The 70,887-nt window shown below is 47.9% G+C and overlaps 4 protein-coding genes across 10 annotated transcripts in view; 1 reads left to right on the top strand and 3 right to left on the bottom strand.

Annotated features, from left to right (window-relative positions):
• Window positions 1-13,942: 13,942 nt before the first annotated feature.
• Window positions 13,943-45,040, bottom strand: LOC135250008 (mitogen-activated protein kinase kinase kinase 11). Its single transcript, XM_064325785.1, has 10 exons — window positions 42,997-45,040; window positions 26,861-27,041; window positions 24,474-24,622; window positions 23,720-23,895; window positions 23,029-23,269; window positions 21,424-21,546; window positions 19,517-19,688; window positions 19,175-19,281; window positions 17,970-18,494; window positions 13,943-16,884 (listed from the first exon to the last, which is right to left on the bottom strand). Exons 1-10 carry the CDS (start codon window positions 43,751-43,753, stop codon window positions 16,268-16,270), a joined length of 3,048 nt encoding a protein of 1,015 aa, XP_064181855.1. The 5' UTR covers window positions 43,754-45,040; the 3' UTR covers window positions 13,943-16,267.
• Window positions 45,041-47,136: 2,096 nt separating this feature from the next.
• drap1 (DR1-associated protein 1 (negative cofactor 2 alpha)) lies at window positions 47,137-53,543 on the bottom strand. Of its 3 annotated transcripts, XM_064325781.1 has the most exons (8): window positions 53,409-53,543; window positions 53,099-53,301; window positions 51,369-51,441; window positions 50,904-50,997; window positions 50,324-50,446; window positions 49,984-50,068; window positions 49,329-49,420; window positions 47,137-49,117 (listed from the first exon to the last, which is right to left on the bottom strand). In XM_064325781.1, exons 2-8 carry the CDS (start codon window positions 53,138-53,140, stop codon window positions 48,940-48,942), a joined length of 687 nt encoding a protein of 228 aa, XP_064181851.1. In that variant the 5' UTR covers window positions 53,141-53,301; window positions 53,409-53,543; the 3' UTR covers window positions 47,137-48,939. The 3 variants fall into 3 exon arrangements, with proteins under 3 accessions (XP_064181851.1, XP_064181852.1, XP_064181850.1); XM_064325782.1 differs by lacking the exons at window positions 53,099-53,301; window positions 53,409-53,543 and adding an exon at window positions 52,205-52,334; XM_064325780.1 differs by lacking the exons at window positions 53,099-53,301; window positions 53,409-53,543 and adding an exon at window positions 51,823-51,897.
• Window positions 52,122-56,546, top strand: c3h11orf68 (chromosome 3 C11orf68 homolog). Of its 5 annotated transcripts, none has more exons than XM_064325775.1 (3): window positions 52,122-52,194; window positions 53,217-53,287; window positions 54,982-56,546. In XM_064325775.1, exons 1-3 carry the CDS (start codon window positions 52,137-52,139, stop codon window positions 55,753-55,755), a joined length of 903 nt encoding a protein of 300 aa, XP_064181845.1. In that variant the 5' UTR covers window positions 52,122-52,136; the 3' UTR covers window positions 55,756-56,546. The 5 variants fall into 5 exon arrangements, with proteins under 5 accessions (XP_064181845.1, XP_064181848.1, XP_064181846.1 ...); XM_064325778.1 differs by lacking the exon at window positions 52,122-52,194 and adding an exon at window positions 52,488-52,506; XM_064325776.1 differs by lacking the exon at window positions 52,122-52,194 and adding an exon at window positions 52,731-53,074.
• A 944-nt stretch (window positions 56,547-57,490) lies between these two features.
• The window catches only part of rela (v-rel avian reticuloendotheliosis viral oncogene homolog A), a 15,283-nt gene continuing 1,886 nt past the window's right edge, over window positions 57,491-70,887 (bottom strand). The window contains exons 2-11 of the mRNA XM_064325784.1: window positions 67,094-67,126; window positions 66,203-66,339; window positions 65,114-65,259; window positions 63,653-63,860; window positions 63,364-63,403; window positions 63,022-63,126; window positions 62,453-62,668; window positions 61,799-61,876; window positions 61,090-61,176; window positions 57,491-60,693 (exon numbers count right to left, since the gene is read on the bottom strand). Of these exons, the coding sequence (XP_064181854.1) occupies window positions 59,825-60,693; window positions 61,090-61,176; window positions 61,799-61,876; window positions 62,453-62,668; window positions 63,022-63,126; window positions 63,364-63,403; window positions 63,653-63,860; window positions 65,114-65,259; window positions 66,203-66,339; window positions 67,094-67,126 (1,919 nt within the window). The 3' untranslated portion in view covers window positions 57,491-59,824. The remainder of the gene's footprint in view (window positions 60,694-61,089; window positions 61,177-61,798; window positions 61,877-62,452; window positions 62,669-63,021; window positions 63,127-63,363; window positions 63,404-63,652; window positions 63,861-65,113; window positions 65,260-66,202; window positions 66,340-67,093; window positions 67,127-70,887) is intronic.

Below are 70,887 nucleotides of genomic sequence, written 5' to 3'. Positions count from 1 at the left end.
GTTCTGTAGTCAGGGGCGTAAATTCTTCCCTCTATCAGCCAGAGAGCTGTCATCCATGCTAATGGCCTACTCACTCTCCCCCTCTCTCCCCTGCCCAGGAAATGAACCAGGAAGATGGAGGAGAGGAGAGGAGAGGAGATGAGAGGAGAGAGGAGGAGAAGAGAGGAGAGGAGAGGAGAGGGGAGGAAATAAGAGGAGAGGAGAGGAGAGGAGAGAAGAGGAGATGAGAGGGGAGGAGAAGAGAGGAGAGGAGAGGAGAGGAGAGGAGGTGAGGGAAGAGGTGATGAGAGGGGAGGAGAGAGAGGAGAGGGGAGGGGTGGGAGGAGAGGAGAGGAAAGAGGAGGAGAAGAGAGGAGAAGAGAGGAGAGGAGAGGAGAGGGGAGGAAATAAGAGGAGAGGAGAGGAGAGGAGAGGAGAGGAGAGGAGAGGAGATGAGAGGGGAGGAGAAGAGAGGAGAGGAGAGGAGAGGAGAGGAGGTGAGGGAAGAGGTGATGAGAGGGGAGGAGAAGAGAGGAGAGGGGAGGGGGTGGGAGGAGAGGAGAGGAGAGAGGAGGAGAAGAGAGGAGAGGAGAGGAAAGGAGAGGAGAGGAGAGGAGAGGAGGGGAGAGAGGAAGAAAAGAGAGGAGAGGGGAGAGAGGAGGAGAAGAGAGGAGAGGAGAGGAAAGGAAAGGAGGGGGCGTGATGCTTGAAACTGCAGCTCAGGCTTGCGCTGCTTGGTATGTTTCAGGCCATAGTTTCATAGTGTACACAGTCCCGTGGTTCTCAAGGTGAGGGACAAGTTCCGGTGGCACAGAGGTGAACAGAATTAAATAGGGTGTGACAGTCTCTGCGATGAGAAAGGTGTAACTGAAGGCACATTTCTTTCCAGGGAACTGCTTTGGTATACAGAATAGGAAAATGTAGTTAAACTGATTTCCATAGTGAATTTCCCTTTGAATAAGAAGGGGCGAATGCAACATCTCGTCGAATTAGGTCAGGGGTGTCCAACGTTACCCGAAAAGGGCTGATGTGGGGGCAGGTTTGCGTTTCAGCCCAGCACTACAACACCTGACTCAGCTAATTAACTAATCACGGCCTTCAACCAAGACCTTGACAAGTGGATTCAGGTGTCGACACTCCTGGGCTGAGACAAACACCTGCACCCTACCCCAGCCCTGTTTCGGATAACACCGGGGACCCCCGGGTTAGGTACTTGTGCTTAAGCACTTTGATTTGATTTGGTGGAGAGCCTCAAAGGGGGAGTGCTGCCCGGCCAGCTGAATCATTCGGGTTTCTGGCTCAGCGAGCAGCGCCGAGACAGAGCCGGGCGCAGGCAGTCAGTTCCGCGCTCAGCCGAGCCCCTCAGTCCCGATTAAGAAACCCGAGCCGCTCCCTCTGAAGCCGAGCCAAAGTCCACATCCTGCCGCGGCTAATGTTTCCAGCGCTAGCCGTACGCCCCCGCGCGAGTGACAGGCGATTTTGGCACCGATCGTTTTTAACGGGGCTGCACCGGGTTTTCTGAAATGCGTTTCTGTCCGGGGTTGCTGCACTACTCCGTGTTCTTTTATTGCCAGCCACAGAGGAACCGCAGTTTTCTGACAACTTAGAGGATGAGTCAATCTATCACCGCTGCCCTGACAACACTATGCTAAAAAAACACCAAAAAAAAAAACCCCACAATGCCCGAGCAATGAAGAAAGTGCTGATGCCAGAGTAAAGACAGAACTCCCTCTATCCAGTACCCCAAACTTTTCCTTTGTCACACGACATATATCATTATCTTAAATAATATTCCAAAAACGATTCCCCTGTCGACATCTTTGGTACAAGCTTTGCAGCTTTTTTTTAATGCTTCCCTCCTCATTTTCTTCTTAAATTCGGTTTAGAAGGAGACTGTTGACAAGCACACGCCCTCCTCTGAAGCACACAATCTCTCATCAGCGTCGTTTTTTCACACCACAGCCCACAAGCCAAGCTTGCACAGACATGAGTTGCAGGAAGACACTTCATATGCAGCTTTACCAAGCAGGCTGCAGTCACCCTATTGACCAGCAGGGGTCACTAGAGAGTGATGAAATGAGGAGCTTGGCCAACCGTATTCATCCTAACCCTGGGCTGCAGCTAATTATACGTCCTTCTGGAGGATCCGTGTGTGCACTGGAGCAGTGCCTTAACAGAGTGATCCACCCAACAAACCCCTTATGTTTCATTTTTATAAAACTGAATGGATTTAAACCATGTGCATATCAAAGGGATCCATCTGACCTAGTTTAATGTTGAAACTGAATTTATGAATGTGAATTCTCATTTTTTCAATGTATTCATAAATGTACTTTTTATTTTAGGTCATCTAGATTTGACATTGTATTTTCTATTGTAATATCCTATGAATTATAAGTTCTCCTTATTATTATTATTAGCAATAATAATAATAATAATAATGGCTGATGATAATGGCGATGATGAGAATATAAATCAGGAAAAAACCATCAGCATCAAAAAAGCATCGCCATCATCATCAACAGCATCATCAGCATCATCAACCTCATCATCAACATCATCATGAACAACAATACACAGATACAAAGGAATCCTTAGCCATAAGAACATGGGCAAGTACAGAAAGCTGAACATGTCTGTGTGTAAAAAAAACACGATGTCCAGGCCCTCAGAAGCACAGACATGTCCCAGAACACAATTTTGAGTGTAAAGACAGTATGTTCAGGTTCTCATTAACACACAGGTATGTCACTGAACACAATGTTTGAGTGTAAAGACAGTGTATTCAGGTTTGCAGAAGCACAGTGTCCCTGTCCCTGTCCCTCTCTCCTCTTGTCATCCTGCATCACTACAGTGAGGTGGATACCTGCTTAAAGCTCTCAGCACACACAGTCCAGCATCTCACAGCCTTTTCCTTTTAAAGACACGTTCTGTCAGCACGATTTCATTTTGCCACACAGACGTCAGGGTTAGTTATTTAAGTACCGGGGGGATGCGCAAGAGCGTGCACGCTTGGTTTAATTCCGGGAGCGGTTTGTAACGTCTTAATTAAATCCACCATCGTGCATGACTGGATCTCTGGGCCTCTCTCATTCAAGGCTGAAAACGACTGGGAAAGAAAAGAAAAAATAACCTGAGAGGCCTCGACCAAGGACTCTTTTCTCTACCGCACTTTTCTTACACACACAGTTCAACGCAGCTTCGGAAACTGAGCTTTGCCACCGGAACAACGAAAATAAAGATCCCTAAATCATCTACCTCATCTCTGTTTAGGTCATGCGTTCGCCTACACCAGGTCAAAGCAGACCCGCCAAATACCTGTTTTCTTACCTTATAAGGAAAATATGACAAAATAAAGTGGGAAAAGGCATATAAATGAAACATGGGTTTCCATGGGACCTGCTTAATCTGCTGGCTGAGGGCTCCCACTTCTGTAACAGGGCTAACTGACACATTCATCCAACAGTCAGCACACAGTTAGCAATGCTGTGGTCATTTAACACAGGAGTGTGTAAAAACCTTCTGAAGGACATATACCATAGATTTAAATCAGGAATCTATTTAGTACAATATTAATATGAAGGCTAATGAATTGCAATGAATATTTGTGGCTAAGTCAATTGGCATAACCATCCAGCAAATCTCACAAAGTCAGAGGCTTCTGTAGTTTACACACACACATACACACATACACACACACCTGTAATAGACTACTCAAAGATAATATTATATATATATATATATATATATAATTGCACCAGGCCTAATAAGTGAGAATGCAGGGTGCTAAAATACAATCCGGAGGAGTATTGAACTCAAGGACAAAAGCATTATGCTGGAAAGGCAAATAATCATAAAAATTCAGAAACAGACTGAGCAACCTGGTAAAAGGCTGACATTTATAAAGCCAGATATCTCTTTGAATTCCAAATAACATTGAGAAAAAATGTGCTGCATGATAATGAAGCAACATTGGCCAAATGAATTATACTCATCGTCCAAAATAAAAATGTTAGTTATCGTGAAATGATTAGGCCAATATAATAGCACATAATATATTTTCCAGCATCCCAGAACTGGGATTTATGTTTGTCTCACCCTAAAATCAACAACCAACTCAGACCAAAATGATTTTCATTTTGAATAAATTTGCAAAAGTTTGTAAAAACCTGTTTTCACTTTGTCATTATGGGGTATTGTGTGTAGATTGATGAGAATAAAAATGAATTTAATCAGTTTTACAATAAGACTGTAACGTAACAAAATTGAATACTTTTCGAAGGCACTGGATGGCATGTTCTCCATGGTACATCACATCCTTATGTTCTTCTGACTCATCTCAGCTGGACCCACCAACTACTGGCACTGGCTCCTCAAAGTAAATATCCTGAGCACCTCAAACTATAGCACTGAGTAAATATGCCCTATTTTAGCCAATTGTAATGTATGAACTGTGAATATGAAATGTGAGATGTCTTGTTTTTCTTTTTTGCAGTATGATATCTCTGATCTAAGACAATTTGCTCCCTTGGGAGACAATAAAGTCAACCTTAACCTTATCTCTGAATATGACTGACATGCTGTAATAAATTAATTCTACTATGAACATATAATAAAGAGAATATATACAGATTTTTTTTTTTTCCAAGTTTAATAATGTTCATCTGTGTCTGTGTTCCAAAACATTCCACAACAGCTTTGGGAAAAAATTCTGCAAACAGCAAATTCTGATTTTTGTATATTTTTTTTTTTTTTCAAACATAGGCTATCTCACCATATCTATGACCGCATTAGAACATCAAAGCAAAATTTACCTTGGAGCAATATTTGTCTTGGTGGATCTTGGCTTCAAAGCACCCACTTTCACAAACACCCACCAAGACAAATTCCAAATTACTTTGCCAAGCAAGCCGAGAATCATGTGACTCACAATGACCTGAATTCATCATTCAGATACATTTAGCTAGAAACGTACTCCAAAGCGAAATAACACGGACCACAACATATATTTGTTTTTTCATTAAAATCGGCCGTTCTAATTGTTCAAAGCACAAACAGAATGATTGCTAGAACTGCAGACAGGAACGTGCTTCATTTTCAGTCTCAAACGCACGTACAGTGTGTCACTTAATTTGCACGTTCATGCGAAAAACTTCCACCATTCCACGTCCCAAATCCCGTTTTTGTCACGGTTGTGCAGACGCCCCACAGAACCTAACGGGACCCAAGGGGCGAAGCCCGCTACTGCCAGAGTGAGCAACGGAGTGAAAAATAGCACACAAACGGGCCAAGATCTGTCTGAGGCTAAGTCAGGAGAGATAAGCGATGGCGGATGTAACTGATGGCATCGGTGCCGCTCTCTCATCGCAACACATATCCCCGGTGGAGCGATAGCGCAGCCGTCTTTCAGAAGAAATCACCGTATGATATTTCAGCCTTCGAGGATTACTGATTACGCCGTTACCTTCGCTCCTTAAAAACCCAAGAGTTAGGCTAAATATAATTTTTTTTTTTTTAATGTGAAATAGAGTCTAAGCCTTTAGCGGATGCTTATATCCAGAGCTACAGTGCCACGAACAAGTATTTGGCCTCTTCCTGCTTTCCTCTGTTATTGCAAATTTGTCATATTGAATGGTTTCAGATCTTTGGAGAAAGTGTAATATTAGATAAAGGGAACCTGAGTGCGCATGAAACATATTTTTAAAACATTATTATTTCATTTATTTAATGAAAAAAAGTTATCGAACACCCACTTCACCCATGTGAAAAAGTAATTGCCCCTGTAGTTGCTCAGTCAACCACTTTAACCAAATTTTATCGTTAATTACATACAGCTGATTGAACACAGCCGGGTTTGATTGAAGCCTGCCCTGTTGAATCTACACCTCACGCATATTGACCCTTACCATCAGAGTGAAGTAGACACCACTAAAGTTTCTAAAAGCACACTATGTCATGATCAAAGGAAATTCCAGAAGGTTCCAGAATTCCAGAATGCAGTGTTGTCATGCAATGTCAAGCGTCACACTGAGGGGCACTATAGCAGGCAACAACAGGATGAAGCCATCTTTGATTGGTCCTTTCTTCTGCTCAGACTTTCACAACTGCCCTGGATCACCTTATTGAGGTGTCAGGTTTACAAGCTCCACAGGGTCAGAATGCACGTTGAGTATGTACAACTGGGCCATGCATTTGCAGTGCATCAGCCTGGCGTTGTCATTTGCATTTGTGTACTTGTGTAGGGTATGTTTCCAGCCTCACAGAGAATAATAGGTATTTTTAGTTTATTCTTATTTTTTATGGTCGAAAAATAAGCACAGTCCTACAAAAAAGGGAACATGAACATTGTTTCATTGAATATTCTGTTTGTAAATCAGTATCTGATATGTAAATTTTATGTTTAAGGACATCAGTCTGTGGTATCCATGTTGTGATGGCAACAGTGCCATCTGCTGAATATTTTTTGTGGGGAGTACAAAAATTCACTAATTCTTCTCAGGACATGGTTTAATACCTTGCATTTCCAATCTAAGCTTGCTATTAAAATGAAGTGCATCAGAACTACTACTTTTCATTCCAATATGAATTTGAATTAATGTAGTTGTTAATGATGAATTAATGATGTACAAATACATTAACAAAGCTGTGCAGATTAACTTTTCAGTAGTTATTGGTTAGCAACTACATTAGTTAATGCCAGTTTGTGTGACCTCATTGTAAAGTGTTACGCAGCTCATAATGAGAAAGGTTATGTGCTGCTCCTAGACCTGATCCTAGAGCAGCAGAACGGGAGATTCTTTATTAACACTGGCCCAGATTTCACACCAGAGTCAGAGGAAGACATTTCACCTGCAGCTTTAGCAAGCAGACCGTGGGCATAAGATCGACCAGCAGGGGAAGCTACAGAACGATGAGGCCCAGATCCCATGCAATTGGGCAATGCCAGTTCAGCTTTAGCATGATTGGGATCTGATCCAGGACTATGGGGCCCATTGGCAAACTAGAACAGTGCCTTTACAGGATAAACCAACCCTCAATGAGTCAGGATTTAAGAAGCATATGTTCTGGACCCCGGGAACCTAGATGCTATTTGACTATGCTGACATTTGTTCCGGAGAGTTCAGCTCTGACGGATGCAGGAACATATTCCACCACCAGGGGGCACACGTGAAACAAGGCAAGTTTGAGTCTTTGGACGGCTGAAATTGTCTGGTGACCCATTACCGAGCATTGTGCTTTTGGTGTGCGCGTGTGTGCGCGTTTTTGTAGGTGTGTGCATGAGTGGAGCTCTGGGTGTCTTGCTAGGCAAGTGGCGAAGCCTTGAATTTGATTCATGTTGGCAGCCGGTGAATGCCGGTGACGGGGGGGATGAGATACGGGTTTGGAAAGGTTGAGCGCCAGCCGAGCAGCCGCGTGGCACTGAGCGTGCGCATTACGACGCGCGAAGTGAGCGGGAATTAATTATTAATCAGTCAGTGAATAGAGCCTAAATCAACAACACTAGAAATGTTGAGCGAATCTGTCTTGTAAATCCCAGCGATATGAGGAAGAAGAAAAAAATCTTCTCTCTAAATTCAACTCAATGCTTTGATCAGTCTTGTTTTCTACACCAGTATCGGGAACTGTTCTTTTTGAAGGATGAACAGGGAAATTAAGTCTTTTTCTTTCCGATTTTGGCTGAAAGAAATCTTTTTAGGGTCGATCTTATCTTTCAAAAAAATAGCGCAACAAAAGCAGCACTGGATGTGAACGCTTGTATGACACCGCTGTGTAGAGTTATAATAAAGCCAGCTCTGAGAAAAAAATTCACGTAGTTTTGGACAGATAATACACATTTCCTTATGCCAAGAGAATTTTAAAAGACAGGACTATAAAGTTTGTGAGCAAATGATTTTTCACAAACAAGTACAATGGAGGCAGTCTTGTTCTTTAAGGAGGAAATTCACACTTGAGAGCCACTAAGTGTTTTATGTGCTTTTGGGATTAATTCTGTAAGAGTGCACTCACCTCAGATCCGTACCTGCAATGCTTGTGAAGGTACAGGTGAGAGGCTTGGGGTCCAAAATAAAACTGTCCAGTGTCCACATCAACACCCGCTCTTCTCCCAGACTGCAAGGAGAATTAGAAAGAAGTGCAGTTTGCAGTTATTTCTTACACACGCTATCTGAGAAAGGTCAGAGACACTACATTTAATCGTATAACAGTTTGCAGGTATTTGAAAAAAAAAGGCTTTTTTATATCACAGGGAGCAGCAGACACATTTATCCACGTTATTAATTTATTTATAAATTTGACAGATGCACTCACCCACAGAAGGCCAATACATCCAGGCAAATGAAACACCTGTTACAGCAACAACAACAACGACTAGAGGCTAGAAGGCACCTCAAGAGGCTTCTAGCACCTGTTAATAAAACAAAAACAAAAAATGCACTCCAAATCAGTGGAAATTTTATCTGAAATGAACCTTGACCAGTCGCCGTTTCAGACTGCAGTTTCCTGATGACTCAAGGCAGCTACATTTCTGCATGTCATCAAATTCTATTGATGGCCAAAATGGGATTTGAAGGCAGTTCCATTAATCTCCAATGAGACCACAGAACAGGACCCAGAGGATATCTGTTCAGCTCCTAAGGGATATCTTTTAAGCTGATATTTTCATAATTGTATAATATTACACTAAATTTTACTGCAGCACACCTCACAGAATGGCTGCTCAGTGTATTAACCCTTTTAGGTGTGAGGTCACAAATACGTGATTAGAATGTTCTTAACTGAACATCACGACTGGTAACTGAAAGCAGTGGAGTTCTAGAACACTGGGAAAAAAACACTCTTCAAAGGGTTAAAGTGTGGGGCCCGTGTTGGGGCCCGTGTTGGGGCCCGTGTTGGTGCCCATGCCTACCCTCATTCTCGATGATGTCACTGATTTTATCGTAGCTTTACTTACCCCCAGCTCTAGTGGTAATTTTTCTAACCGTTTTTAATAAACCTTCTGTCATTTTGGCTAAAAGTACCTGCTAAATGGCTAAACTTTAAATGGAAATTGCACTCAAGACTTTGGGGACATTGGGGAACACGCTCCTCTTATGCAATTTATATTTGACATTTTGGCTACACTTCAGATGAGGGTGCAGTAACTGATGCTTAATAAAACATTATTAACTTGAAATATTGCCTTCCTTGATTATTAAACATACTCATCCGAGCACATCATCCTGCAACCTTAGGCAAAATATTCTCTAACTTCGGCTGACTTAAGAAGTTAATAAAACGACACAACATATCTACTAGAGTGTACTGATGATATTTACTTGTATACAATATATACATGCATGCAGTATATACACTTAGTATATATATGCAATACTCAGGACATGTTATGTTGTGAGATCACAAAAAAGAAATGTGGAAGACACAATTTCAGGGTTGTGTTAAATTTTATTTGGTCTTTTCTCTTTTTTTATGTTCCACAGGTTAAACCTCATAAAAGTATTTAAAACAAAGTTACACACATATCAAACTTGTATGCACACACACACTCACTCTCGCGCTCTCTCTCTCTTTAACACACACACACACACACAAGCACACACAAACAAACACAGACAAATGTAGATTAGGCCCAGCCCAGTGCGAGATTTCACGAACACAGAAGAAGACAACGACCATAAAGGCATTCCTCAAAACCCGGCAATCAACATTTTATTCATACAGGTAAGAAACAAAAATCTGGAAGCTATTATCCGGGCTTTGAGAAACTGCGACATAAATCTTTATATAGCCTATGTTTAAATATAAAATATATTCAACAGAGGAATGTTTCACAAACAAAAAGAAAGCAAGTATTCCACCAAGATAGAGTCAAGGCAATGCACATGGTGACCATTCTGAGGCAAAGTGATGGACAGAAAAGAACTAACCAATCAGACTCTTGTCTTCCATTCACGTGAGAAGAAAACTTGCCAATCAGTAAGCACTTTGTTCAAAATCGGTGTGCTTATCTCACTTTTCACCAAATGTTGTCTTATAGGCATATATCTGCTTGATTGATCCAAACTTAATTTGACATAATTGGAGTCTCTGATTGGTCCGTTATTCTCCAGTAGCATGTCTGTATTGGAAGACTTTAAAAACAGAATGACAGCAGCATAGACTCAGCTAACATGAAACCAGAACGTTGAGGAAGATATCAGTTGGATTTCCAAATTTGGTTGTGAGATGACATTGTGTTTGCAATGTTTCTTTGAACATTTTACTACGAACAAGTTTGGCCAAAGTCACAGAAATAGGTTCCAGACACATCACATAAAAAACTTACTAGCCCTGATGATTATATGACTATTTCTTATGGAGGATATATGATGACATGTAGTACATCTCCTCCATAAGAAATCATGGAGAATATAAATGTCACACTTTTTAAAAATGTTCCGAATGAAAGTACTGAAATCACCGATCCGTTTAATGCTGCCACCATTCCTGATAAAATGACCAGTCATAATTACAATTCTTTGTAAAAAACTGGACAAAAGAACATGAAGGGAAGGATTACCCAAATGTTTTGGAAAAAAATGTTCACTGAACCAAAAAAAAAAAAAAAAAAACTGTGACTGGGAGCACCCACTCCTCTATCTTGGTAGATCACATGTCTCATAAGCATATATTTCTGTATGAATGCCTGTGAGGAACGAGCGTCCATTTTGATTTCATGCATAAAATGTCCCCCTAAAATGACCGGATCTGAGACACTTCATCATTTCTGTTACACAGAAGCACCAAAGGGGAGCGGGAACGATCGGCCGATAAACCAAATACACGTTTCCGTTGCAGAGCCGTGAAATCAGGCCCACAAGGTTTTTGTCCCCTACAGGCATCCATAGTAAAGTCTTTAAAACTCCAGTGAAGACCTAATAAAGAAAGCAGAGTTGCTGGAATTAGGGAAGCAATCGAGCGTTCTCACAGGGACCAGAGCTCTCGTTGAATCATCCAGTGTAAAAAGGCCACTTTAAAAATTAAAAATAAACTTTTTTAAATAACAGTATTTGCTTTCTAAAATTATTTTCTTCGCAAAACCGAATGTCCAGTGAAATGCCAACTGACGCACGCGATGGCCGTTACGAATACTTCTCGTTTTTTGTTGTTAAGTTACACAACGGTAGAGAGACGGCCTCTCGTTACACTGCAGCATTACGAAGGGAACTGGAAAGGCCCCGGGTTTCGCAGCACACTGTTTCAGGAAGTAGCATAGCGGTTAATGTAATGTTTTATTTATGAATGAGACCGAGCGACCATAATTCAAGTAGCTGTGCTTGGTCAGACACTGAAGACCTGCAGATAACCCTCACCTGCCCCCTCCTCTCCCCAATGTACTTTTAGTCTTGCCGTTGTTTCATCTGAATACTCTCTATGTTTCCATTAGAATTTCCACAGTGGATTTACCGCGGAGCGCAAAACACTGAACAGTGGTATCGTGTGATTGGAGCAGCACACAGTTCCTGGCCAACTAATGACCAATTCGCAAGCGAGAACGCGATCTGTGAAAACTTCAACTCGTTCCATTCGCCTTAGTGTGTACTTTAGAACAGTCATTTCCACAACTGTATAAGTGGAATCTCAGCTTTATAAACGCAACAAAACTTTTCCGATTTTAATGCACACGACACTAGTGTCCACTTGGCACGTCACACGCAATTTGGACGTTGATATTTCAAAAGCAAAAAACAAACTCATGGGTACGGAAACATAGGCGTGAGTATGAAAGCAACACAGGGGCTGAATATTGTCCTCTGAAGAAATACAAATAGGCCGTGAAGAGGAAATTAGGCCCTGATACCGCGCTGTGGGAAATCTCTGCTCTACTAACGCAGGGATTTCCCAATCCCGGTCCGGGGGAGCTGCAGGATCTGCTGGATTTCCTCCTCAGTCTGCACTTCAGTAAAAAAAAAAATTAAATCCACTTAATTACACAGTTAGCTCAGGTCCCCTAGTTTCTGGGGTCTGAACTGGTTTCTGGGGTCTAACCCGGTTTCTGATTTTAAGGTGAAACGGAAAACCAGGAGCAGACCCAGCAGCCCTCTTGGAGCAGGACTGATGACACCGGTGTTAACGGCACACCTCCCCCCCAACATGAACACAGAGAGCCAGAGTAGAAGCGTTGTCATGGAGATGGATTTAGATTCTGGCGAAGGCATCGCTGCATATTTGTTTCACCTTGTTGTGCGAGCAGCCGACAAAGGTAAGAGGACGAAAAACAGCTGGACTTACGCATCTGGTGCGATTGAACTGTCTCCAGGCCCACCGTGACAAGGCCAGCCAAACACTTTTCCTGAGTTTAAATTTCAAGAAACAAAATGCTAATTCAATTTTTCCAAATTTAAAAAAAATAATTTAAGCTCCAGTGTGTTAAGACTATATTTTAATTTTTTAAAGAAAACAATGAGTGAGCACCGTTGTCAAGTGAACATCATGAAATATATTAAAAGTAAAAAGCAAGTGCTTCAACAGATTGTTGAGGCTATTTTGATTAGCTTTTCTCATTGTATTTTTTCCCACAAAAGTAAGGAACAGTGTAGAGCAAATCTATAGTTATTTAAGACCAGAAGAAAGGAATGTTCCATGACCACCAGTGTAAGCCATCAAACTGGCTAATTAGTAAAAATTCTCTGGCCATACAGGTGACTAAGGACTGAAACTGCATGAGATCAGTTTGAAATGCAGGCAACATTAACTATGGGCTCTTCTGCACAGGCCTAGGATTTGGGCATAATTAGTTAACCCTTTAAAGCGTGAGATCACAATGTTATTAGAATGCTCTCAGCTGAACATTCTAATACTAATGATGTAACAATCACTACTGGAAATGGCCACTATTTCAAGAAAGCAATGGAGTTCTAGAACACCGACTTGGAATTATTAAAAAAATAAATAATAATTCCATAAAACCTACTCTTAAAAGGGTTAATACAGTTAAGCACAGTAAGAAGCACAGCTAATTAACCGCTTTAACAGCTAACGTGCTAGTCCGCAGCCGAAGACACGCCCCTTTAGCACACTTTATAAACTAGATGACGGTCTCTGTAAGCCCGACTCCTCAGCCCCACAGTTGGGTTCCAGCTGTCCAGCCAATGGGGGACGGCCGGTGACAGGCTACGCTGATCTGCGGTGACGGCAGGAGCAGCGCCTGAGAGAGCCACGCGTCCACGCCGCCTATCGCCCGCTCGTTATTCGCGCCGTCGCCACGCCGACCGCCCGCCGCTGAGCCGGAATCTGGAATTCCCGTCTAAAGCGGAACTTCAGACGCATTTCACAACGCTGCCTAAAGCGACGTGGAGAAAACTTAAAACGCAGGACAGGTGGCAAATAAACTGCCTCTGTGTGTGTGTGTGTGTGTGTGTGTGCGCGTGTGTGTTTGGGGGGCTTCTAAGAGACTGCACTGTCCACTGCAAATGAGGTAGGTACTGTTCCAGATCTCAGAGTTGTAAATGGGCGATTCGTGAGTTGCAGTAATGTGCATTTGCTGCCAATTCTTTTTTTTAAAAAGGTTCAGGGGTTCCTAGCATTGCAGCCACCTGGAGGAACTTTGCCCTGCCCAGTTTAATGTGTTCGGCCGTAAGAGGTCCTGAACCTTTTTTCCACGAAGAGAAAACAGGTAAGTGCAGACTGACTACCTGCGCTCTTCTGAAACAAATCCTGCGTTTTTTCATAAAAACCTGCGTTGGACCGGATTATACGGGCCTGTTCTAACAGCGGGGCTCAAGCTGCGATGTCAACCTGACCCTTTTCTTCCTGATCCTTCAAAGAGGGAAACCCCACGGGCACATATCTTTGGCACCGGAAAAAGAAAAGCGATATCGAATTGCACTGCACCTTCGGAGTGATTGTCGATGCCCTTTTCCCTTTTGATCTAACGCTGCCCCCCAGACATTGGCGACGGCGGCGTCAGACGCGGCAGTATTGATGCTATATTCATACGTAATGTGAGAGGATGTCTCGCTGTCACAGACACGACTGGGTTTGCTGGGAAGAGAGAGGACTGCACGTTGCGATTTACATCATATCCTTAAAGTGTTATCCATACGGACACAGGTAAGCTTTACCTTTGGGCTGCCTTTACTGACAGGATGCTGAGATCACAGAGACAACTATGGAAATAATAATAATAATAATAATAATAATAATAATAACCATATAATGATTATTATCATCATACTGAAAACTGCAATAACACTAACTATGAAATTATAGAAATAATTATGCAAAATTAAGAAGTACATATTTTCCCTGTAAATATGACTGTGGCCCAAGAGGAAGTCAATGTTTGGGAGCACCAGGTTTTAATGGCGATGCACGGCAAGACTGAGACGGAAAAATGAAAATTAAGAGCTCAAATAATCACATGACAAAAAGGTTGAGATCACGTCTGCAATGAGAGGAAACGGAAAAGGAATGGCAAGGCACTGGCACTGTCGGAGAATCATATGTGATGGCAGACTACAATACCCAGACTCCCTCACAGCTCTGTTTGGACAGTCAACTACTCCTCGTGTAGTCCGTCAATATCCTACAGCAAGGACCAGCTAAATTCTAAGTTTAAGAACTTTTCAAGGGAGTTCAAATATTTGTCCCCTCCATGCTGTTTCTTCCAAATAAATCCCATTTCAAAACAGCATTTAATCTGACTTTAATCGTGCTCCTAGGCCAAGGTCCCGTCCGTGACATTATGCTGTTTATTACTGGAGTCAAGACACCCAGTGCATGTGTTGCCCTAGTGATCAAGCCAAGAATCCTGTCAATCAGACTTATCAAGGTCATCTACTTCAGCCTGTGCTTCTCAAATCCAGCAGAGGCACCAGCCCTGGAGTTAATTTAAACGAGCACGTTCCCGTGTTTGCTCTTTTCTTTCGACAGATTGTGAAACGGAGTCAAGCTGAAATGACGCAGGCACGTCAGGTGACAACAGCGCAGCCGCGTACAATCGTCGCGCTCTCTCTCTCTCGAAGGGTGTGACGTTACAAACAGTGCGATGTGAACAGGAGCGACTGGTTCCCCTGTACCCATAGAAACGGGCTCCCTGGTTAGAAACGGGGCAGCGCAGGCGGCCGTAGGTCCAGAGCAGGCAGTTTGCGTTCAGAAGCTCCGGAGCCCTGGATGATCGACGGCCGTCTCTCTCCGCCGGTGATTTAGACCGGTTATATCCACCGAGGCAGCCTCGGGGCCCCATAACAACTGCACCGAAATAATGAAGGCCCGCTAGCACCCAAAAGGACAGGAAGTGACTGTCTCTGGCAAGGACAGAAAGATCGTTTGAGGACCGGGCCTAGAGCCTAATTTACACTTCCTCGCGCCACACTTTTCGTCAAGCGTAGCTCGACAAAACCGACGAATTATCAGCTGGCAAAAAAAAAAAAAAAAAAAAAAGTGTCACAAGACGCTATTTCTCAACATCGTGCGCCGCGGATATTTTGTCACGTCGCAGACCCCGTCACGCTTCGCCGGGCAGAGCGATCGGGCCGCTTACACAACGTCAACAAACGGTCAGCAGCTCGGCAGAGATAACCGAACCCTCCTCCCGCCGGCGTCCGCCAAAAAGTATCGATGCCACGCCTTCGTTTTTTGTCGAGCGACGCTTGTCAAAAAGCGTTTTTTTGCGCTGAAGTGCGCATCAGTCTCAAGGGATCCCGCGGCACTGCTTCAGAAACCCGCGCAGCTTTCAAACGCCTCGCGTCGCCTCCGTCTGCATTCACTTTTAAAAGGGAGAAAAGCTGGGAATTCTGGGAAATGGATTAAAAACAACGCGCCTCGGGTGCTGAGCTCCAGTGTGACTGATTTACAGGAAGGGATCAGAGACAGCGATCCGCGAGCAGACGTATCCACCTTCGTTACGACAGGCATGAAAAGCCCACTGATTAGAGGAAAGGGGGGGAGGGGGGGGGGTCTGCCCTGCAGGTGTGTGTCTACAGATGTCTACTGGGGAGGAGGGGGGAGCTGGGGGGGGATAGGGGTCCCCCTCTTGATCTTTGGAATAAATTCATGCGCAAACTTGGGAACTTTTCCACTCCTCCCTGTCTCGTGTTAGAGCCCCTCTAAAAGGCGGCCATGTTGGATTTGGGGTTTCGGGGTGGAGACCCGCTCCCCGTGCGGACACAGTGCTTCCTGAAAGGGAGTTATCAGGGTGACGGGATAGAGGCGGGACCAGGACGGGAGCAGGTTTCGGCCCCTCTGTCGTCCCCGTCTGCCCCTCCGCCGGGGCCCCTGTTAACGCACCTCCCTTCCCAGGACGGGCGTCTCAGAACCTGTCGTTGGTGAGCTGCGTCGGGGACTTCCAGGGGCTGAGCCCCGTGGCCAACGCCCGGCCCGGGACCCGCCTCTCTTTGGTGTCTAGCGGCGGGCTGCCACCCCGCCAGCCCAGATCGATGAGGGGGGGCTCCGCCGGGGACTTGGGCGCCACCCTGAGGGCGGACAGGGAGGGGCTGACGTTGGTGGAGCAGGGGGCGGAGCGGGAGGCGCGGAACGGGGCGGAGAAGGGGTCGAAGGGGGAGGGGACGTCCAGGGCCCCGAAGGGGTCCGCTCTCTGGGCGAAGGGGTCGCAGTCCGGGGTGGGGAAGAGGTCGCAGTTCGTGAAGGGGTTGGTCGGGGAGGGCTGGTGTCCCAGGTGGTGACACGGGGGACCCCCCGCCCGGGCCGCGGCGCGCCCCGCCCCTCGCCCCGCCCCGCCGGCGGAGATGAAGCTCCAGGGGTCGATTCGGGGCCGCACGGAGGGCGGGCGGGGCCGGGGGATCACGTTGACCTCCAGCCGGCGCGTCTTTGGGCTCCAGAGGCGGGGGTCGGGGAAGAGGGCGAGCGGGGGCTGGGCTGAGCTGTCCCGCTCCGTCAGGTCCTGGGTGAAAAAGGGGAGGTCCAGAACTAGAGGGGAAGAGGCGAGAGAGGCGGGGATTAAACAGCACTGTCAGGCAAGTCCAACAGGAGGAGGACAACAGCCGTTTTTAACAGAGATGCTCATGGGAGTTGAAGTTCAGAAATGAAGGTTGTGGTATATACACGTTCAATGGCCCTGTACTTCATCTCCCATCAATCTCCGTCACGTTTCAAGGGGCCTCATTTCTTTCAGACTCGGCACAAATTTAATTCGAAGTTCGAGCGCACGCTCAAATCCGTATTCCTGCAGTCACATGAAGACCGTGGCCTTCATCAAAGTAGTGGAACGGGTCTTTCAGCATTAAGCTATGTGAGAAACCATTAAGCTGACTCGGAAATCACCGAGCGCACAATTTATACACAGAACCGTGGGTAAGCTGGGTTAAAGATGAGGTCCCTGTGGCCTACTGACCACAGGATCTACAGATTAACCCTGCAGATCACACTTGTAGCTAATGATGTTCAACCCTATCGACGGTGGAAATTGATGAACGCCTGGAGCAGGCCAGGGCCTGGTGCTCTAGGTCTTTAAGACTGACTCTCATACGACTAACAAATAAGACAGATTCATCACTGTGACACGTGATTTGGGTCTCGGGCAGGTGATGAGGGAGCTTTACGGAGGACAGCCAATGAGGCGGAGTCTGGCAGGCCGCCTGACCGCAGGCGGTTTCACGATTGGCCGAGAGGGAATCGGCAGGACGTGATGAATAAATATGTCAAACCAATCAATTGGAAATCGATAACTGTCCTCAAAAACCAATTTCTCTCCCCAGCACAACCGGAGGAGCTGCAAACAGCAATCTGGCACCAGAACTAGCCAATAAGGACCAGAGTGTGTGTGTTGTCTGATTTTTGTCCTTACTGCCTGGCTGCCAGCGCACTGCAAACTGTGTGTGTACACTGTGAGTTCTATTCCAGAAAAAGGCTGGCATTCAAGCAGTACTGGACACAGCCCACTGCCCTGGGCAGTGCTCTCAGATCAATCCTCATTAGTCATAATGCAATATTATGAGTGTTTATGACAGCGCGCAGTTTAATTTTAAATATATAATAATAATAGTCTTTCTCACCCAGCTGAGAGGACAGGTGACCGTGACTGGACCGCCTCCTCCGGTCGGGACTGGGCCCCCAGGGGTCACACGGCGGTTCCCCATTGGTCTGGGGGGCCCGCTCCCCCGGGCTGAGCCGGGGGGGTCCGTGAGAGTGGCGGGGTTGGGGTGGCGGAGGGGTGAGGGGCACGGGCTTGATTTCGGGGGGCTGCAGGGTCACATCGACGAGCGGTCGGGGGGAGTGGTCCGAGTGGGAGAAGACGATGAGGTCGTTCACCACGGGGGGGTCCGGGGCAGGGCCTTCGTCCATCTCCGGGACGACGGGGTGGGAGCGGGGCGGGACTTTGGGCGGGGCCTCCAGGCAGCGGCCCAATGCGACGGAGGCCAGGAGGGAGCCCCCGTCCAACAGGGCCCGGTGAGTGACCCTCACGGCCCCGCCCACGGACCCCCTCTCAGGCCTGGGGGAGTCAGCCGGGGACCCCCCCTCCTCACTCCCAGAATCCCCCTGAGGTAGAACGGTCCTGGGAAGCTCCCTCACGGAGAAGCCTGAGAGGGGGGGGAGCACAGAGAGGGAATGAGAGGGAGAGAGAAGGAAAGAGAGAGGGAGAGAGAGCGATAGAGAGAGGTGGAAGAAGAGAGTGAGAGCGACAGAGGGGGGGAGACAGAGACGGAAAGAGAGACAGAGAGGGAGAGTGATAGGGAGATATGTGAGAGAGACAGAGAGAGCGGAGAGACAGAGTGAATGAGCAGGGAGGAGAGAGAGTGAAGTGGGAGAGGGAAAGATAGAGAGAGAGGGGGGAAAGTGATAGAGGGAGAGAGAGACAGAGAGGGAGAGAGTGATAGAGATAGAGGGGGCAGAGAGAGGGGGAGAGAAAATGAGGAAGAAAAACAGAAAGAGGAAGAGAAACAGAAGAAATGAGGAGGTAGAGAAAGAGATACAGAAATCCACAGTCAAACAACCGCAATGCTTAATGCTTTCTATGGTGCTTTGAATTGCATTTTAGAAACCAATATTCATTCTCCTTGGTTAAAATATGCATTTTACACTGGTGTTCAACATCTCATTTAAATCTTAGTCTGTTCACTGGTCAATAGATCTGCCAATGTTGTGGAAACCGTGTGTGTGTGTGTGCGTGTACGTGTGTGAATGTACTTGCGTGTACGTGTGTGTATGTGTGTGCGTGAGTGAGTGTGTGTGTGGTGCGAGCGGGGGGTTGGTACCGTACCGTTTTGAGTAGACTGTGGTGAGGGGGGTCTGTACTCCTCAAACTCTGATGGAAAATTCCCATTCTCACTGCTGTCCATTTCCAGAAGCTTGGCTCTCATAGAGAGACTAAAATAAACACACACACACACACACACAGGCACACACACACACGCACGCACACATGCACACAAACACACACATAATCCACAGAGAGGAACACATGACAAAAATCAGGCGTAAATACACAGCGTCTGTATAAACACTCAACATGAGGTTCACCACAAGTACTTTTCTTTTTTCTTTTTTAACTGCTGTTTTTCAAAATGGCTGACAGAGTTTTGGGGAGGCAATGAGACGGTACCTGCTCTCCAGGGGACTGAGGCGCAGAACTTTGGGGCTCTTGGGGCTCTTGGGGCTCTGCGGGGCCCAGTGGGGGGTGAGGCGTCGTTCTCCGTTGGCCTGTTTCCCGGGCAGGGGCTCCAGGGGCCAGATGGGGCTCAGACCAAACGACCTGCTGTTCTGACTGGGACTCACTGGACAGGGAGGCAGAGACACGCCCGTAAGGCCACACAGGAACACACACAGGAACACACGCACGCACACACACGTGCGCGCGCGCACACAGGAACACACGCACACACACACATGTATGCGCGCACACACACAGACACACACATAAACACAGACACACACAAACACACACCCACACACAGACACGCGCGCACACACACAGAACCACGACGGTGCTATCGGACAGGAGAGCATGCGCTGAAGCAGCCACCACAACATCTCCCCCCGGCTCAGTAAAATAAAGAACTGAAAGTTACCCCATTCCCTGTGAGCAGAGGGGCTAACTTCTGAGAGGCCCGCGTCCCTGTGTCTGGATTATCTCCAATCTCTTTAAGCACACACAGCGCCTCTGTGAATCTTCTCAGGTAAACCGCGGAAATGTCAAACGAGGTAAAGAGTTTCCTAACAGACCCAAAAAGGAGGGGGCGGCTGGTATTTCCAGAGCCATTTCTATCCCTGACGGATACACAGACAGCCACCCCCCTCCCCACACCCCCACCTCCTGCTGAAGCTCCTCACTGACACCTCCCTGTCGGCAAGGATGCAAGCCTTTAGGCCCAAATGTTCCATATCCACTGATATGCCACACATTTCACACCTTGAAACAGGAAATATGCTCACAAGCATAATTAAAGCAAGTTTGACGTGAGTCACTTTCACAGGACGCTGGTACTCCGGCATGCTGCTCACGCTCCGTCTGCTAACACACCTGCTGCCACTGGACAGGCGGATTTAGCATTTGTGAGAATCTTAAGACATAAATCAGAGGATGGAAAGTATCAAGGAGCGTACATTCAGGACTGAGATGGTCTTTAACACGGCTTCGAAACAGCCGTTGATGATGTCACTTTAGGTGTCGCCTCGCTTCTATATGACCCATACAGCTAAAGGTCCCAGGTTCGATTCCCAGGGAAGGACACTGCCATTGTGCCCTAGAGCGAGAGGTACTTAACCTTAATATCCAGCTGCATAAATGGATGCAATGTAAATGCTATGCAAAAGTTGGGCAAGTCGCTCTGGATCAGAGTGTCTGCTAAATGCCTGTAATGTATGCAAATGTGAGGACAGAATGTCCTGACCAGCGCGTGCTGACAGACTGCTCTGCCCAGCCCTGCGTGTGGTCTGTGAGGGCGGTCTTTGAGTCTGCAGACCCCATGCGGAACCCGAGTCTTTGTAAAGTACCATGAATGACACCATGAGCTCCAGTAAATTACTGTTCCTGCAGCATTTCATCCAGATACTTTTTTTTTTTGCACCTATGGTGTAGGTGTTCCAGCTGAAAGACAGATTAAAAGTGTAACTGGGTACAAAATGAATAAAACATATGAATCAAGGGACACTGCCTGCATGGTAAAAATCTGTGATTTTTTTTTTTTTTCTGTGTATTTTATTTTATTTTTTTACTGCTTTAAAGCTTAAGGCAGAGCTCCCCCACCTGGTGTGAAATGGAAACTGCAGAGAGAAAATGAAAGCCTTGTCAGGAGAGGAGAGTGAGGACATGGAAACACTCTCACAGGGTGAGAGTGTGTCTGCGCGTGTGTGTATGCACGCGTGCGCACGTGTGTGTGTGCGTGTGTGTGTGTGTGTGTGTGTGGGAGCGCGAGCTTGCGTGCGTGTGCGTGTGCGTTCCGTCGCTGCGAGCGAGCGAGAAAGACAGGAAGGAGGACGGCAGCGGCGCAGGAAGAGGCGATGACTCACGCTGGATGGCCCGGAATCGAGGGCCGAAGGAAGGGGAGGAGCCAGAGCCAGAGCCCAAGTCCGGAGAGTTCTTCCTCTTCTCCAGGCCCGGGGATGCCTGCACCGTGATCTTATGGATGAAGTCTGAGGAGAGACACACACACACATCACCACACCTCAAACCCCAAACACACACACACATCACAAACAACCAGGGAGCACAGCCCAGCCAATCACAAACAACCGGGGAGCACAGCCCAACCAATCACAAACAACCAGGGAGCACAGTCCAGCCAATCACACGAGCAGCAACAAACACACAGCTGCCACCAGGCGGGAACTCAGCAAAGAGAGAAAGATGAAAGGACAGCACAAGCCTGAGGAGAAGGCAAAATAAGAGAGGGATGGGAGAAAGGAGAGGAAGGAAGGGTATTTCCTAATGTATTACAGCCCTTTTCCAAAATTTTAACAGAAAATAAGCTTGATATTTGTCTTCTTTGTTAGTTTCTTTATGAATAATAGAACTACTCCATAATAACGATTTTTGCTGCATAGGGTCTAAAAAACCCCAATACCATTAACTCTGTGTGTTACTGCAACGTCCAACTAAAATCCATAATTTCGGTTAATTTTTAAAACACCCGCTGACTCTTGCCATAAAACCTAACGCGCCTTTTAAGAGCTGAGGCGGAAATATTAATTTATTCCAGGAAACTGCCTCAGGAACCTTGCTTGGGTTCAGCATTTTTAATTATAGTGCCAATAGCCTAAAAATATTAGCGACCATGTTCATAGGGACAAGTGGATTACACCAGGTCTCTTCAGAGGGGTCTGAGGGTTCTCACAGGAGAATGGTGTTTGGGGGGGGGGGTGGAAGGGGGGCATTAAACAGGCTACAGTAGGCCTTCCCCATAAGACCTGAGATGAATTAGAATGACAGAAAGCAAGGAGCTTGCTGGCTCCAGCTCAGCGCATGTGGAGGCAGGCACAGGGGCAGCCAGCTATTCTGGGCCTGGATCTGGTTGCCACGGAAGCAGGAGACTGGCGGACGGGAAGCCGGAGGGCGTGGCCGGCGGGATCTCCCTCTCATTAACCCCCCCCCGAAGCTCTCCACCCTGCAGCTGGAGAACGAGAGGACTGAGCACGGCCAAGCCCAAGCCACACAGACACAGGAGCACGTGCGCATGCATACACACACACACATATATATATATACACACACACACACACACTCACACACACACACACACACACACACACACATACGTATATATGTGTGTGTGTGTGTGTGTGTGTGTGTGAGTGAGTAGGTACTCGTGTATTTTGTTTCTTGAGAGTTTTTACATTTGCTTGCGGATTCAAGTCTGTACCGGGGTTGGGGGGTCATTTCCATTTAAATGCAGTCAACTCTGGAGATGAACTGAATTTCAATGAATCGTTTTACAATCCTCATAGAACATTTAGGGTATCTTTAAATTCATGAGCTGAATCTCAATGCGCTCCCCTGAGCCTGATGACGGAGCCCAGGCCTGGTTTCGTACGTTCGCCTGAGTCGTGCGCTCGACCGACTCAGCAGACCCTGGTGCCATCGCGCATGTGAAACAGCGCCCCCTGGTGGGCCCTTACCCTGGGGCATGCTGATCTTCTCCCCATTCTTGCCCTTGAGCTTGTGCTTCTTGAAGGTGCCCTTGCGCTTCTTGACGTTGGGCTTGTCCTGGTTCATGTGCAGGATGAGCAGGCTGAGCTCGCGCTCGAACACGTCCTGCTCCCACTGGGCCAGCTGCTGCTCCCGCTGCCGCAGGAACTCCTCGTGGGACTTCTGCTCCAGAGCAGCCCGCTTCAGCTCCTCCTCCCGCGAGCGCAGCTCCTGGACCGGGGGGGGGGGGGCAGGGTCAGGCGCAGGTTCACACACACACACATCACAGGGTGACGCACAGGGTCAGGTGCAGGGTCACACACACACACACACATCACAGGGTGACACACAGGGTCAGGCACAGGGTCACGCGCACATGCAGGGGGTTCCATATACTGTACCACATGCACATGCACACACACACACACACGTACACACTCACACATCGCAGAGTCACACACACACATCCCTGGGTCATGTGCACGTGCAGGGGGATTGCACGTACTGTACCGCACGCAAACGCGCGCACACACACATACACACACACACACGTGCATGTCACAGGATCACCCACATGCACAGGGGGTTCCATATACTGTACCAAATGCACACTGACACACACACACACGTACGCAGGCACGCACACACCCACACCCATGCACACACACACAAACCCCTCACCTTCTCCTTGGCCCGGATCTCGTCGAACATGTCCTGGATCTCCAGTTTCCAGTCCTCCTGCAGGGAGTGGAAGGAGTCCTGGGGCATCTCCTCCATCACCTGCTGCTCCAGAGCCGTGAGCTGAGCCAAGATGGAGGCGAAGCTGGGCCTGTGGTGGGGGTCCTGATCCCAGCACTCTGCGGGGACAAGAACGGCATCAGTCTGACCTACACAAGCCTGTCTGTCCTAAAACCGCACACCCAGTGTACCACACACTGCCACTGCTGTCCTAATACCGCACACACAATGTACCACACACTGCCACTGCTGTCCTAATACCGCACACACAATGTACCACACACTGCCACTGCTGTCCTAATACCGCACACACAATGTACCACACACAGCCACTGCTGTCCTAATACCATAGAGCTTACATTACCTGAGTAAATCTACCATAGATACCCACTAATACCCCAATACCACACAGCACACATTATCAGTGTAGATCTACCATAGACACCCACCACTGTCCTAATACCGCATAGCTTACATTAACAGAGTAAATCTACCATAGATATCCACTGTTGTATGAATGAATTTTGTTTCAAGTTCATAGATAGTCACAGGAAATGGTAAGAACATACAGAGAGGCAGGAAGATACTTCATCCTAAGAGGCAGAGGAGACCAGCCGCCTCGGAGGAGGTGGGGTTGGGGGGGTCAGTACAGGGGAGGCCTGCATGGCTCCACAGCGCCCCCTGCTGTCTGACTCACCGGACATGAGCTGGGCGAAGGGCTCGGGGCAGGTGGACGGGATGGGCAGGGTCAGCTTGTTGACGGCCACCCCGTACGCCACGGCCAGCCCGTCGATCCCTCTGTACGGCGCCTCACCCGTCAGCAGTTCCCATAGCAACACGCCGTAACTGTGTGAGGGGTAGCACACACACACGCGCGCGCGCGCGCACACACACACACAAACAAAAGAAAACAACTGTAATTCATGTGCTATAGTGAACACATATATGGACAAAAAAAAGGAGTCACAGGAGGGCACAAACACATGCATGTGCACGCACACAAACACACACACAAACACACACGCACGCATGCATGCACACACACACAAATGTACACACACAAGTACACAAGCACACACACATGCACACAAACACACACATTTAAAAACACAGGGAAGTAGCACATGCATAAAATGCACACATGCACACACTGAAGGATGCATAAGAGAGCCCCAGCACCGCACCGGCTGTGCACTGTACTGTACTGCACTGTGTGTACAGTCTCTGCAAAGCGGATGCACTCTGCCCTCTATTTTTATTTCACTGCAGTCGGCTGCACGGCTGCATACGCACTGCGAACAGCCTCAAACCCCAGCCGCGAGCGAACAGGCCAACGCGCGCGCGCACACACACACACACACACACACACACATGCACACACACACACACACACACCTCAGGGGCGGGGTGCGCGCGCTACACAGCGACACACGCCGCGCCCAGGCACCGCGGCTTCACGCTTCGCCGAATGGCGGCTCGGAGGTCTGGCGCAGGCAGTTCCACCTCAGCGAGCCACAGCAAGGCCGGCGGAGCCACAGCCTCAATTAAGGAAAGCCACAAGTGGGGCCTGCAGCTCAGAGAGTTTATTTAGGAACTTTAATTATGGGATGTGCTTCGTGACTCGGCAACGGGGCAGTTCATTTCTGGTGACCTTGAAACAAGGCGTCTGTCACAGCTCAGAGAACTCCACCGGAGCATTATGACCGGACCCCACAGAGCACACACAATCCTGACTGGAGGAACTGTAAGATTTAAATGGGGTTAAAGGAGAGGACACCTACAGCTGTTCTCTAAAAATATTAGTGTCCCCTCCCCCCGACCCCCCGACCCCGCTCCCTCTGTCCTGGACTGTATTTAACCCCATTTTGTGCTGGGTCACCCACATCCACACAAGGGCACTGAAATGGTCTACTTCCAACAAAGCTGACGACACAGCCAAGACTCGAACCTGCAACCACGCGGGGGCGGTCTGTGCTGATGAGGGGGTCTGCTGACCGAGTCGCAGGGTTAGAATAGAAAAGAAATAAAAATTAAAAAAAACGTGCCGGGGATTCGCAGGTACGGCACGGCGCGTCACAAACGCTTCGTTCGAACGCAGCACGGACCCCGAGCAGCACGACAGACCCGAAAGAGCGCACACTCACCCTCCTCTACCTCACTTCAACTCCAAAATAAAACTCAACTTACCTTACAGCCATAAAACCACTCCTCTGTTTCAAAATGCAGAGGCGAAATGGCAATGAAAGAGAAGTAATAATTTAGGCCTATCATTATTCAACAGTACATGCATTACACATTCGTCTGTGCGTTTTATTTTGAGCACACACATCATACACAGGCCAGGTATAAATGCTAATTTGCACTCTCATGTGGAGTCAGCTGACAGGCACACAGCATGGACTGCCATTTCAGGACCCGGGGAATGGGGCCTGTAACCCTGTTCATTTCAGGTCAGAACCCTCTGCCGTAACCTTGACATCAAGGCCTTCAATTGAAACTGAAATATCCCGCTACACATAATGAATAGTTTATAATGACAAACAATGATAGCAATGCCTTAAAGTAGGACTTCCCTGTGAATATGATAGCATAGTTATCTCCGAGCTACATTGATACTTAATGACTCCATAACTGCGTGAGGTTTGGCTGAGCAGATAAGCCTTTTATCAGAGGCTGGCTGAGACGTGTGCGCAAATTCTTAACTCTAACGGCAGTTAAGAGGAAAATCACTCCCACCAAAACCACCCAAAAATTCCCGGTCCACCCACCGCCTCTCTTCCACTTTCCCACCACATCCCACGAACCGTTTCAAAGGCACGATTCCAAACTCCACCTGAAGACAAGGTGCTCCAGCTACTCAACCCCTCCCCCTGCCAGGTGGCCCCGCCCCACCACCCCTCCCCTCCTTTGTGACCCCCACCCCTCCACCCCTCCCCCTGCCAGGTGGCCCCGCCCCTCCACCCTTCCCCCACCAGGTAGCCCTGCCCCTACACCCCCCCCCCTCCACCCCTCCACCCCTCACCCTCCCAGGTGACCCCACCCCTCCACCCCCCCCGCCACCAGGTGCTCCCCGCCCCCTCTCACCTCCACACGTCGCTGCCCTTGGAGAAGGTGGAGGACTTGATGACCTCCGGGGCCATCCAGGCGTAGGTGCCCGCCGTGCTCATCTTGGTGGTTTTGTGCCACTCCCGCGCCAGCCCAAAGTCTGTGATCTTCAGCGTCTTTCCCTCCATGCAGTCATTCTCTATGGGCTGGGCCAGGAGGACTGCGGGATGGACACACACACACACATTACATTACATTACAGGCATCTAGAGACGCTCTCCATTTATACAGCTGGATATATACTGAAGCAATTAAGTGCCTTGCTCAAGGGTACAACGGCGGTGTTCTACCTGGGGATCGAACCTGTGACCTTTAGGTTACAAGACCAGCTCCTTACCCATTATACTACACTGCCAGTCCACACACACACACGCAGACACACACACGCGCACACACACACGAACACACAGACACACACATTAAGCCTTTCACTTCCTCTTCCTCTTTTTGTCTTCTCAGATCACCCAGTTCGCACATTAAACGCACACGGAGTTAAACATCCTGCAGGCTAATCCATAAGCTTCATATGAATTCGGCACGGAAGAAGACAGGAAATGAACCGCGTCCCATTTTCCTGCACTCTGGGGATAAAACAATGGCAGGCGACACAGGCCGTGCTGATGTGTCCAGCTTTCCTGCTGCTCTGCTCACCTCTCACCCCCTCGCCCTGGAACTGCCCCGGCAGCGTCTCTCCACAGGCTGAGCGGGCCGGGAAGACTAATGCCCCGAGGGCGTCAAAGGGGGGGACACTAATGACCGTCACACCCGCTGAGAACAACAGCGCCGTGCGACGTTTAAATGTTTCCCCGAGTAACTTCCTGTACTGTCCGTTGGCCTGGCTTTAGGCCGTTTCCCCGGCCCGTGCACTGGAGAGGACGCGGAGCTGGGCGTGTAGAAAACCAGCTGACTGCATCGCGGCAGGTCACGGACGTGGTGTGACTGAGGGCCCATAAACCAGAGGCGTGCGGGTTCGAATCCCTCCCGGGGTACTGCTGAAGGAGTATCCTTATCTGAGCTACTGATCTGCTTTGTTGAATTCACAGTTCTACAGCTGGACACTTATTTGAACATACAAACTATAAACTATCTTAGTCATCACAAAGTAAAAATACACCACACGCTCACATATAATAATTACTAATAATGAATAACTCATCAAAGAACACATCAAAGATGGGGAGCGCAGTCACACGCGATAAGGCCCAAGGACGACCCTTTCCATAAAAGTCAAAACGCCAAAGTGTCAGTGCAAAAATACTGTTTCCTTTGTCGCATGCTGAAGATCAGAGCTGAAATAAAAAATGGATGAAATTTTCCACACTGCCTGATAAATAATGCACGGGTACTACAGGGGGAGATTTGTCACCGTGGGTCCTGTGGAAGACGGCGGGGACGGCGGAAACGGAGACGCCCGCCACGGCGCTGACGGCAGCGCCACCTGCAGGCCCGCTGAGGCATCGCACAGGAACAGACGGGCGTTTCTCCTCTGAGCACAGAGGCCAGACTGAGCCACAGAGCCACAGAGCTCTGACCGTAACTCAGGCAATCAGCGATAATATTTACTGATCGGAATGCACACGCTCACTCCCTCTCTCTCTCTCCCTGCATCGCTCTCCCTCTCTCTCCCTGCATCTCTCTCCCTCTCTCTCCCTGCATCTCTCTCTCTCCCTCTGCCTCTCCCTCTCTCTCTCCCTCTCTCCCTGCATCTCCCTCTCTCTCCCTCCTCCGTAATTATACCATTCTCTCTGACCTTTGCTTTGTTCTCTCCTCCCTCCCTTTGTGTCTGACTCCACCTTTCCTTGTATCTCTCTCTCTCTGTCTCCCCCTCCCTCTCTCCCTCTCCCTCTCTCTCCCTCTCTCTCTCTTTCTCTCCGGGCAGTTGTCCTGCATTTTGCCCGGTGGTTCAGACACGGTGTGTTTGACGTCACGGTGGAATGCGTGGTAGCGAAGCCGCCGCCGTCGCCGCCGCTGTCCGGGGAGCGAGCGAGCGAGCGAGCGCATTGTGCAACAGGCCCCGCCCCCGGAGCGCCGGGCACAATGGGGCCGAGTCACAGCGCACCGCCGAGCCGACGCCGCCTTCGCCAGGCCGGACGTACGCACGGAACGGGCTCTGCCCCCCCCTGCCCCCCCGGCAGGGAACGCCACGCCTCGGCGCAGTGGCCTGACGGGACGGGTCTACGCCGACCCCGCCCCCGTCCGGACCGCGAGATGCCGTGCGGCCGGAACGTCTGCGGTGCCACTTCCTCTTTTCTGCTTCACATTTTTACACGCAGCTCCCGGCCAGACACTCCTACACAGAGCACAGACAACATCCACTCATACAGAGGGACATTTAGTACAGACTGACACAGCGCAAGCTTTCACACAACATCCACTTAAACAGAGGGACATTTAGTACAGACTTTCACACAACATCCACTTATACAGAGGGACATTTAGTACAGACTGACACAGCGCAAGCTTTCACACAACATCCACTTATACAGAGGGATATTTAGTGCAGACTGACACAGACTTTCACACAACATCCACTCATACAGAGGGACATTTAGTACAGACTGACACAGCGCAAGCTTTCACACAACATCCACTTATACAGAGGGATATTTAGTGCAGACTGACACAGACTTTCACACAACATCCACTCATACAGAGGGATATTTAGTACAGACTGACACAGACTTTCACACAACATCCACTTATACAGAGGGATATTTAGTACAGACTGACACAGACTTTCACACAACATCCACTCATACAGAGGGATATTTAGTACAGACTGACACAGACTTTCACACAACATCTACTTATACAGAGAGACATTTAGTACAGACTGACAGACTTCCACACAACATCTACTTATAGAGCGAGACATTTAGTACAGACTGACACAGACTTTCACACATCCACTTATTGAGCAAAACATTTAGTACAGACTGACAGACTTTCACACAACATCCACTTATACAGTGGGATATTTAGTTCAGACTGACACAGCGCAAGCTTGCACACAACATCACACTTACACAGTGGGATATTTAGTACAGACAGACACAGCGCAAGCTTTCACACAACATCACACTTATGCAGTGGGATATTTAGTACAGACAGACACAGCGCAAGCTTGCACACAACATCACACTTATGCAGCGGGATATTTACTGCAGTCATTCAGGTTAAGCACCTTGCTCAAGGGTACGATGGAAGTGCCCTTCACAGGAATCAATCCCGCAACCTCCCAGCACCTCAACCATTACACTAGTCTACCGCCGACATTACCATCCATTACACTGCAGTAATCATTACACACTGAAGGACCCTTACAGACCTGGAACACACAGCAAGATACAAAGAGGCAAAGTTCTGTATTATTTCAAATGTGTCGACTTTACGACGCATCCATTTCACAGCAGTGGAATATGCTGGAATATCTGAGAGCACCAATATGTTTAATATTTGTCCATATAATGTGAGATGGCACTGGTGAAATATCTTCATACATATCTTCATATATATTCACCTCCATACGTTTTCTGTACATTCTGAGTCCATAAGGAGAGGAGGGACCAATCGGAAACCGGACAGGGGCTGTGACAGTGGGACGGATAGCACAAGGCTGGTATACCTAAAATGTTCATTTGTAACACCAGACGCATTGGAGACTGAGCCTGAAATGTCACAACACAACCCACAATGTGCACAGTGGAAAAGGGCTTCTTTTGGAGCCAGCTCATTCGTAACCTTCTAAAAATGAAACAATGGTGGCAGTACACTGTGTAGATCAATCCCCTAACACACACCACACTACGAGTGAAGAGTATGATGAACAGTACCACATCTAACTAAAAGGCTATTTTACTTGAACGACTTTGATATAGCTTCGCTAATTGCTAATTGAAGGGCTGTCTCAATTCTATATAATTATAGGCTACACATATCAAAGCACACATCTTACAAAATAGTGAACAGCATGACATTCTATTTTTAAAAAATGATAGGTCACATAACATCGTACCACTTAAAAAAAAAAAAAAACTCCCTGCGATCTGCTCCTGTGACTTCGCAGTCAGGAAATGAAGCCTATTGGCTGAAAGCGTTCCTAAAATAAAGGGGGGAAAAGTCTCTCTCCTAAGACACAGATATAAACGCAGCAGTGGAAAAAATCTATTCTTGAAATGGGGTCACTGCAGTTCAAAGGCCTGAGCCCTCATGTGGTTCAGCTAACGGGGCTCGCCGATTGGCCACTGAAAAAAAAATTTTTTAAATAAAAATCAAGCACGCCGTTGCCTACGGCGACAGACCTGAGTAGACGCCTCTCGAGCCCGGTGTCTCCAGGTGTCGGGGCGAGTGCCGCAGGTGTCTGCTCTACGCTGACCGACGGTGAGCCCCTGCGGGCGCACGCATCACACGCCAGCCCTTCTGCAATGCCTCACACGCAACAGCAGCACAAGATCCTCTTCCACTTCCTGTGCCCGCACGCCAGGGAGCATGTGCAGGGCACAACCCGCCCTGGCAACCCTCAGGGGCCTGCTCTCCATTCTCATCTCTTCCAATCCTCCCCAGTGAAGAGTACTGGCAAGCCATTGCAAACAACCCCTCCCTTCTTGGACCTGGCAACCCAACGAAACCTACTCAATCACCTCATTCTACATACGGTACTGCCCCTCACCGTCCTCACACGGATTACCCACACAGGTACATTACCCTATCCCATCTACCTCCTCATATTAAACCCTCATTCACAAGCCTCTGCACTCTACAATGTGCTCCCCAGTGATCACAAGGTCTGCCTTAGTCTGGGAACTTGTTCCAATTTAGACACAAACACACAACTTGGCGTACACCTGAGGAATCCACTAACGTCGCACCAGGCCATCCACGGCTGTGATAGGCTGGAGGCTGAGCACACGGCCTCCCCGCACTAATACGAGGACAGACTGACCGTAATTCCCAGCAGCCCTGTGGAAGAAAATGGCCGCCAAGCACCTCAGAGATGCCAGGACGTGCATGAGGGTTGCCAGAGTGGCTAGAATTCTCCTCTGGACTCCAATGGAGCAGGAAGCTGATGGAATCCCCCCTCCAGAAAGTGAAAGACCCAGCAGTTAAATCATGCCCCCTCCCCCCCCACCTCCCACCCCTCCCAAAGGCATTTTTGAGAGACGAGGCGTTTGCGCCGGACGACGGACACAGCAGGCCGCAAACTGCGGCCGGTTCCAGGACGTCCGCGCCCCCCCCCCCCCCCCGCTCCGCTCCGGTAACTGGCTCTGTCCGTCCCCTTATCAGCTGAGCCACACGCCTCAAATTCTTTCCTGTTGCCGAGAAGCAGGAGCGAGCGGTGGCGCGGAGAATCCGAACCACTGATTCACTTCCGCGCAGCGGGGCGACCGCCAAGCGATCGCTAAGCGACCGTACGGCAGCCTAACGAGGCCACACGGGCACAGGAACCCACCGGCGATTTCAGCAAAGTCAATAAACACCGAAATTCTTCTTTTTTTTTTTTTTTTACAGAAATCGGTTTAGAACGCGGGTGTGAACGCGGCAGGAGACGCAGTCCTGGTCTCGTTAACCATGGAAACGAAGGCCTGAGCTACGTGTCCGCCTCTCATTTCGGGCCTGAGGCGGCAGCTAACTACGGTCCCACACACGGAAGAGGGAAAAGCAGACCCACTGCGGGGTGCGGGGTGCATTCTGGGGAAATAACGCCGGGTTGGACAAACCAGGCGATTCAAGGACCGTTCTAGAAATCAACCGGCCCTTCAGATAAACACAACGTTTACGCTGACCTTTCGCCCCAAAACACTAGCACGAACGTCAGCTTTCGATTTCACGCAAATATGAAACAATAACCTAAACCTATTGTGTATACGGCAGGGCTGCCCAACCCTGTTCCTGGAGATCTGCCGTCCCTCTAGGTTTTCACTCCAGCCCAAACAAAGCCACGCCCCATTCCACAGCCAGAGATCTCGCTCAGCTGCTTTTCAGTACGATCAGGTGTGCCAAGTTAGGGCTGAAATGAAAATGAAATCCACACGACAGCAGATCTCCAGGAACTGGGCTGAGCAGCCCCTGGAATGTAGACACTCGTTGGTAAAAGGCTTTTGCAGAATGGAGCAGCCTGGTACCTCTTGGTGTCCACCGAAAGGGACAGTTTTCAGCCTCACAGAGATGCCGGCAGCCTGGCGTGTGACCCGGCCCACGATGCACCGCAGCCCTTCCTCCAGAAAAGCCATTAATCAGCAGGGGCAAGACAAGGTGCGGGTGAAACAGCACAGACGGTGCTGAGCACGTCGGTCGGGCCTCGGCTCCAGCAGTTTCGCTGAGCGGGCGCGTTGAGCGCAGACCGCACTCGTGTGTCGGGCGGCGGCGACGGCGGCGGCGGAGGTGGCGGTATAACGCCGTCGTCCTCCTGTCGTTTCGCGAGAGCGAACGCCTTGCGTGCGCACTTTGCAGAAGAACAATCATAAAATATTTCTCCCCCCCCGCGGCAGGGCGACGAACGTGACCTCTTCCCTGCCAATGCCTCCTGCGAAACAGGAAGTCTGTGGGAGAGGAGGGGGGGAGGGGGGGAAGGGGGGAAGGAGGTGCCGGAGGAGGGGGAGGGAGCATAACACGAAAGTCAGCATCCATTTACTGCTGATTCTGCTGAGTGCTGAGTTAGGAAAGGATGAAGAACACAAGGGCTGCCACCATCATCATCATCATCATAATCATCATCATCATCATCGGTGGTAAACGCAAGCTAAGACTTCAATAAAATTTGGCAATGACAAAAGGAGGAGGACAGAGCTACTTTTACAAAGGGAGGGGGGGTGTCAATAAATGGAACAATGCTACTGAATATATGCTAATGCTATCCTCGACGAACACACAGAGTCAGCTATTGCTGTATCAGAGTTAGGCCGGTTATGGGGGTGTTTCCATGGAGAGGGGGGTTTCAGCTGGGCTTATTTCCCCTCTCCTCTCTTCCCCACTCCTACCCTCTTCTCTGCCCTCTTCCCCACTCCTCTCCTGCTCTCCCCTCTCCTCTGGTCCCCGCTCCTCCCCTCTTCCCCTCCTCTCCTCTCTCCCTCCCTCTCCCTCTCCTCTTCCCCACTCTCTCTCCCTCCTCTCCCCATCCTCCTCTCCCTCTCTCCTGCTCTCCCCTCTCCTCTGGTCCCCGCTCCTCCCCTCTTCCCCACTCCTCTCCTGCTCTCCCCTCTCCTCTGGTCCCGCTCCCCCTCTCCCCACTCTCTCCCTCTCCCCTCTCTGCTCTCCCCTCTCCTCTCGTCCCCGGCTCCCTCTCTCCTCTCTTACCCACTCCTCCCCTCTTCCCCACTCCTCTCCTGCTCTCCCCTCTCCTCTGGTCCGCGGCTCCCTCTCTGCCCGTGGGCGAGGGGAGAATTCCGGCAGCGGTGGGGGCTTTCCTGGGGAAGAAGGGGACCTTTGTTCGGGCGGGTTCGGAGCTGCGAGCTGACCGACAGTTTTGGCTGCCTCCGCGGCCCCTCCACTGACACGGGCGGCGGGAGAGAGGGAGCGAGGGAGCGAGGGAGGGGAGATCAAGGGGAACAGGGACGAGAGAGAGATTCGCACGGGGAGGGAGGGAAGAGAAGAGCTCCGGTATTACTGGGAGGAAGGGGGGGGGGGGGTCATGACTGAATTTTAGAAAATACTTCTTTTCTCTTTTTTTTAAAGAAATGTATAATCAGTTTATAAAATGGACTACATACCCTGAAATGTGGATTATTTTTAGGCCAACTCAGCAACAAGCATGCCAGCTAGTGTGTTTTGGAAGAGTCTCTATTTATATCGTGGGGTCAGTCAGTTTATTTGCCAATGGAAAGAGATGGATGATCCTACTCCAGAGAGTCACTTCCTAGCCAGGGGCCAGCTGTGCCTTCAGGTCTTTGTTCCTCATAATTAATTAAGGTCTTCGTTTGTGACCATTAACTAAGCCATTACTGAACAGACGTTTCCGGGGAACAACTCGCTCAAATGTTTTTTCGACATGGGACAAGGGCACGGTAGCCTCGTGGGGACAGAGGCCTGGGCTTACCCCTCTGAGGTTGCGGGTTTGATTCCCAGGTGGGACACTGGCGTTTTGCACCCTTAAGCAACGTGCCTAACCTGATTCGTTCCTGTAAATACCTTAAAAATTGATGCTGTGTAAAAACCCAGAAACCCGTATAACGCCATCTGCTGAACACCTAAAGTGTGAACATGATGACCGTGCTGAGGGCGAATAGTCCCTACCCATCATGCCTTTCACTCAGCCTGTGACAGGATCATAACCCCCCTGTGACCAGTCACCCATTAACTGCTGTTAATCGGTGACCACGTTTTTACAGATTAAAAACGCAGTCACAGCGGGACGGGAAGGGAGTTGAAATTTAACTTGAGTTCAATCAGCATTCTGGCAAAAAAAGGACCTCTTATCGGCAACGGCGGAGTGGGTCAGCTCACTGGGTTCCTCAACCCCCTCCCCAAATCCCCCAAAGTGACTAACATACCCTTCTGCTTGTTTGCATTCTCCATCAACCTGGCTACAATGGTTTAAAAAATCTGAGGGTATGGCACCATTAACATGCATTTACCCTTACGGAAACAGAACACACTGAAACTAGGCCTATATTTAAAAAATTCAAATAAAATGTATGAAATGTTACACTGCTGTGACATGTATGTTTGACATAGTTTGATAAAAGTCCATGTACGAACAGTATATTGCAGTACATTCCATTTCTGTAAGAGTACCATCCAGGTAAAGACACCCAAGAACAAAATTTACAAGATAACGGATTTCGCCTTCGCTCATATTTCTACAGACCTTCCTGTTTTCGCCGTGTTTTTAAGGAGCCTGTGTGGAGCAATCACATGGGGACTGACTGCCAGGATCTCCCAGTGAACCGTGAGCTAAAGCTGGGTTGGAACTCTAGGCAACACCCGGGCTTCAGAGGCCTGCGTACCATAGCCACAGACAGGATATCACATGTTGCAATCCACAGGACCAGGCCGGAGGTTGCTTAAGCCTAAGAAGTTAAACCGCACTGCACAAGGACCGCAGTAAAAATATCAGCTAAGTCTGGAAAACCCTCCTCCCTTTCCTCCTAAAGCCTCTCCTTTTCCTCTCCCGCCTGGCCTCGCTCTGTCGTTTTTTTTTTTTTCCCTCCTTCTTTTTTCCATTTCTTTTTCCTCCCCTTTGTTCTGTCGAGGTTCCAGTTTTGATATTTTTTGTTATTTTTGCCGCTGGTTTTTCCATGTGTGAAAAGAACATTTCTGCGTAGCAAACATCAGGAAGTAAAAAAGAAAAAAAACACAGTGAGACAGAGAGAGAGAGAGAAAGAGAGAGAGAGCAAGAGAGAGAGAGAGAGATAGAGATAGAGAGAGAGAGAGCAAGAGCGAGAGAGAGAGAGAGAGAATGCCAAACTCTCATTAGGTGGTGGAGCTCTGAGACAAAGACGAACCCAAAAACCCCTCCAGCCAGTGGGGAGACCCTGCTAGGACCCAGCGCTGTTTGTTCAGTCTGGCGCACCAAACCTCCCCAACTTCAATAACATACTGCGGCGGCAGTTCACAACGGTAACTTCTCCACTTTTTAAAACTGCTTTTGCGTAGAGCTTCGTCACAGTTCGTGATCACCCCCCCCCCCACACTGTGCGTTTACCCCGAAGACCCGTCAGCGCGTGAACTAGACTGCACAAGCACTGTCTGTGACCTCTGACCCCGGAATAACGTCACCACCCATGACTGCGTGCTGTCAGCTCCATCAGTATGGCCTTGCCATGTCAGACCTCTCGGGTCACAGAGTTCAGTTGCTTTTGCACCAGAGCATTGTGGGCACTTGAGTCAGGTAGTCAGGAGTTTCCATTTCTGTTTTTTTCTCCCTGAATAAGCCAATTAATGGGCAATCTGCTACCTTACTAGCGAAGCCAAATGAGACCACAGACTGATAAAGAACCATAATGGCCGCTAGAGTGCTCTTGTCTGTTTTTATACTGCGATCACAAAGCGATTATGCCAGGTTTACAACTGCGCGTTGTTTGACAGCACTAAGGTGTAACAAAAAAACAAAAAAAAAAAACAGCACAGCCTGTACAATCCTCACACAACCCACGACCACAACAGCAGCATACGCCTAACCACAACTCAAAACCCGAATACAAAGCGACAGGCAACAGTGAGCAGCCAAGAGGCTCAGTTACCAATCAACCTGGACTATAATCTCCAGACCATGTCTTGCCATTACTGATTAATGGCTTTTCTGCAGGAAGGGCTGCAGTGCATTGTGGGCTGGGTCACACGGCCTGCTGGCACCTGTGTGAGACTGAAGATTCGCCGAGCCAGCTGTACTCCCTGCCTAATTCAGGCAGTCCAATGCTGTCTCTTCTGGCCCAGTCTTCCCAGCTAACGCAAAAACGTTCTCACAAAGTCACCGGAACGTTCTGTCGGCGTTATAACGCTGCCGCTGCGTTGCAGCAACGTTGCAGGAACGTTTCGCGCTAGCTGGGTTCAGGCAGATTTGAAGGCCCTGCCCCACAGACTGGCTGCTGTGAATAAGCCAGGCCCATTCAGGGGCCCAAAGGCCATTAGGACAGCATCACACACTATCATACCAGCACAGAAACACCTGGCACAGCAGTCTCTGACACCCACGCTCGCTGCTTTTTCCCACCTCTCTATCTGTGAGCTCCGGACACACGCTGACAGCATTTCCGAAAGAAAAGATAGGCATTCCCGCACCCCTGTGACCCCCCACACACCACCACCATTCCATACCCGCTTATCTGCCACATGCAGGCCAATTTGGAAATGTCAGGTGGTGGGGTGGGGGGGGGGGGGGGGCACTCTTGGCACAAATCTCAACCGTCACAGGGCAAGACCAAAAAGGTCTTATTACCTTTCAAGAATGTGGACCGCGTTTTGGAATACGGCGAACTGTAGAAATTCGCAATTAAAACGGCGAACTTTAGGAACTCGCATTAAAAACAGCGAACCGTAGGATCTCGCATTAAAAACGGCGAACCGTAGGACCTCGCAATTAAAACGGCGAACCGTAGGAACTCGCAATAGAAACGGCGAACCGTAGGATCTCGCATTAGAAACGGCGAACCGTAGGAACTCGCATTAGAAGCAACGAACCGTGGAACTGCAAAGAACGCGAACCGTAGGATCTCGCATTAGAAACGGCGAACCGTAGGAACTCGCATTAGAAACGGCGAACCGTAGGAACTCGCAATAGAAACGGCGAACCGTAGGAACTCGCATTAGAAACGGCGAACCGTAGGAACTCGCAATAGAAACGGCGAACCGTAGGAACTCGCAATTTGCATTTACGGCCTCGTAAAAGACACCTGCGCTCCACGCGGGCGGCTCAACCAAACCCAGCTGACCGCCACGTTGCTCAGCTGTGGGAACTGGGGGATTTGAATTGCAAAACGGAACGAGTCGACACGTGAAGCATCGCTAATATTGACCTGTCCCAGACAGGTCTGATGAGACAGGGCTTTTGTTGCACTTCGACAGCAGGTCTTGCCCAAGGGCTTTCGCTTCGCCCCAAGGCCGGGGCTTCTGTTTGCCGAATACTGAGCAAGCCCGCAATATGGGTCCCGTGGACGAGACACAAGAACCTTCTCACATGAAAACTTCTCTGACTAGAGAGACCTGTATTAAAGGCCCTACAGTTTGGTGCCACGAGTCCCGCAATATACATATGTGTGTGTGTGTGTGTGTGTGTGTGTGGCGGTAAAGGGGTTGATCCCAAATCTGACTGGACTGAAGAGGCCCAGTGAACTACCGCTGCTTGGCTTGGCTGTTTCCCACGATTCCCCACAATCTGGGCGTGTGAGTGCACTTGAGTACGAGCTGTTAGTCTAAGAGTATAAGTGCACTTTTGACCGTGTGTGTGTGTGTGAGTGTGTGTGTGAGTGTGTGCACACAAGTACTCGGTTCTTCCTCTGCGTGAGCGTGTGGAAGGGCAGGGGGAGGGGTTGCTTTTGAGCCTGTGCATACACTAGTGAGTGTGGTTGTTAGTGGGTATGGAAGCTTGTGTGTATGTACTATTATGTGTGCTTAATTCTGCATGTGTTTGTGTAAGTGTCTGTGTCTGTGTCTGTGTGTGTGTGTGGGTCTGCGTCTGTTTGTGTGTGGTGTGTGGGTGTGAGTGTCTGCATATGTCTGTGTCTGTGTGTGTGTGTCTGTCTGTCTGTCTGTGTGTGCGTGTGTGGTGTCTGTGTCTGTGTGTGTGTGTGTCTGTGTGTACTCAGAGTGGGCCTCGCTCTCTCTCTTGTATTTACTTTGAACAGAATTCCAGTTATGGCTCTGGATGGGATCCAAGGCCCTCCTCAGAGTGAAAGATCTACAGTGAGCCTGTTTAATCAACATCGTCCACACAGCGCACCAACACTAACTCATACATACCAACTCATACGCACACCAACTCATACATACCAACTCATACGCACACTAACTCATACATACCAACTCATACGCACACTAACTCATACATACCAACTCATACGCACACTAACTCATACATACCAACTCATACGCACACTAACTCATACATACCAACTCATACGCACACCAACTCATACATACCAACTCATACGCACACCAACTCATACATACCAACTCATACGCACACTAACTCATACATACCAACTCATACGCACACCAACTCATACATACCAACTCATACGCACACTAACTCATACATACCAACTCATACGCACACTAACTCATACATACCAACTCATACGCACACCAACTCATACATACCAACTCATACGCACAAACTCATACATACAACTCATACGCACACTAACTCATACATACCAACTCATACACACACTAACTCACACACACTAACTCATACACACACTAACTCATACAGACACCAACTCAAACACACACCAACTCATACGCACACTAACTCATACATACCAACTCATACACACACCAACTCATACATACCAACTCATACGCACACCAACTCATACATACCAACTCATACGCACACCAACTCATACATACCAACTCATACGCACACTAACTCATACATACCAACTCATATGCATACATACACCATCTTCCACACAATGCACTAGCTCATTTACTCACAAACTCATACATACACTGTATCACACAAACACACACCATCTTCCACAGAGCACACCAACTCATACACACACTAACTCACACACACTAACTCATACACACACTAACTCATACAGACACCAACTCAAACACACACCAACTCATACACACACCAACTCATACACACACTAACTCATACACTGTACCACACTGACTCATACACATACTGTATCACAATCACACACACATCACTGTCCACAGTACACAATAACTCGTACACACTTACACAAACCCATACAAAAAGAAAAGTGCGCACACACACACACACACACACACACACATACAACCAATACCTGAAACACACTAATACACACACATACCATCACACAGACACACACACACACTGTACCGCTGCAATCTCTTCCTCGAGTTACCGAATCTCTGAGCACACTCCACTCCACTCCTTAAGTGCGACTTTAAAGATCAAATAAATCCCAGTCCTCATCGAGCCCTGCAGCAGGAAAAAACCCCAAAAATACCTCCTTCACCCCAAGTTCACGTTCGACTTTAAAATGCTAAGTGCTGACTGAACTCAGCTCAGGAACTAAAGTTCTTAGAGCAGAGGCCTTAAGAGAGATAACGACTGCACTGAGCAGCGGTCTCTAATAGCCCCATCAGTCAGCAATCCTTTCACCGGCCTACATCCAAATTATAAAAGGGGAAGTGAATACTCAGAATAAAAAAAATCTGTTTTACTCTCCCCTAGTAACACCTCCAAATGTTTTTATTTATTTATTACTCAATGTAGAGTTACTGTTCATTTCATAAGACAATCATACGGGGGACCGGTGACAGACTGCCAAGATCTGAGGAGTGGAACCATCTCCTCCCTCAAAGACACCATGAAAGACTTCTTTTGAAACATCCCAATGCAAAAAAACAAAAAACAAAACAGGATATTGCACAGTGGCATAGCAGAAGCAGAGGGACAGGTAGCAGCAGGTCAGAGACAAAGACGACAGCCAACGCTCAAAAAACCAGAGGAACAGGCAGCGGTGATATTATCTACGGGCACAGATGGGGTCTGTGCTCTCACCGTGACCCCGCGTATAAACTGTGCCAAGAGCCCTCTTCACAAAAACCGAGGACTTTTTTCCCTGAGCCCAGTGAAAATAGTCAGTAATTTACTGAGGGTTCAATATTATAAACGGCAATGGGGGGGGGAGGGGGAGGGGGCTAAGGGTATGAGGAAACAATGGTTGAGAGAGAGAGAGAGAGAGAGAGAGAACAGGAGAGAGATACGGAGAGAGAGAGACAGACAGAAAGAGACAGAGAGAGAGAGAGAGTGAGAGAGAACAGGAGAGCATAAATCTATCAGTCAGGGGCCAGGTAAAATCTAGGCTATAATCTGCAACAGCGCTGTCAGTCCAACTGGCACTTCACAACAAGGTACTTCAACTGAACAGCACAAAAACAACTTTTTCCTTCTCCTCTTCTGTGGAACATGAGAATAAATACCGATGTGGTGTTTGGTCAAGCTCAAGACACAGCGAATGCACGAACCTTAGTGAAAATCTGACCCGACAAGCGAAACAGGTGCACGATTCTTTCATCCGGATCACCTGGAGCTACCGGTCACTTAGGTCAAAAGTCTGAACTTGACAGCACAAAACGGTGGTTATTACGACTGAAGAGAATATATTTTCAACATACTTTCACACACCGTGACATATCGATATGAATCATTTACTGGCCCCAGAGATGAAGAGCTCAGTCTTCCTTCATAATCCCTCCCGTGAATTCCTGCTGAGAAAGTCCCATAATTAGCAAGTCCAGCTCAACCCACCGGTTTCTGCTGTGGCCTTGCCCTGGCCTTTGCCGTTCATATTGCCTTCTTCAGCATGTTTTATTTTATCTATTTTTTTGTGCCGTTCTGAAATCTATTCAGACAGTTTGAGTGTTCTATCTGGTCTCCATTGAAACCCATATCATGCCTGAAGCACTGAAGCAAATCAGATAGGATATTTGTACATCTGTACACTCTCACTCTTTCTCTCTCTCTCTCATATATATATATATATATAATGTATTATTTTTTTTTTTTTATAAAATCATATAGGCTACAACAGCAGAGAGAGCTCCAGGCTGGACCTAAACACAAATATTCCTGTTCATCAGACTAATACTCTAAGGAATCAACTGCGGTCGTCAGATTTGTTGTTTGGAATTGCGATGACCGTTCAAACTCAGTTAATGTGACACAGGGTCCTATGATGCCCATGGTTGTTATGGGATGTCTTGAGGCCATCCAACTGAGTCGATTACCGTCCACAATCCTCAGCAGTATGTCAGCAAAATGTTTATATCACTGTGAGTTTCATACAATTCTTCAGGTTAGACTAAGTCTCTTAATGTTCACTAATTCCAGTATCTCCATAAAGAGGTAAACATCGCTATAAATGAGGTTGCCATGGTTGTCATTATTCAACAAATTCCGGGGAAGGGTTGCCTTTTGTACTGACTTATGGGGAGACTGGCTGTCTCGTGTTTTCATACTGTTTAAATATTGTATTGTATTGTGTGGTTTACATACTGAAACAGTATGGTGGCTTTTATTTGGGAATCATACAGCATCCTTTTAGCAAATGTATGATCATTGTCCAAGACAACAGCTTCTAGTATTGGGCAATATGGCTTCACGTGACACAATATACCCACGTGAAACCAATGGTGACCCAATGAATTCATTTACGTCGAGCCACAACACCTAAGATACCTAATGCTGCAAAACTACAATGTCTTCACACACATATGCATATAGATACACCCAAAATAGGGCTCCTAAATGCCAGAATGTTTGATAGCTTCATGAAGATGTTCCGTTAAAAACAAGACTACCCACTCTGCGTTTCCAGATGCATCGCTACAATGTGAAATAACACCAACACAAACGATTATGAATTATGACCCTAATAAATTACGACATCTATACATTATGACAGCTTAATAAATTACACTTTACACTACACGTCGGTCGGACTTACTGTTGTTAGACTTCAGGTCCCGATGGATGACAGGTACTATCGCCCCACTGTGCAGGTACAGCATGCCCCTCGCTATCTGCACGGCCCAGTTGACGAGGATGTGCGGGGGTATGCGGCGCCCAGCCAGCGCCCGGCTCAGGGGGCCACCGGAAGCGTATTCCATTATGAGACACAAGTTGGGTTCCTGTAAACAAACCCCTTTGAGCGCGATGATGTTTGGGTGAGTGAGCATGGCAAACAGCCGCGCCTCCTGTCGCACATTCTGGGCCGTCACGCTGATGTCCTCGTCCGGATCCTGGCGAGCTGCCTTCACGGCTACTAGGCCACCTCTCCAGGTTCCCCGGTAGACCTTGCCGAACCCGCCAACCCCTATAACCTCCTCCAAACTCAGTTCAGTAAAATCCACTGCTTCCGGTTCGAACTCTCCAACCACAACCGGACCAAGTTCCCCGACCACCGTCGAGCCCTGCAATTTGCCATAACCGCTTGGCTTGAACGAGACGTAGTTCGAGGGGAAAATGCCCACTTTGTTGTTGACCTTTCCCGCCCACCAGCCTTCGTCTCCTGATATCTCTGAGTCCAGAGACAGGACCTCCACCAAGTCGCCTTTTCGAAGAGTAAGCTCGTCTTTCCCAGACGCCTCATAGTCGAACAGAGCCGTCCACACGGGGTTGGTAAAGTTGCCCTTCTGCGATTGTTCGAGCCCTTTCCAGTTTGACAGTGGACCGCGAGCAAAAATATTCTTCAGTGGCTCCATGGACCTTCACACGACTTTTTCATTTAATGTGATTCGGGGAGATACCGCAAATAAAGTACAAAGCGTACTTTAAAGCGCCTCGCCTCGCTCCCTGTCCTTTCTGTTTATTTAAGCTCATGAGGAACAGGAAAAATACATCGCCTATATATAAGCAAATCCCCCACAAACTAGCTAAATGTATATCAAAACTTTGGTTTCAAACCTAGCCAGACACTCGTAGAAACGTAGGCATACAATACCTAGGTCTCCACTTGGTTTGACAGGCGCCAAACGAAAGGAAAAGTCCTGTGTATAAATAATTCTGTCAAGTGTGCCAACGCGTAAAAATCCAAAATTGGCTCCATTCAGCGGCTTTCGGTGTAGACTTAAGAGTGTAACACGTCGTTTTTCGGCAACTGTTTTCTGACCAACCCTTACTTGTTTGCTAGCAAGTGACTTACGAAACACGAGGAACGTTAATAAATTAACCAGTGGATTGCAAACGCGTTTAAAACAAAGAACAATAGGCTACATTTCAATATCGCATAAAATCTATTTCAGTAGTAAAAATGCACAAGCGGGCGAGTCTCTCAAAATGAACTTGCTGAAAAACTACACAACACATTTTCAGACATCTCGATTTTTGTTGTCCATCTTGACTTTTCGATAAGCCTGTATTTTTAGCCATTCAGACCGCAGTCATCGCAAGCAGGAAGCACAGAGAAGTGGAGAAGAATAGCAGGAAAGAAGCATTCAGTTCTGCGTAAATGTGCTTTACGGCAACTTGTTCCCGAGTTGCCAAGACGGCTCTTTCTAGCTCCACGAACTCGGCAACGGTTCTTTTTCAAACTTGCTATATTTGTCAGCAAATTCCACATCCACGGTCATAGTTATATTTTAAATATAATTGTTGCCCACTTCCACTGATACCAGACGCGGGGTTCGTTGGCTGCTTAGCATTTCACATATTCCATACGTAGGCTGATTTCCTTTTAATTGAGTTTTAAACAGGAAGAACCATACAAAGTAGCCTGGGCAAATTCTTTTAAAGAGAAAGACACACAAATACGACCCCATTTGGTTCGTCACGCGTCACCATGTTCCTCTGTCGCGCGATGAGGTTTTATTCTTGTGATTGTAATATCCCAAACGCATGATATTAGTTTATAATCGCATTTTGTTGTCAGGTATAATCCTTTCCCGTCTCCAGTCGTCCAGACCGCGAACCACACTACGGCTCCGTTTACAGTTAGAAAAGAGGGTGGGGTTTCGTAACTTTTTTTTCCCCCACACAGGAAAAGAATAAAGTCACACGCACGCAGGCACGCACACACACACAAAACGACGCCAGCGTTGCCACATTGTAAATATAAAACCACAGTAATCTAAAGTAATCATTGTGGCGGTTCTGTTGAGGCCAAAAAATGGACGCAATTCATTGTAAAATATATTGTGGTTACACATCTGATCTGACATCACACCAGGGCATAAAATTCTCATCCCAGGGCTACAGCGACGGCCCACTCTTGGACATTATTCAGTTTGTCCCCTTTATTTAACATAATTATTACTTTATAAGAATGTGTGGAAATGTTACAACTAAAATTTATATAATTAGCATTTTTTTTGAACCATCTGTGATATGCTTAGCCACATCGAAACAGTCTAGTTGTGTAAATAGTTATTAAATATTGATTTGGAAAATTATTCTCAACAAAAAGGTGGTGGAATTGTACCATTGTCTGTGATGTCATTTGACAGAGCGAAAGAGCAAAGACATTGCGATGATGCTCAGCGCAATCCAGACCTGCTATTAAAATGCCTCGATCCAGCATGGGAAAATTAGTGCGGCGTCCCCCGTCTGTCCAGATCTAGTCCCGTGATCCTTTCTAAGGAAGGGACACAAGCGAGTCGCCCCCGCCCTGCACCGTAGATACGGAAGCGGTGCGCTTCCTTCTCTGTGCCCCCAGTAAGCGTTAGTGGGCACACGCTAGACCACTCACACCTACCCCCCTCCCCACCAAGCCCAAACAACACCCCCACCCCTCCGCCTGCAGCCTGTTGCTGAGTCATCTATTCTACAGGAAGGGTGCATTTGTTTTTGCCATTTGGCAGAGGCTGAGAGAGGGTCACTCCATTTACAATATCTGCAACAACATGGTACAGCAGAGGGAGGGGCTCCAAAGAAACCCCATTAAATATGCACCCACCCACGCCCCCACACACACACACACACACACACACACCACAAACACACCCATCCACACACACACACAATAGCATTAAATAGCAAATATAGCACTTCATTGGATTAAGGGCCAGTTTCACAAACGCAGATTAAACCCAGTCCAATATTAAATTCAGTTTTGAATGGAGATTCTCTATAAACAACAAGAACCATACGCAGTTGCCAGGACAAATTCATACAAAACTCAATTTAGGCCAGGACTAAGCTTAAGCTGTTGTCTGTGAAACCAGCCCACCGCCACCAGTTTCTGGCACACCTTGAGTGATAGGCTCTATGGAGGGGTTGATTTTATTTTAATTTGGTAAATTCAGGAACTGAGATTCAATTAACTGAACCAAAAATAGAACTGACCCCAAAATGGCTTCATGGATTTGTATGCAATATTTTATGCATAACACTTCACAAGTGCCTTTCAGATTGGTTCAAAGCAAAATTATTTGTTGCTTTTTAAACTGGTGCTATATTTCAATAGTGCAGGGAGATTACATCATTTTGTAGTTTACAGTTTAAAGGTGCATGTTAGTCAAACCAATAATAAAAAAAATATATTGTATCACAGTGAGTTTAATGGATAAAACACTGGAATGTATTGCAGGGGCATCAACAGGAAATTAATTTCAGTTAACAATTGAAACATATTTTACAGGCTATGGCTCCAGACTTACACTACAAGTCCCATTGTGCAAAACTATAAGTATGTTTAAAACCATAGAAATTGGTTGCGCATTTACTGTACCATCTGCTATTGTTTAGCGAACTGTTTGAAAATGGAAACAAATGCTAAATATAACTGGTTATGATGGTCCGGGTCAAGTTATTATTTTAATAGACACTTAATAGACTGTGGCAGAAGCAGAAACAATCCTTTACGCCCTTTACAAATATCGACGTCGGAGTTCTGCTCTTTACCGTAATAACAAGTGTAAACGTGCAGAAAAATTGCTTCCCAGTCGCTACATACAGTACTTTAACTTTATCAATCACTTTTTTTTTTCCAAAATCACTTCTTTAAAATTTATGTCGTAGGTGTATTTTGAGGGATACTTTCAGTGTTAAGCATTAACAAATATTTTCTAGGCATACTAATAAAATCAGATCTGTACATTTAAAACTTGTTTCGCCTACTGAGAAGGAAATGCATGTCAACAGACTGATATACTGAAACTTGAACTTTATTTCACTCATACAAAATAAAAAAAAGATGTTAAAAGTTTACAAACACCAAATTCACTCGCCTCTCATTAAACATTTAGATGTGAAGCAAAAATGGGATCTGCTCCACAGTTTCTCACTTTATACATTAAAACAGCTTAAAATAAACGGGGGGAAAAAGAATATTTATACTAAGGAGAAAACTATTACACCAACATGATTGGGGTAGGAAGCAAGAGGGTGAGGGGAGGTGGAGGTGGAAGGTGGTGGATAGTTCTGAATTCTGCAAAACAAAAAAACCTTGATTTCAGTAATCATTCCTCTCAGTGAAAACTAAAAAGTTTGCAAATAATGTCAAAAATAAGAACCGTGTGCCAGTTCTATTCCCTTTTTTTATATATTGGAATATACTGCTTTAAAAACACAATGCAACATTACGCAATTACTGTGAGTGGGCCAAGCAGTTTCTGGGCCAATGCACTGCACCCGTCAACTGCATCAACAGCCCTCTGTCCAATCATAATGCAGCTTCTGCCATCGTCATAGCAGCTGGGCCATGTAAGCACACGGTGCTGTGTGGACACCCAAGCAAATGAGATGGGACTCACTCGGTGAGTCTTCGTTGGGTGTGGAGGGGGGAAGGGGGCGGGGCATAGGACTACATGGCACTGATTTAATACGGAAAGGTACACCTGTAATTCCTTTTGAACGTAACATCTGATGAAAATGTACACTTTTATCTCGATGGCCCCAATGGTGCACACGTGGGTGGCAATATTTTAAAATAAGGGGGGGGGGGGGGATCAATACTAAAAAAAACAAAAAAAAAACAAATGCTACCAATGAAGGCAAACTACGCTACTAAAGACTGCTCTGTCGTGACAACGTCACTTCTCGTTTATAAAACATGACACAAAAGGAAAATGGGAAAGGTCTTCGACCGTAGATTGCCAGAGTTGTGACCTGCCACAAGGTGACCGCTCCCCTTCTCTGCCGTTCCCCCTAAAAAAAATGTCCTGAACAGTCGCATTTCATGGGTGGTGGCCAATCTACAGCATTAAAGGAGAACTATTTCTAAAAATAAAAAAAAAAGAAAAAGGAAACCAGACACCTGGAGCTCTGAGGCTGCACAGAAGCAGGTGAGCTGGTCGCCCGCATCTCACTGAGAAGGCTGGAGTATAACTGTACTGAGGATGTTTCACTGGTCACCTGCAACCTAGGCAACCAAGAGAGGAACTCTTTCCGGAAGCCCTCAAATCCCACCCAGTCCATACAGTGCCAGAGCCCTTTTACTTTTCTGAAACGCCTAGCCGACATTACTGGAGAAAGAGGGTGAGTTTGAAAGGAACATAAAAAAAAACTCAGATCAATTTTTCTCCACAAAAACAAATTCTTTTTAAAAATGATCGCACTACATTACATTGGCCCTAAGCCTGAAGTACATGCGCAGGGACCACCCGAGCACTATGCAATTCCATGTGCAATTAAACTGCGCTCAGGGTTCTACACAGAGTACACGCATGCGCATACATGATACTAACATAGTAGCCGCACATGTCACTGCAAGTGCAAGACCATTGTAATGTAGTGTACCCCCCCTCCCCAAAAAATAAACATAAAAAAATAAATCAAGAATGGTAAAACACATAATATACAAACTATTATTCACTGGCGATGGCGATGTCTGGCCACGCCTCCTTCTCTCCCGGTGGTGTAGGCTCCGCCTCCTCCCACGGTCCGAATGCAGTCAAATTAAAACAACCAACGTAAAGTGTAAAACAGCGTGGGGCGGGGGAGGGGGGGGGAGCTATGAGTCATAGTCTTCGTCGTCATTGTCATCGTTGTGAGGCGGGGGGGCGGGCGGGGGCGGCGTGGACCCCATCAGGGAGGGGTGCGGGGCGAAGGACCCCAGAGACATGGCCAGGCCGCCCTGCCCGCTGACCGTGTGCAGGTACTGCGGGTGCACGTCCGGGCTGACGCCAGAGCTGGAATGGGCAGAGGAAGAGACAGGTTTATTTTGACAACGGGGATGACACAAGCACCTCACCTGCATACCCCGTGGGCATCCCCCCCTCCCTCCCCATCCCCTTCCCCATCCCCTTCCCCATCCCCTTCCCCATCCCCATCCCCATCCCCCATCCCCATCCCCATCCCCATCCCCATCCCCATCCCCCTCTCCCTGTCCCCCGAACCTACCTCTGGAAGCGAGAAGCGGGCTGCAGGTTGGAGCTGGACCGTGACCCATCATCCTCCTCCTCCCCGTCCATCTCGCTGTCCTCCGAGTCGTCCTGAACACGGTCAACAAGCGGTCACTTTTACTCAGCACATGACCGCGTACCTCCCAAACCTCTGGGCTGATCCTGCCTATCAGCCTGCTTCTGGGGGGCCACATTAGCTAAAGAGGTAGAGCAGGCGTCCGGCAGTCGGGAGAGCTGCCAGTTCGAACCCCAGCCCTCTGGGCAAAATAGCTGAAGTATCCTTGAGCGAGCCCTAACGCCTAATCCCAATGAGCTGGTTGGCGTCCATGGTTGTGATGTCATCTTATGTTAAGAAAATACAGAGAGAACCACCACTAATCGCGAAGCCTATTGGTAACCACGGCACCGACAGTGATTGACGGATGCTTTCAGGATATATACTTCTAAGATCCCCCGTGGAATGCGACCAGAAAGTAGCACCAATCGTCTGCGTTGCTGTCAGGTATATGGCTTTGTGATTGGTGGAGCTCCTCACTGTTCTTTTTATGCATAAGGTGGCATCGTCTGCCGTAGTTTAACACCCCCTTCAGGTACTCTGAAGGTCGGTGAAAGCCCCAGACGGTCTGGGACGTCCCGATAAGGGCAGGGCGCACCTCTTGCTCGGACTCCGTCCCCGACTGCTTCTTGTCCTTCCCCTTGGTGCCGCCGCCTCCGTTCTTCCGGCCCGGCTTTCGGCCTCTGGGGGAGAAGAGCGGAAACATCCCATCAGCCCCCGCCAGAAACGGCAAGACCCAGGGGCGCGTGACAAACCTCACACCCTCCCTCCCTCTCCCACTCAAGTGGAATAATCGTCTCGAGCACAGTTCCTGAACCCGCAAACGCGCACTCAGTCCGAAAACCAACGGTTCTGCAAAAAAGACTCTTAAACTGATCCTCAGGTCAATTTGAATTTGGTACAGCCTCAGCCCCCCCCCCCATTCCCCTCCCCCTCACCTGCGCGGGACCTTCTCGCCCCCCTCTGTGTGGTTGTCCTCGGCCTCCCCCTGCATGTCCGGCACTGCCGCCACCAGGTCCTTCAGAAAGTCGAACTGCTGCTCCAGCTCGATGCACTGCTTTCTGTAGGGACGGCAAAGTGGGGGGAAAAACACCCATCTTTGCACTGAGAAGGGAATGGCTGCGCTGGCCTGGGTCCTGTTCACTAAGACGCTACCTCCACAAACAGGCACCTTTAGGCCACACTGCATGACCAAATCTTTGAGGAACATATGCTACCACCACTCTCGTACAACTGCCTCTCTGGCGGACAGCTTCAGTCTACAGGCCCACAGAGTTCAAATGGCCTGTGCAGAATACACACTTCACAGACCTACCACCATGCCCTCTACAATATCACACATCAGCACATGCACTACTGCCACAGCTCAAACACAGATTTAAAAAAACAGCACTCCCTAAACCTGCACCCACATGCATGCACACACAAACACAGACACACACAAACACACAACCATATACACAAGAAACACACAACGCACAACCATACAGAGACATACACACGCAAACTCAATCTTACAGATGTGATGTCGTCATGGTCTTTGCATTCCGTGACTGCGTGACTTGACAGGCTTTTGTCAGAAGGGATTCCAGGAAGAGTTCGAGGGCCCGTGCTGGCGTTTACGTTAAGGGGAACAGATATTCGGTGCATATTCCTACGCTACTTTCTAGCCTAGAGAACACATTGCAGTTAATGAATGATACCGTGTTCTCAGCTCTCATGATCGTCCTGGTTTCTAAACAGGCCAATCAAGGTGGGTGCAAGCCTGCACGTGCTCAGCTAAATAATAAGGATATTGTGCATATTCCTAAAAACGGCAAAATGCCTTGAACATGAGTAATTAATACCAAGCATTAGGCATTACTAGATCACAAATAATGCAGTCACGCCGACAACACGCAAAAGGCATAATGCGAGCAAAGAATTTGGTAAAGCAGGCGGTATGACGACAAGAAACGCTTATCAGCCGTTTGTAAAGTATACAGATGATGACGGGAACTGGTGCTGCAACTTTTCCAATCTCTTCATCCGTCTGCATGATTTTCTTTATTCTTGCCTGGACAGAGAAGGGGGAGACCAACTGGTTAGTCATAGCCACCCCCGTTCCATGCAATCACTAAAAAAGCACAATCCATTTACGAGGATTGACCCGAGTTCTTCTGTATCCTCACATTTGACTCCATGGCTTTCAGCGCTTTTATTTCGACTGCACAAACCAATAACAATCAGGACATTTGCCGGTTAATGGCCTATATAGTAAAATAATTCGAATGAATGAACCCGGGAGCACGAGAATTCGCGTAAGCCTGTTTTAAAATACGAGTGACATTATATTTCACTACGTAGCAAAGTTACCGAGTTACTTTATTAAATAATGGCAAATCCATAACGCCTTCTAAAACAATTTCACGCCTGCCTGCAACAGCACACAGACAACCTTAAAATGACATGAAGCACAAAAATGGATGTCGAAGCCGAGCCTTAGAATGTTTTCCATTTTCGGAAAGCTAGCTGCTATGTTCATTAGCAACAGTGTCTTTAAGTAGGGGTGATTTGTCACTGCCCACACCTAAAGAGATTTCCATATGTTGTAATTTCAGCACTATTGCCAGCAGTGAATGGTTGAATGTGTGCTACTTTGCTATAGCACAAGCACAGTAACCCCAAATGGCGTAACTGGTAGCTAGTTAGCTAATGACTGCTAAAATCAGCAGGCTAGGTCGATGTACTTGTTCACTGGTGGTACTTTAGATGGCCAGCAACAATACTAAGCAGGCGAGATATCAAAATCAGGCGGCTTTAAATTCATGTAAATTTGCCGATCTAATTCCCAACAGTCTTTCCAAAAACAGTTTGTTTGCATGACAGTGCTAACTAGCAATCTAACAAACTCCGAACCAGCGGGATAGCTAGCTAATCCCATTATGTAGCCAATGTTACAAGAACAAAACAGAAAGCTAGCTTTGCGAATGTAGCCGAGTTGACGTGCTACATTGAGCCCTTTCACGACTAGCTAACATTGACTGTCTAACATTAGCTAGCTAGATAACAAGACTTGTTTTGTCAGGTTTAGTTATGGGAAATTAACTAGCTTTCAACCCAGTAAGCCAGCATCACAATTGTAATGAAATTGGGTACAAGCATAGCTAACGTTAGCTAGCAATATGTTTCTGACACTTTCTATTCAGATAAGTTGGCCAACAAGCTACAAATTGAATGTTTTGTACAAATGTTCAATTACAGTCTAACCTTTTTGTTCATTGTAATTTCCACACAACGAAAGGCCATGTTTTCTACTAGTTGTAATGTTAATGGAAAATTCCCCATCAACACCAAGTAGCTACCAATACCAATCTAGTTTACTCCAACTAGTGCTAGCAATTTTTCATTTTAGCTAAGCCAGCTTGCTAAGTTGAAAACTTTTTAAAATACCAAGTTTTTCAGAGTGCAACGGAACCGGTTTGACCGCCATGGAAAGTCCCACGATTTGTTTTTTGTTTTTTTAATTTTGAACGTGACTCGCTTAGCTATCAAGGACGATTCATGTTTCCAACAGCACCATTTAACACCAAAAGGCCCGGCAAACGTCTTAATAGAGCCCGTGGCTCTGAGGTGGACAGCTAGCTAACAGTAGCTCAACTAGGCCCGAGTGCTATGCCCATCCAAGATAATGTTTCTCACGTCTAAAAGTGTGTGCGTTTCCGCTTACTCACCGGAGGAAATCTGGCGTTGTATTTCTTTTTTTTACTCGGCATTTTTCATACAAAAAATACTTATTTTCTGAAGATTTACGCTTTTATTGTTATTATTTCCCCGTGTCTTCGGACACAGTCCCAAGCAGCGACGCCTCCTCTCGGGCAGTTTCGGGGGACACCGCGGGATCTCGTCTCGTCGTTCGACAGGTTTGGATATTTCTCTGTACCAGTCGGATTGGACAGGAGTAGAACAATCAGTAACGACAGGACCCGAATGCTACTCTCCTTATAGTATCCAAATGATGATCCATTTCGTTTTGTAACTTACCATGAATATCGAGCAAATTATTAAACGTTCAAAAGTTTATGGGTTTTTTTTTGTTGGTTTTTTAAAAATTAAATAAAGTTAATGCGTGTGTATTCTTATGTTTACGGTAAAGTCTATCCTTATGTTCCAGATTCAGGTTTAAATAAAGTTTATTTTAAAAATGATGACGTACTAATGCTAGACTAACATGAAATCAAGTACAGAAATTTAGATATGAATATAGTACGAGAGTGAGCCACCGCAACGCTGTAAGTAGCTATGGCCTAGTATCGTTAGCCGGTTTTGAAAAGCGGACAGAATCGTATCTTTAGCTTGGGTTTGCCTGGTGGCTAATGTTAGCCAGCCATAGAAATGTTTCGAAGAGAATGTGGCCTTGGGTTTTGGTGATAACATTATCTTAGATTGTTGATATTTAATAGAGAAATGTAACAGTGAGCTAATTCCTAGCTAACTCGCCGACTTCGTAGTTTGCCCAACACTTCGCAAACATAGCTAATGTAAGTTAGGACTTTGTTGTGAGAAATCGAACGTATGCTAGTTAACATTTGGCTATTAGCTAGCTAGTCTAGCTAACTATACTGAATATCTGACGAGCAAAATCTTTAAGTTAAAATGTAGGCAACTGCGGGCTGTGGGAGATGGGCCAGAAACGGGTGGTTAGCTAGTTCGTTGTTAACGCTCGCAAGACATTTTCTGCTATTTTAAATGTAACATGTGGTTTATCTAATCTGTTTAGCCTCTATAGCCAGGTAGTGCTTAAGTAACGTCAGACTAGACCCTTATGAAAATAAGCTTTCCATGCTGTCACGCGTTAGTAGCAAACAAAAATTGGACGTGGGCAGTTGGTACTTTTCCTCTCTTCACGTTAGGCCGTCCAATCGTGATCAGAAAATTTAGCAACAAATTTTATACGTTTAACAATTGATTGACCCAAACTACTTATCAGTACACTAAACAATTGAGAAAAAATCGTTTTGATTCTTGCTGTATTTTAAAACGTATATTATCTCCGATTGTTCTTTATCATGTTCAAATAAATAGGACATTGAAGGAAGGCACTCGGTAGTCTACATAAGTTCACAGCAAGTAAATGCCAAACTCGTAATCAGTACTCGAAGGAGTAATGATTTACGTTACATTGTATCAATCGAACACGATTGAAGTACTGTAATGAAATGAGTTACCAGTTGAGTTTTATTGGCCAAAAAAACGTTAGTTTTTTCTCACTCCATAGGTGTCACGTACAAATAATTGTGCCATTGAAATTAAGCTTTGTTGTCCCTGAAGTAAAGGAAGGAGTCACACTGGCCTGTGCACCTTAGTGCTCATTATTGAAGAGGAAAAAAAAAAACTTACTGTATTTAATCACTTTTTTTTAATAACCATTTTTTATTATTATTGATGTCCCAACCATGGTTATCTAGGTCCAAAGGTCACGTAGTTAACCACTCTGTGTAAAATGCAAGCTTCTAATCTGCCTGATTGTAGACCTTGGTGTATGCATGTCTCGGCTTCTCCTGTCGGTGGAGTTAAGCTGAGCTCCCTCTAGCGACTATAAACAGTTTATTTTCAGTCTGATAGAAGTCCACGTGCAGACAAGATGAAGGAGGAGGCTGGTGCAGAGGGAGAGATGGAGAACGCGGAGCCCCTTTCGGCCGAGAAGTACGCCGCCGAGGCGATGGCGGCCGACATGGACCCGTGGATCGTGTTCGACTCGTGCAAAACCCCTAGGGCCGAATTCGAGGGCTGGCTGGAGTCCAACCGGCCCTCCCAGGTGAGCCGGTACGGGGACGAGGAGGGGGGGACGGGTCCCGTGGGGTGGATCTCCGTGCTGGGCCCGGACCACTGCCCCAGCACGGGGAACGTGACGGGTCTGCAGGAGAGCTGGGAGCGGCTCCAGGCCAGCGGGAGGCCCGTCAGCTTCCAGACGGTGAAGGAGCTGGCGCTCAACCACGGCGTGCTGGTGGGCAAATGGCTCATGTACCTGGACACGGGCTTCAAGGTGGACCACGCCTGGGAGTGCATCGCCCGGGCCGTCCTGGACGGGAAGATCTGGTCGGCCAAGGTCAGCCCCCGCGACCCCAAGCCGGACAGCAGGCACGTCATCTGCGTCTACAACCAGGCCTTCACCGAGGAGGACCAGGTCGTGAGGCTGGACGCGGCCATCCGCGCAGCCGGCGTCAAGTGCCCGCTCTCCTACAAGCCCGACGTCTACACGTACCTGGGCATCTACCGCAACAACCGCTGGAAGCTCTGCCCCACCATCTACGAGAGCAAGTTCGACCTGGAGTGCGTGCCTCGCCGCTCCCACATCGTCAACAAAGTCACCGGCGCGGAGGTGACATAAGATGGCGTCGGGGGCAGCGGCGTCGTGGTGGGATCGGACGGACGGACAGGACGGACGCTGAATAACGGCACGGTTTGTGAACGTTCACTCGTGCGGACGCGTTTTTTCTCTCTCGTATTTGTTCCGTTTGTGCCACTACAAAAAAAAAAAAAAAAAAGTAGTACGGAAACCTGCGTGCTTCCGATTTCACTACCAGGAATTACACTGGATCCTAGCTTCCGCTGCACGAGCCAGCCTTATACCTGCTTAGTGAGGAACCTGGTGCATAAACAACAACAAAAAAATACTGAATGGAAAATAGTCAAACTGTCAGCTGCCCGCGATTGGCTCTGGCCTTTAGGATATTGCCGGGGTTGAGATTTTGTTCATGGTCATTTTGTTCACACTTGTCACTGGAAAAATAACGGCACTAACCAAGTTGAAAGACTTCAGCTGTGTGAGCTGGGACAGCCGGAAATGAGGAGAGGCTGGGTCTCGCCCCGGTCACAAGGTTTCAGTGTGGACACGAGGACAGCCATTTTATTTCCACACATCCATCCTGAGCTACAGCCCGGCAAATAATCAGTTTACAAAAAAAAAAAAAACACACACACAGCAGAAACAGACATTTAAGGGCTGTAACAATGGTTTCCTTTGCTCAGAAATGAGCTGACGTTTTTGTTATTTTATACGCAAACATAATTTTGTTTTCTGTGTTATATTCTATACACCTGTCCTATACGTTTGCCAAATAAAAGCAAATTTGGAAACCAGCTCTTGAATAAATTGCTCAATTTTTACATCATTCTGCACATAGGTGTGTGTGCATGTTTTTATCAGGACCAATAACCCATGCAGACAGAGAGGTGTTTTCACATTCAAGGAAAATGTTATTTTGGGAAGGGACTTGGGGATTTCCACCCCAAAACAGGGGAAGGGACTGGGGATTTCCACACAAAAAAGCCAAAGAGGTAGAGGGTGTAGACATCCATGCCTGGATTCAGAATGGAAAAAGTTTCATGTTACAAATTATTTAACACTGTGGGAAGTACCTGGAGCCAGCTGAGTTTCTTACAGGACTTTTTCTTTCTCCACACACAACACATCAGATGGTCTGCATGGGGCACCTGGATTAAATGAATGTCTATACAAGCAGAGATCACATCACTGAAAACAAATGACATATTCAATCTGTTTTTCAAACCAACTCACGCCGATTGTTCTCATTTGTCAATAGAGCGTAGCAATATAACATATGGTGCGGTATGAACATTCAATACAAGCATTTGGGCATTTTTTTGGCATCTGAAATAAAAATCTTATTCTCAGGTGTGGTCATCCAGTTGTTGATTCCCCTCCCTCCCCCCCCCCCAGATCAACAACACAAAATAAGTTTACAATGAACAATTCAAATGGAATCAGTACTTGTTTGGTCTATATATTTAGGTTTAATATGTATATATGCATAGCCATTTTGCACAAAATATCCACATAGATTTGTTTCCCAGAAAAGATAATGGGGGGCCAAATGTGTTTACAAACATCTGAAGGAGGAAGCAGACGCAGATTTTTGTTTTAGCAGATGTTACCATGGTTACTGCACAATCCCCAAAAATATATTTCCTGTGGCAACAACGGTAGAAACAAGTTCTGCAATTTTCAAAGCTGCAGACCCATAAATTGACCGTGAGATGGGTAGGAGCCGATTGGCAAATAAATAACTGACATGTAGTCCCAAACAGTAATAAAAATAATGTCCAGGCAGAAGTTTCTGTTTATTTTCAGTATGCGTATTGAACAGTCTCAAGGCAATGCAACGTCAGTGTGTTTACTACCATGATGTTCGTACTGGATTTTTATTTACTTCGGTGTTGTATGTGAACGTATTTGTGAAAATATAAAGTGTGTGCTTGCGTACAGATTGTGCAACCGTTACTGAGAATAAAGGCACATCATAGCGAAGTCATTTACAACGTTTCTGTGCTGCCGTATGGCAAGTGACAATAAGGACACAATAAAAGACACGAAGGCATCAAACTTGAGCCACTTGAGAACTTGTGGTATACACAACTATCTGACAAGTTGCTAGAAACTGGCTACATCTGCTCATTTCATCTGGAGTAATGCCACTTGCAGAACTAATCCTGTTTTGTTTTTTTTGTCTGGACCGCAACAGCGGGGCCAGCCCTACAAACGTGAATGTCTGACTGAGTGAGTGACGAAGTTACACCATTGGTCGGCTGGATGAAGTGTGTTAGGTCCAGCCATATACTAGGTTTTGACCTGGTCTTGTTAATCAGCTAACAAGCGGGTGTTTTTGAAATTAAAATCCTCATAAAGAAATGAGACAACAAAGTATAGAGACGGACACACAAGTAAAAACAAAGATACTGTACAAATGTACACTGGCTGGGAACTCAACACCAGCCACCAGCCAAATTCTGGTAACATTTATCTGGCTGATAACGGTCTACTCTGCCAGCTCCTTAGGTAATCACCCATCACTTGGAGGACCTGTTCAGTTCTAAATGCCTAGTTGTCCATTAAAACAGTTAACCTGGCTGGTGAATATTGGGATGCGTCAGCCACTGTGGCCAGTGGACAAAAAAAAGTTAGCTTCCTGCCCTGAACTCCAGCTCACAGCCGTTCAGGGAAACGAGACACAGCATTTCATGCAGTGTCAGGAAATAACCACCGACTGCACAAGAGAAGATTGGGGATGTCACGTTTCTCTTCGTTTCCCTTTCAGGGAACCAATTTTCCGCCATGCAGGCAGTCTGAAACAAGTTCCGCTCAGTAAACTGTACACTGGGGTTGCTCATCTCTAGTCCTGGAGGGAAACAGTGCCCACACAGTTTTGGTTCCCGCCAGGCACTTTGACTAACCAAACAACGGGCTCTACCGAGCCTGCTTGACTTTCCTACCCAGCCTGGAAGATTGGAGACTGGAAGAGAGGTGGGGAACTGGTGGAACCGCTCCAGGGCTGGAGGTGAGCCATCCCTCTTTTTTCACTGCTACAACTTTAGCCGGTAAGTAAGGCACACTAGTCTTTCCCCTGAAGAGAGTCTGCTGTGAACTGCTGGCCCTCTCTCTACTAGCTATTCAACCGCCCTACTCCCCCCTGCCATTCTGGGAGGAACAGGAAGTCCAAACACTCCCCGCTGCTGAATGGAACAGCACCAGTAGATTGGACTGGGATCCACACCTCGCCCCAAAATGAGGGAATTATTCCACCACACTTCTGCAGGCAGGACTTGTGAGGCTGTCTGCAATACAGCAAGCTTCTCTTGAGTTACCTCAGTATGTCCAAAAGGGAACAAAGAATCAGATCAGCAATAATGAGACCAAAACTGTATTTTGCTGTGGATTTTCTTCACGGTTTCTTTCCAGCACGTTCCCATCCAAGGTTTTCGAACCCACGGTACGGACTGAACAGTTGCAACTTCGTCCTGTGACCCTGAAGACACTTCTTGGCAAGGCTGCTTTACAGGGGTCAGGATTTTCCAGTGGAGACATTTAACAAGGTGTGCGCTGTGGAGCATCTTCTTCTGTAGACACACTGAAATACAGTGGGGTCCTGGACAGTAACGTACGGTCATGATACAACAAAAGCAAGTTTACAGTTGTCCAGTTGCTTTGAATAAAAAGTACTTCCTTCAGTCTAGCCCCGCCCACTTTTTTCTTTTTCTTTTTTTTCCCTGGGCGGTGTGCATTGCATATTCATATTTGACAGCATTTATAAAAACACTTACGTGGGCATGACCTCTCTGGCTTTCAGCAGACTCTAGATACATGTATGGCCCTGTTAAAACAGGGTCCCCCCCCCCCCCCACTATATACAAATTCCTGTTTAATATGCCCCGGCATAGCTTGGGAGGTCCTGAGCAAACCCACACCTATAACAAGGAGAAACGAACCCCTCGTCTGAAAAGTCTCAAACCTTCCCCATTTTGACTGTTTGTTGCCTGAGCCCCTCCAGCACCATGGCAACAACAGCATGACCAGAACTGCTGGGGGAGGACAGAGGGGGAGGGGGGAACACATTGGGGCAGCTCAGTTTGGCCAACGAAGAAGCAGGGAGTAGGCGGGGTTAAGTGTGGTGTCCGGGCATGAAGCTGGGCGGGGTGCCGCAGTTCAGAAGGGACATGAGGCGGTCCTCGTCCAGGTCGTCCAGGTCGTCGAGGACCGGGGGGTTGCTCGCCGCGGCCATGGGGACCTCCATCATGCCCTCGTTCTGCAGCAGGCTCATGATGCTGTTGGGGTAATTCATCCACGTGCCCCCGCAGACGTGGTTGTTGGCGGACAGGTCGGGGGGCTCGTGAGCGGAACTGTCGGAGGCTGAGGAGGACTGGGCCATGGGGCAGGACCCCCCAGCGTTGCCCAGACCATCCCCCGCCATGCCGCTCTGGCCCAGCAGGGCCTGGAAGGCCTCGGTGTCGATGCTGTCCAGATTGCCGGACACGTGGGCGTCCCTCAGGCAGGGGAATTCGGCCAGCTCTTCGTCACCCAGCGCGTGGTCTGTCCTGAACCGCGCCCCCGACCCAATCGCCCCGAAGGCGGACCCGGGCTCCGAGTGGACGGCGGCCTCGGGAACCCCCGCCCCGACTCCACCTCCTCCGCCTCCTCCTGCACCTCCTCCTGCTCCGTCAGCAGCGCCCAGCTTGGACCCCGTTTCCTGGCTGCTGGAGAAGGGGAAGTTGAACCCGAACAGGTCGGACAGGTTCACGGTGCGGAAGTCTTGGGAGGGGGCCGCCGCGGAAGGGGCGGGGCCGGGGGCGGAGAGGCTGGTCACCGTGGAGGCCGTCGGCTGGGAGTCCAGAGCGAGGCCGCCGGGGAACTGCCAGGGTTCCGAGACGGGGACCGCCTCCGACTTGGGCGGGGCGGAGAACAGCTGGCCCGGCTGCTGCCCGAAAAACGGCGAGGGTTTGACTGGAGCCACCGGAGCCACAGAGTGTACCACTGCAAGGGACAAAGCAAACAGAGCCCACTGAGTGCCCAGTACAAACGCAGGGCATCCACTCAGTGCCCAGTACAAACGCAGGGCACCCCGAGTGCCCAGTACAAACGCAGGGCACTCACTGAGTGCCCAGTGCAAACGCGGAGCACTTTGCATTCAACACTGACGTTACAAAATGCCCTTCACGTGTCACTTCTTGCAGCAAAATGAAACGAAAAACTCTTCATATTTGTGTTTTGACTGTCCACGTTCATACCAGGGCTGAGAAATGCTTTAGCAACTGCACAAGGGAAACAATGACAGTGTTAGTTCAACTTCTGCACGTGCGTTTTAGTGCAAAGCCTGAACTTATACAAAAAAAAAAAAAAGATCAATCTACTTGTGGATCGCTGGCTTACCAGGCTGCACCCGAGCGGCTGGGGGTTTGGAAGCAGGCACTGTTCTCCTGGCCGCGGGGAACGGTCTCCTCTCTCCGGACACAGGCCCTGAAATTCCCCGGCTAGCCGTTAGACCAGACCCACTGAAGCAGTGGCAACCAACCTTGTTCCTAGGAATCTACCACCCGGAAGCTTTTCATTTCAACACTAATTTGGCACACCTGACTCTTTCATTAATTGGCAGCTCAACGAGATCTCTAGCTGTTGAATGAGGTGTGGCTTTGTTAGGGTTGGAGTGAAAACCCGCAGGACGGTGGATCTCTAGAAACAGGGCTGGTTACCACTGCACTGAATGAACCATTCCTGCTGCTCCAGTTTCCCATTTTTACTGAAAAGTAGAGATTCGGCAGGAGACCCAAAAGGGGTTTCGTCTGCAAGGACTACTGTTGTTTTTCAGATTTATCTGCACTCGCTATGATCATTTACACACTACATTACCAACGCATTTAACTCTAATCAACCTTCATCGATATAACATTAAAACTTTCCATACGTTGTTTTAGTTGAGTATTAACACCATTATTTCGCTTAATTACATCAGGTTTGTCCACAGAACAACGGTCAGGTAATCATCACTCATCATCTGCTGAAGCAGAACACCTAGACTAGCAAACTACGCACACAAACAACAAAACGGAACAAAAAACAGCCAAGCTAAGGAGACGCTCACCTGGCATGCTGTTTCCCAGCTTCAGGTTCTGGAACATTCCCTCAGTGCGCTTCCTCTTCTCCAACAGTCTGTACTCATCTGTGGGGAGGCAGAGGCGAGATCAGCGCCCAGAGTCACGCCGCAGACCAGACGCTGCACAGCTGCCGCGTGACCGGCTTCCCTATGTTCCTTTTTTTAAAAATATCGTTAGTTCCGTCTCTTCTGCAGCTGAGGTTCGGTATTTTACCATCTGCCAGCTTTTATATTATTTTTAAATTAAAAAAAAAAAAAAAAAAGGTATGCATGAAGGGTTGTGGTTGAAGGCAAACATTTAGTGAAGCAACACAAACCAGAAACACTGCAAACCTCCTGTTCCTAACCCAACCAAAACCTCCTGTTCCTGACCCAACCAAAACCTCCTGTTCCTAATCCAACCAAAACCTCCTGTTCCTAACCCAACCAAAACCTCTGGTTCCTAACCCAACCAAAACCTCCTGTTCCTAACCCAACCAAAACCTCCTGTTCCTGACCCAACCAAAACGTCCTAGTTGGGGAGGAACAGAGGAATGGAGGAATGCTCGAGTTGACCATCTGGAACATTCTAATCACATATACGTGACCTCACGCCTCAGAGGGGGTTAATCCAGCCAATCGGACGCGAGGACGGGCACACACCTTGGTCGGCAGGCAGGTACTGGAAGTCCACGGGCTCGCTGACCTCGCGATCGGACGGCCTGCGCAGCTGCATCTTCACCCGCACGGGCTCCGTGAGGTGGGGGTCACTGTAGGGGGGCGTGCGGAAGACGATGGCCACCTGCCGGTGGACGTCCGCCTGGGAGAAGGACCCTTTCCCCTCCCAGGAGTCCAGGTAGAAGCGCACCTCGATGTCCTCTGGAGGAGGGGGGGGGGGGGGGGGATAGCAGTCAGTGTACCAAAGACAAGCCATTATCTGTACAGAGGAACCATCCCCTTTGCCTTCTGACAATTATGGCAGGTTCTCACCCAACAGTGCATCTGCAGCTGGCTTGACTTTGTTTCTTTGAAACTCCCAGTAAAAAAGACTGAGTGAAAGACAGAGGGAGGGAGGGGAGAGAGAGAGAGAGAGACAGAGACAGAGTGAGATAGAGAAACAGTAAGAGAGAGGGAGAGATAGAGAAAGGGGGGAGAGGGAGAGAGAGACAGAGACTGAGGGGAGAGACGGACAGATACACAGTGAGATAGACTGGCAGAGGGTAGCGACAGACCTTTCTGCACTTTGTCACACAGAAGGAAGATTTCATCGCCGCCCCTGCAGCTCCCGGAGTTCTTGTTCACCCGACAGATCTTCAGCTCGGCGGTGTTGGGAGCCCCTGAGGGGAGCAGAGGGAAGCGTTTACCCCCAGCATGACCCCCTCCCCCCCTCACCATTACACCATGTATGTGTGTGCTGCGGACTCACGGTTGTCGTATATGGGCTGGGAGTGAAAGTGTGAGTGTGTGTGCGTGTGTATGTGTGAGTGTGTATGTGCTGCAGACTCGCGGTTGTCGTATATGGGCTGGGAGTGAAAGTGTGAGTGTGTGTGAGTGTGTATGTGCTGCAGACTCACGGTTGTCGTATATGGGCTGGGACAACAGGTGAGGGGGCGTCTCCCGTGGGCGGGATGGAGGCTGGAGGCGAGCGCTCAGACTCACGTTCGCAATCGGCTGACGAGGAAAGTGCAGTGTGAGCACGGCATATTCGCACGCACACTCACTTGCACGACAAGGGACGGGACACACACACTCCAGAGCAACAGGGGCAGCACAGACAGGGACAAGCACGACGCCACAGGTGACTACCACGCACGCCACGCACTCGAAACGCAGACAAGCGCACACAGACAAGCACACACACACACACAGGTCAACAGACGTAAAAGCTGAACAGAGAAAAATACAGCGTATTGACTCAAGTGTGAAAACATGACTCCAGCGAGCCGTGTGCCACAGCCGAAACGGCGTGCAGTACTCACTGTTGTAGGGATTGTTGTGCGTCTGCAACCTGCAGGAAATGGCCTCGGCCACATCTTTCTTCTTCACGCACTGAATGCCCAGATTCTGAAAGCTGAGTGCAGAGAGCGAAACGGCCAGCAGAGGGCGCTTCAGTCAAAACACAGGAAGCCGCGACGCTGGGCTCAGTGTTAGCCGCTGTCTTGGAGCCCCCACAATGCAGCAGTGCTTTTCACAGCCCTCTTCATTCACACCACTTGTGTTCTCACCAGAGACAGAGCTTAAAACTTTAAGGGGTTCAATCCGGTCAAGACTGTCCATCTGCTCTGGGCTTCTCTGCAATGCACCCTTGTTAATGGTGTTACATTAAATAAAGTTTTATTGACCGACTGGGAGGGTAGAGGTAATTAAATCAAATATAAAATTATTTTGCCAGAAAAAAGCCATAAATGTTTAACATGTATTTATATGCATGAATGTATGCATGTACATGCTTACTGCCAAATAACTTTTGTCTTTAAATATAGCCATACCCTTTTTTTGCAGCTTTTCTGCATAGCTGTTCACACCAGTTGCCACCATTTCTTTCATTTTATTTCCTCATTTGATGGAACATCAAGGACCACGATGGAAATAAGTCCAATAAAGACTTTTTTGTGTTATCCCTGACAATTTCTCACATGCAAGTCTTTTGATACATGTGTTTTAATTTTGTCAAATAAACTAAACTCATTTTTTTTGTTTTTGTTTTTTTTGGCCCAGCGCACATACCAGCATGTTCGTACCTTAAAAATAAATGGTTGCGATGCCATTGCCATGTTAAAACTCTTGCGATATTATTATGTTCTCATGAGCAAACCCAGACTTTGAGCACCAAAGCTTTCCTCCATAACGCAGTGAGCACATCCCGCCTTGTTCACTTCCCCAAGAATCAGACTCGCAGTTCACACTCGATGTTCACATGTTTCACACTCTTCAGTCATACATGAATCATTATAGGCTGCCCATGCCCATATTCAAATCATTAATTTTTGCATCTGATGGTGCTGTTTTTTTCGTTTTTCCTTTTTGTTTTTTTTTTTTTTGCATGTTCTATCCTGTTATCACACAGCTTCAACAATTGTGATTCTGAAGAGCACAGCCTCAAAGCGATCTATGTAAACACTGACCCCTCCAGTGGCCATATGCCTTCTGGAGGAAATGCCATATATACAGACTCTCCTCTACATCTTTGTGGTTTCATTTGATTATGCACGTCCTTGTATGTTTGTGTCAGTTTCGGATTGACAGAATCGCGCACACACGTAAACACACAAGGCACTCTCTCACGTTTGTTTTCACGCACACACACACACAGTTCTAGCGTACCTGTGCACGCGTCTGTCCTGCAGATCGGCCTCGTAGTAACCGTGCTTACAGTCCTTGCCAACGAGCTCGTGGGGGTGTGGCTTGTAGGGAGGGGTTTTGGTAACCAGGGAAATGCGCACGCGGAGTGGGCCACTGTAGTTGTGGACCTGTTCACGGGAGAGGACAGGGTAATGAAGTGGAACTACCAGCATTAACTCCACACTGCAGCCGAAGATCAGAGTGTATATTCAGGGTGGTGTGTGCGATTGAAGAATTACTGGCCTCATTGTGCAGTGCGTTGTGATTGGAGGATCAGTGTCCTCACAGTGTACAGTGCGGTGTGTGATTGGAGGATCACTGTACAGAGCAAAATACAGCGTATTTTGCAGTTTGATGGATCACTGTACTCACAGTGGAGAGTGTGGTTTGCGATTGGAGGATCACTGTCCTCACAGTGTAGAGTGTGGTGTGTGATTGGAGGATCAGTGTTCTCACAGTGTAGAGTGTGGTGTGTGATTGGAGGATCAGTGTTCTCACAGTGTACAGTGCGGTGTGTGATTGGAGGATCAGTGTCCTCACAGTGTACAGTGCGGTGTGTGATTGGAGGATCACTGTACAGAGCAAAATACAGCGTATTTTGCAGTGTGGTTTTTGATTGATGGATCACTGTACTCACAGTGGACAGTGTGGTGTGTGATTGGAGGATCAGTGTTCTCACAGTGTAGAGTGTGGTGTGTGATTGGAGGATCAGTGTTCTCACAGTGTAGAGTGTGGTGTGTGATTGGAGGATCACTGTCCTCACAGTGTAGAGTGTGGTGTGTGATTGGAGGATCAGTGTTCTCACAGTGTAGAGTGTGGTGTGTGATTTGAGGATAACTGTCTTCACAGTGTAGAGTGTGGTGTGTGATTGGAGGATAACTGTCTTCACAGTGTAGAGTGTGGTGTGTGATTGGAGGATAACTGTCCCCACAGTGTAGAGTGTGGTGTGTGATTGGAGGATCACTGTCCTCACAGTGTAGAGTGTTGTGTGTGATGTGAGCATCCATTGCTTTGCAGCACGGTGTGAAGTCTGTGTTTGTCCCAGCGTAAAGACGCCGTCCGCGCTCTCACCTTGATGGCGGGGTGCGTCTTGGTCGTGTCGTTGCTCTTCTCGCCCGGGATGCTACCCGCTGACCGGCCCTCACACTTGTACCTGAAGCGCATGCCCCTCTGCTTGGGCTGCTCTATGATCTCCAGGTAAGGGTTCCCTGTGGAGACATCACAGCCCGGCTCACTCACCTGTCCTACCGCCAACCCCGCCAAAGGAACGGGAACCGAGGCTGAGTCCGAAACAGCCTCCTAACTGCTGCGTCCTCAAAGTACGTACTTGTCCACTCTCCACTAAACATAATGGCTACGGTTTAGTGGACACTATTTAGTATGTGATGGGCAGTATGCAAAAAAATATCCTTCATATTATTTTCCAACTGTACTGCGGAAGCGTCGTAAGACGTGCCTCCCCTGTAGTAAAAAGGCCCCGCCTCTTATGGGACCTCCTAAAAAGTATGGTTTACTTCCTGAAAAGTGTGCTCCCAAATACACTCAGTGAAACGCCAGATATAATCGTATCATCCGGGGATTTTAAGGACACTACATTTAGAGAAATTTTAATCTGCTTAACCTTCTCATCCAGTGTACTCAACACATAAACTCAATAGTAGGCAAGTAAGCAGTTTTTTTTTTTGGACACGGCCCTAGAGCTGATTTCTGACACAAAAACCCAGGGATAGCGTCTGCCTGGACACTTAAACGCAAGTGGTCTGCTCTCGGTAGATCCAACCAAGTATCAGCCAGGAGCCTCCTCGCTTCGCATTAACGTTACAGATCCCAGAATTACAAAGGCTTCCTTAACGAATCCTCTTCATCACCTGATCCGTCAAGCTCATTAAAAAATGTAAACAATTTAAACATCTATTTTTTCATGCTGTCACTGCCTTTCAGAGAACATGGAATTCTTTTTACCTTGGTTCATAGCTGGACCCCATCCAAATATACCTACAGGCAAAGAGAGCAAAGACAGTATTTCAGAAATGCAGTGAGACAAAACCTTCAGGATAACCCAACATTCAAAATGCAAAATGAACAAAAATCACTAGCAGGCTTCTACTGGTGAATCGGTCAATACCAATGGTAATGGTCCCGTGGATAACTTTCTTAATGCACAAAACACTTGCCATCACCTGCATGTTTCATGTAGAACAGACAAAAGATGAACTACGACCTTCAGCATCAGATATCATCAAAAAGTTGACCCGACAAAAGTCTGTTTGATCAACTGAAATCACATCACGCCCATAGCTTTGTCTTTAACCCAAGATGCACTGGCGTGCTTTCCTTGTCCGTTACAGTTGTGCTTCTATTAATGGCAAGCATTTCGCCAGACATAGGGGAAGTCCCAGCGGCCGAAAGCGTTCACAACCGCCGTCCAGCTTGCGGATATAAAGCTTCCCAGGTCAAGCGCTTGCGCAATATAAACACAGACCTGTGGTAGAAACCGAGAGGAAAAAAAAAAACCCTATGTTACCTAGGGGGTTCGGCCAAGTGGAATTCCTGCAAACTGCAAACCCAAGTTCAACAAACTTTCTTATCGGGAACAGAGTGGACTTGATAGCAAGCACAATGAGCCAGGGCTCGGCGGTCGGCTCCCGAAAAAAAAAAGGTCCCGCGCAGCACGTAGCCTACCGCATGCAAGCCGGGAGCGGCCGGAGCTCCGCCGAGCTAGCAGGACGCCGCCGCCGCAGCGCGCGCTTGCCGGGAGCGGCCGTCCTCGTCACGCCAGGCGAGGCCAACTCAGAGCGCTGCGCGGAGGGAAGGAGCGCCCGGGGGCCCGCGCTGCGGCGGGCGAGCGTCAAATCATCTCAAACCAGCCGCGCTGCCGAGCCAATCCCTCGGGGGCGGAGTCACGTTACTAGGTTTTCCAGTTGAGCCACAATTCCCACAAATATTTTTAAAACAAACAAACAAAAAAAAAACCAAAACAACAACCATAGCTCAGATTTCTTCTTGGGTAAAAAAAAAAAAAAAATGGTTACACATATTTCACTGGAAAAGGCAGGGCTGCCATCAAGGGGGGGGGGGGGGACAAATGGGTACATTGTCCCAGAGCCTGTAGGGGGGGGGGCCCCGATGGCCTGTGAAATTGTGGTGAATATTACTGAGTAAAACACACTGAGGAGAGTTCGTCCCAGGCCCACGAATTTCACTCAGCAGCCCTGGGTAAAGGCGCCATTCTGGTGCCAGGAAGCGCTGCCCACACTCACCCGCTTGCCCCCGCCCCACTGTTTGTTATGCAGGCCGCAGTCGGTGCCCAGGACAGTCGGTGCCCAGGCCTTTAGGACGATGCCCGATTAGCTCTCGTGCCACCCAGGGACGACTTCCGTCAGCAGGGACGATAGCGTCTCTTCGCGCATCATTGACTCCTGCCGTTTGATTGGTTGTCCCCAGGTCCGCCTGTTAAGCTCCTCCCACTCGTGGTCAGTGCAAGCCTGACTCGCAAACTGTGCAGTGACGGGGAGAGGTGGCTGTGGACAGAGCCCATGCTCGTCCGCAACCTCCCGAATGGACACAGCTTGTGCCAGCGAGCCGAAAAAATATGACTGGGCCTTCCAAATGCGTGAAAAGGGGGTAAAGCGTTTTTTAAAACGGAAAAAAATGCACATTTCTTATCATAATATTAGGTCACCTCGCTCTCACTCTGCTCCAGCTTCTCTCCCCCTCTCTTTTTCATTTCAGTTTCAAAACAGCTCCTCTTCGGTTGCTGAGTCATGACCAAACTTACACCCAGGTCTCAGACGGGAAATGGAGATCCTGAGCCAGCCGCGACGGCGAGAACCAGTCTCTGGTCCTGCTAAAGCCACAAACGCTGATGCCGTGCAACACGCAGAGCCCAACAAACAATCCCTCGCATATCATCCCTAAAAGGGTCAGATGGGACGGCTCACCAGGAGGGACCCGAATGAGCTTCTATTGACTTGATTCACAGATGGGCTGCAGGGACGCCACCTCACTTGGCAGCTATGCAAACAGAGCTGGCCCAAAAAGGCACGCGTGCCCGCCACCATTTCCTGGACCGAGACAATGCAGGCGCCATGACCCGGTCAAACTTAAGCTGCGGGTGTGTCACCCACTCGACCGGCATGCGTGACTGGCTTTCGGCTCCCCAATCCCTCTGTTGACTACACCAATCACCAGGCTTTGATAAGAGCTCAGGACATTGCTGGGAACACTGGCTATTGGCTGCTGGTTGGGAAACGGGATTGGGGGTGGGGGGGGGGTGGTTCAGGAGAGCAGCCACAGTTCTGCACTCCCAGCCCAGATGTTTCCTCCATCCTTCTGGAACACAACAACTGCTGCCATGACCATGCTCTGCTCCCCCAAAAGTGGTGCAACCCTAAAAGGCTCTACTTACTCTCAACCTCACCGTTTTCCTCTCAAATCTAAAATTATACATGTTAAAGAACCTTATGATCAATCTGCCAGCAATTTGAAATGATTTACCACCCAAACTGAAGGTTATTACTTAATGGTTAAAAATAACTAGTTACTTGAAAGAAAAGGGGAAGAACAGTGAAAACAAAAATGATAATAATAACAATTAAAACCAAACAGGTAGTGCTCGTATAGAGTGCCACAGTTTGTAGTCCTAAAACCGGGAAGTGTTAGTATTTTTGAGCCATGGGTTCTCTCGGCAGATTTCCAATGCTTTACCCCCCCCACAGGGATTTTGATTTCTGCATAAAATAAGGCCTGTAGTTGACATAAGGTTAATGTATACCATAAGGTCGTACCAGTGATTTTTCAACAAGCAGTTTCCTGTTCTCTAATCAGCACTATCTTTGCTAACGGACCTGTGATTATGGAACAGGTGTGCATCTTGAAGTTGGAATGAAAGCTACAACCGCCCTTTGAATTAGATTGAGGACGGCTATGTATACACGCAGATAAGTCTAAACATTAATTTTTAAAGGAGTTGTGTGTTTCAAGCTAGCTATACGTCGCTAACACGTCGCTCTGTGGAAACCACAACAAAGGTTGCATTCTTGCAACGACTTAGCAACTCTTAGCAAAGCACATACCAGCTTCGAACTTCCAGATTGAGAGACTGGTGTGGTGTGTAATTTGTGGCGCAAGATAAAGCGTGAAACTCTCTTAAGCTTATGTTAACCAGGGATCTTATTTTCTGCAGAAATCTAAATCCCTGTGGGAGAAGATCATTGGAAATCTGCCGAGGGAACCCACGGCAGAAGAAACTTCCGTACAACAACGCGTCATCACTGCGGCACTCCCTTATTGGCTGTAACTTCGAAACTAGCTTTTCACCCACTGGCGCCACTAGTGGTGAAACTGTTTAATTCCAGCCTGCGAGTTAGTTAAGAGACGTGACCGGCAAACAAACTGCTCCTTCCAAAACAAGCATTCAGTGACTGCGCTGTGCCTCTAGCATCCAACACCCATCACAACATGCCCTTTGTGGACATTTGCAGATGTGAATATTTGTATGAATCATCCCGAGATTATTCTCTCACAGCCACAAAAGAGAAGAGTTGATTTGTTCCTTTCAGTTTCAAAACAACTCCCCATTTTGTGGGAGGGAATAAGATAATTTCCCCTCAATGTAATGACAAACGCACTGGTCGCTAAACCCAACAAATGTAACAAACAGAAATGAATGTAACACTCCTCAGGGATTTGAGCAATTTGTGATTTTACCACAAGATGGGTACCATTCCACAAGCTGGTGGTCTCCACACAACGCA

Source organism: Anguilla rostrata, chromosome 3 (genome assembly GCF_018555375.3).
Source record: "Anguilla rostrata isolate EN2019 chromosome 3, ASM1855537v3, whole genome shotgun sequence".
Lineage (NCBI taxonomy): Eukaryota > Metazoa > Chordata > Actinopteri > Anguilliformes > Anguillidae > Anguilla > Anguilla rostrata.
Note: the sequence above shows the minus strand (reverse complement) of the source record. Positions and strands in the feature narration are given on the sequence as shown.

Bases quoted from the DNA above. Each gene is read 5' to 3' on its own strand.
- LOC135250008 (XM_064325785.1), bottom strand. From the start codon at position 43,753: ATGGAGCCACTGAAGAATATTTTTGCTCGCGGTCCACTGTCAAACTGG. The intron at 24,623-26,860 runs GTGAGAGGGGGC...CCCCTCACACAG, and splicing joins AAGGGCAGCGACGTGTGGAG to TTACGGCGTGTTGCTATGGG. The intron at 19,282-19,516 runs GTACCGTCTCAT...TGTTTATTTTAG, and splicing joins CTCAGTCCCCTGGAGAGCAG to TCTCTCTATGAGAGCCAAGC.
- drap1 (XM_064325780.1), bottom strand. From the start codon at position 51,882: ATGGAAAACATTCTAAGGCTCGGCTTCGACATCCATTTTTGTGCTTCA. The intron at 51,442-51,822 runs GTTGTCTGTGTG...TTCTCTGTCCAG, and splicing joins GTGCTTCATGTCATTTTAAG to GCAAGAATAAAGAAAATCAT. The intron at 49,118-49,328 runs GTAGGTTCGGGG...TGCCCATTCCAG, and splicing joins CCCGCTTCTCGCTTCCAGAG to CTCTGGCGTCAGCCCGGACG.
- c3h11orf68 (XM_064325775.1), top strand. From the start codon at position 52,137: ATGGCCAGCAACAATACTAAGCAGGCGAGATATCAAAATCAGGCGGCT. The intron at 52,195-53,216 runs GTAAATTTGCCG...CTTCGGACACAG, and splicing joins TCAGGCGGCTTTAAATTCAT to TCCCAAGCAGCGACGCCTCC. The intron at 53,288-54,981 runs GTTTGGATATTT...GTTTATTTTCAG, and splicing joins CTCGTCTCGTCGTTCGACAG to TCTGATAGAAGTCCACGTGC.